Source organism: Coturnix japonica, chromosome 3, assembly GCF_054131305.1.
Source record: "Coturnix japonica strain WE chromosome 3, WE-NBRP24, whole genome shotgun sequence".
NCBI classification, from domain to species: domain Eukaryota; kingdom Metazoa; phylum Chordata; class Aves; order Galliformes; family Phasianidae; genus Coturnix; species Coturnix japonica.
In genome coordinates, this window is record NC_140665.1 from 66,226,449 (window position 1) to 66,298,537 (window position 72,089).

A 72,089-nucleotide genomic window follows, 5' to 3' on the forward strand; every position below is an offset into this window, starting at 1 on the left:
CTTCTTTAAAATGGAAAACATACTACACTTTTCTTGCCATTTGTGATCTTCAGAAGACAGAGAAACTGCTTTACCATGTGTTTAAAAGAGATTCAAGTAAACTGTGTAAGCACGTATCTTTTCCCTTTTTCAACTTTTGAGTGTGTTTTATTGTTGAGGGCTTGATTTTTTGCATACCTACAAAATTTCCTTGAAAATGGCCTATAATAACTTTCATATTATTTTAAAAATAGTCTCACATGCTTCTAGGCTGATTATTAGGTCATGAAAATGCCGTAACTTATTTATTTGTAATATTTTCATTCTGACATTTGTTGTTACTGGGTTATGTCAATGGACAGATGGAAAGTAAAATTAAGTGCCTGTGCATATAATTTGACATGCAAGTTCAAGTATTTATCTGCATAGTTTTTTTGCATAATATCCAATGCCACATATTTTTTTCATCACTCCTCTTTAAGTCTAGAAATTATTTGCTTTCAGCTATTACATATGTTTTAATATAATAATTCTGAGTGGCAAATTGTAGGAATTCTGAATAATTTTAGTTAATTAGTTCTGAAAGTGGGGAGAACTACTATTTATCTGTCAGAAGGCAGTCTTTCTGTAACTTTAGAAAATTTTATCTTTGAATTTGGGGCAATAGGACAGATGAATTTCTCTTCAACAGATATTTATAAAAACACTAAATTCTGGAGCCTGGCTGTGTTCATATGGGCTTTTCAGTAGCTGAAGAAAGTCAAATAATTTTAGACAGTTTGAGGGATGACTAAATGTATTTTTATGTCAGGATATATTCTGAAGTATGAAACCAATGTGGAAACAAGATAAAATATTCTGATAGTATTTTGCTTCCCCCATCTCTCCCCACTCACACTAACACACTGGAAAGCCTTTGTGATTGTTGCTAAATCTAGACTGCATGTACTGCAAGTAACCTAGTAAATAAAATATAAAACCTATTGAACTGTATGATCTAGTTTTCGTACTCATGTGTATGCAGGAACTTAAAAAGACATAGATGACTATATTAGCAGTAGAGTTTTAACACAGGGACATCAACATTGTGTGTAAAGTTAGAGCTTTTTTTTTTTTTCTTTTTCTTTTTATCTATAACTTTTATCTATTTTTTGTGCTTATTTTCTCTGTAAAATATCTAGATCTTTGAATGTCATTCTGAGTTGTTACTTGCTCTGGCATTTGCCTTCACCATCTTCTTGTTAACTTCCATATTCAATCAGATCAAGAGGATCTGTAGGATGATTGACTCTGTAGGATGCTGTCAAGCTAATCCATGATGATGAACTGAATTTGTCTCACCGTGGGAAACACTTTAGGCAGGCACAACTAAATAAATTGTGAATAGCATAAAGTGTACTTCATTCATGGAATCTCAAATGCTCTCTTGTGAAATAATTAGCTGAGTAGGAAACATTTGTTGATATCTTTCAGTGAAACCAGCATCCCTAATTAAATACACTAAGAATATTGTTTTGTGTATATTTAACAGTGCAGGTCATGGCAAAGTAAAAAGACATTTTGCTCTTGTTTTCAAAGGAATTAATGTAGTTTTATTTTCTCCTGTGTTCTTTAGATCAGCGTTAGATATTTATATTTGTTTATCTGCTTAACCAACTAGAATCAGAAGAGCTATTATATCAAGCTTTCTGATTCAAGAAAGAGGTATATAATCCATGCTATTTGGGGAAATATTCTTTAACATTTAAAGCTTCTGTTCATTCCAGAATAGAAATTCAATTAACTGTGTTGCCTATGAGAATATTTTGTTTTTCAGAAAGCAAGAGAATATACACAAATTAAACATATAAAGCTGTATAGGGAATAATCTTATGAATCTTTTAAACTGGTAATGCAATAATTTCCAGCAGTATAGGCATATCATGGCGCATCACATTAAGAATTCCATACTAATAGAATTATAAACATGCAGAGCATTTGTGTAAAGAAAACTGGTTTTCAGCTGCAATGTCTAAATGTTTTCAGTGAAATTACACTTGTTTTCTCTCTTTATGTGAAATAATTAGCTGATTTCTTAAGCAATTCATGCGACTCTAGGATTTTCCCGCCTTCTAAGTCTTTTCTATCTTACTGCCAAGACCTTACTTACTGCTATTAGCTTAGCAACTTCTTTAGTTGTCTTCCCTAATATTATTTATATATCCTTGTTCTCCATCTCTTCCTTCAGACTACGATAGCATCACTACATGGTCAAATGTCCAGCTGAAGACACCTGTAATTTGTCCTTCTTGTCTACTAATTCTCTTTTTCTGTTCACACACTTGATTAACTGATTATTAACTGCTTGCTGCAGCAACAGGCTTTAACTGCTTTCTATTCACTTTATCTCACCATAAAATACATAACCATAGAATTATAGATTGGCTTGGGTTGGAAGGGACCTTGAGTATCATCAAGTTCCAATCTGTCTGCAGCAGGCAGAGTTTCCACCCACTAGATCAGGTTGCTCAGGGTCCCATCCAACCTGGCCTTAAACACTTACAGGGTCAGGGCATCTACAACCTCTCTGGACAGCCTGTTCCAGCACCTCACTACTCCTCCCAATGAAAAACTTCCCTCTGACATCTAAACTAAGTTTTTAAAGAATCACAGAATCACAGAATTGTAGGGGTTGGAAGGGACCTCTAGAGATCATCGAGTCCAACCCCCCTGCCAAAGCAGGCTCCCTACACCACATCACACAGGTAGGCGTCCAGGCGGGTCTTAAATATCTCCAGAGAAGGAGACTCCACCACCTCCCTGGGCAGCCTGTTCCAGTGCTCCGTCACCCTCACTGTAAAGAAGTTCTTGCGCACATTCGTGCGGAACTTCCTATGCTGTACTTTCATCCCATTACCCCTAGTCTTATCCCCACGCACTACTGAAAAGAGACCAGACTCACAACTATGGCTCCCACACCTCAGGTATTTATAAACCTGGATCAAGTCCCCTCTCAGCCTTCTTTTCTCAAGGCTAAACAGACCCAGTTCACGTAGTCTCTCCTCATAGGGGAGATGCTCCAGGCCCTTCACCATCTTAGTGGCCCTCCACTGGACTCTTTCCAAGAGATCCCTGTCTTTTTTGTACTGGGGAGCCCAGAACTGGACACAATATTCCAGATGAGGCCTCACCAGAGCAGAGTAGAGGGGGAGGATCACCTCCTTCGACTTGCTGGACACACTCTTTTTAATACAACCCAGTATGCCATTGGCTTTTTTGGCTACAAGGGCACACTGCTGGCTCATGGTTAATCTGCCGTCCACCAGGACGCCCAGGTCCCTCTCAGCAGAGCTCTCCAGCAGGTCTTCCCCCAGCCTGTACTGGTGCATGCAATTATTTCTTCCTATGTGCAAGACTCTACACTTCCTTTTGTTAAACCTCATCCGGTTTCTTACTGCCCAGCTCTCCAGCCTGTCCAGGTCTCGCTGAATGGCAGCACAGCCTTCAGGTGTGTCAGCCAATCCTCCCAACTTCGTGTCATCAGCAAACTTGCTGAGGGTGGTCACTATCCCCTCATCAAGGTCGTTGATGAAGTTGTTGAACAAGACCGGACCCAGTACAGACCCCTGGGGCATGCCGCTAGTTACAGGCCTCCAGCCAGACACCGCACCGCCAACAACAACCCTCTGCACTCTGCCAGTCAGCCAATTCTCAACCCACTTCACCGTCCACTCATCTATCCCATACTTCCTCAGCTTTGTTATAAGGATGTCATGGGGGACAGTATCAAAAGCCTTACTGAAATCAAGGTAGACTACATCTACCGCCCTCCCCCTGTCCACCCAGCTAGTGACATCTTCATAAAAGGTCACCAGGTTGGTCGAGCATGACCTCCCCTTGGTGAACCCATGCTGGGTACTCCTGATAACCTCCTTATTACCCAGTTGTCTGGAGATGGCATCCAGCACAAGCTGTTCCATCACCTTCCCTGGGACAGACGTGAAGCTGACTGGCCTATAATTACGCGGGTCTTCCTTCTTGCCCTTTTTGAAGACTGGAGTGACATTGGCCGTCCTCCAATCTTCAGGCACATCCCCAGTTCTCCAAGACCTCTGAAAGATTACAGAGAGCGGCTCAGCAACGACCTCTGCCAGCTCTCTCAGCATCTGCGGATGCACCCCATCAGGTCCCATGGATTTATGGACCTTAATGTTTCCTAGGCACTCACGGACCACCTCTTCCCTGACTAAAGGGAAATCTCCCATTCCGCGGACTCTCTCATCAACCTCCAGGGTCCGGGATTCCTGAGGGAGAGCCCTTTCACTAAAGACAGAAGCAAAGAAGGCATTCAGTATTTCCGCCTTCTCAGCATCCCCTGTTACCAGAGCGCCCCCCTCACTTAGTATGGGGCCCACATTCTCCCTAGCCTTCCTTTTGCTGTTAACATATTTAAAAAAGCCTTTTTTATTATTCTTTATCTCCTTAGCTAGATTCAACTCCAGGTGGGCTTTGGCCTTCCTGGTCACATCTCTGCAGTCCCTGACTACATTCTTGTATTGTTCCAAGTGGTCAGTCCCTTCTTCCACATATCATGTACTCTCTTCTTTCCGCGGAGTCTTTACATGTTCTGCATTATATTATCTCATCTTTATGTGACTAAATATATTAGGAAAATATAGTCTTCAATCTAAAATATCCAAATGTAATTGTTTAAAATGGGAATAGTAAGCTGTAATTCTTCAAACTGCTATGAGACACATGTATTTGAAAATTCTGTCTAATTTCCTTTCTGTGTGAGGTGTGAGTGTCTGAACTGTGTGAGAACACAGTAGAGTTCCCTGAAAATGCTAAGTTCATACATAACAGAAAAAACTTCATGAACATATTATTAGTTTATAAGCCCCTGTGCCTGTATTTTTATGAGAAAATTTCTATATCCAAGAGTGACTACAATATACATTATATATGTATACAATCATATATGTGAAAACATATGCCTATGTGTATATATGCATACACACAAATGTTCAAACTCTGAGTAGATATGTACAACTACTAATTCAATCTGCATGATGTAGGATGTCATCATTTTGCCCAAAGATTGAGGGGAAAAAAATTAAGTGACCTTTTTTTCTAGCATTATTTCTGATTATATTAGTAAAGTTGATTTATATTCATATGAACAAATGAAGCTAATGGCCAAAATACCCCAGAACACTCACTTGCAGTACATGCTTTCAGGTACTTAATATACAGGTTTAAAAGGTCAAGATGTTATAATTGAATGGTAACAATTTTGTTTTGATTAGCAGCTGTAGGAGCCTCACTTCCTGAATGTGTGCAAGAGAAGCACAAGCTATTGTACAAACTTTCTAAGTTACATTATCTGAAATCCCTCTGTCATACAGACATTGCAATAAAGCACAGAAGATAAAATATGTGATAAAATATGATGATGGCCTGTGATTTGTTTCATGGAATGTACTTCATTACAGTTCTTAGTGCCTCATTTACTAACCTTAGTTATGGATAAATCTTTAAATGATCATTTGGCATTATACATGTGTCTCGCTCCAATTTATAGGAGGGAGTGGAGGTTCTTTGATCTATGTATACCCAGCATGAGATTAAGAAACAACTGTTCAAATGTTGGTCAGATCAGTTTACTACAAATCTTAATCAGGGAGATGGGGAAGGGAGGATGGACAATTAAGGGTGATGGAGAAGGGATGGCAGGCGATAGAAAAGATAGAAAGAGGCAACAATTGCATAAAGCAGGGATAGTTACCACCAGGATCCAGCAGTGGTCCTGTTGCAAGATGTTCCGATGGTCTGAGGAAAAAGTGCAGGGGGACAGCAGCAGAAGCATGGCTGGCCTTGGGCAGTAAGCAGGTAGCAGGAAGAAGCCACAGCGTAAGTCCAGGAGGGAGGCAGTAGGACTCAGGTAGCAGGCTCAAGGGAGTCCATCAGTAAGCAGGGCTTCCATAGTGAAGGATCAGATGGCAGACTCCTTCTTGTTCTTCTACAGCAAGCAGGCATCACATTGTGAGGAATCTGATGTCAGAAACCTGTTGCTCTTCTTCAGCATGCATGTCTCAGGTTGTGAGGAATCTGTTGTCAGAAAACCTCACGTCATGGTTGCTGATCCCGCTTTTATCCCCCCTTTTTCCTGCCTATATGACATCCCTGGGTGTACCCCCTGAATGGCCATCTTCCTCGGGATAAGCCCACACAAAAGACTGCTGCCCAGCCATTTACCTGCATCTTATCTTTCTCTCTTTGCCCCTGGACTTGTCCATCTGTGTCCCTCAAAGGATTTCTCAGTCTTTGACCAGGACTTGCTTGGACTTGTTCATTTGTGTCCTTCAGCAAGATTTGAGACAATGGTATAAAAGAATAATCTCTTACAGCATGTAAGACCATGCTTATACTGCTAAAGAATATCACAGTGTGAATAAAATATGCATTTTACTGACTGTACAGAAAACTGTAATTACAAAAGGAACATTGACACCTTTTATTCTGAGATATACTAAATCCACTAACATGTATTTCCCGTTGCAAAGAGAAAGACACTTACACCTACTGTGCTATTGGGTTTACTGAGGATGTCTAAGAATATTTCTGGTGCATATGTCCTTTTTCTAGGAGTTAGAGAGAAATCAGAGTGGAGAAAGATAACTGAGGAACAGTTAACTTTTCTTGATACCAAAAAAAGGCTGGAATTACCTAACTGGGCCTAGGTAATGGACTCTCCAGAATGAATAAATTCCTGATTCACTGTGATTTTAATGAGATACTCTACAATGACAGTTAAGAATAGATCTTAGTTCTCACTTTCTCACAATGCTGACAAGCACCAGAGTTCAGTAGCTCTTAAAATACACAGAAGTTTCTTTTAACAGACTTTTACTCACAAATGACACTTAAGTCAAGGAATCTAAGTCAAAGCTTCAGTCTGCTTTGAAAGTACACCTTTGCAGTTCTGACAGATTTGACTGTTTTAGAAAGAGTGATCAATTGTGAGCATTTTAAGTCTTCAAAATGTCTTTTCACTTCAAGATTCTTTTTGGTACCTAAGTACCTTGTTGAAGTGGAGAGCGGTAGCAGTAGATGAATTGAAACATCTCTCTGGAGTCCACTGTTTCTGCTAGCTTGCCTTTACAGCAAGAAAATACTTTCTGCTTGAGAAATTCAAGTGTAGAAGACTACAGATTTTACTCTAGGGAGCTGTGATGCCTGTTTAATCCAGTTTTGTTGCTAACACATTCATTTTCACAGATTATATCAAATGACATCTGAGTATCCCCAAAATGCGTTATTATTACATGACATCTAAACATAAAAAGAAAATGTTCTTCTTTGGTTTCCTTGAAATAGGGAAAAGTGATAGGGAGTTTCACTATTCCTATTTATATTTATTTCTGTTTTATCTCAGCAGCAAACATGGAAGACAGGATACCTGCTTATGCTTTGTATCTGAGAACTTTTGTGATAAATTCAGATTTAAAAGGTGGTGTTTTAGGCAATGCTTGTCTACTAGAAGTGAAATTCAGAAAATGAGTGGTGACTAGGGCTCTTTAGAGTCTGTGGGGTAGACTGTAGAGTCCAGTGAACAGTTGCCTACATGACAAGAGGCAGACAGATTATAATCCACATTCTGAAATGATGCCTAAAGCTACACAGGAAGAATGGACCAGAACTCTTATTCCTTGTAGGTTAAGATTCCCCTTCCAACCAAGGGGAAGGACAACAGAATGATCTGGTTGTAATTTAAGATTAAAGCATCACACACAGACATAAACAGAAATAAAAAACTTTGACAAGATCACTAGATCAGTTGTTTCCTGCTTCATTCCCCTAATTAATATGATCAGACAATCAGATATTGGAACCACGTAATATAGAGCTGATTTTAAAAGTCACTGCAAGCACTGATTAGGGATTTTCACTTTTTAATACTTCAGAACTGACTGTGAAGCTTTCCTGATCTTTTCTTTAAAACAAAAAATGAATAAGCAATAAAAGCCTTGTGTGTGTGTATGGAGTCATTTCTACTTAGTGTTACTGAGAAGAAAGGCATGGTTATAGGTTAATTTTGGAAGTTTAGGGAAACACTTTTCCAGGCTGATGTGAAGCCAAATGCTGGAATGTGTTCCAGTGAAGAAGGATGAGATGGCTTTGCTAATTCCAAACTACTTCCTTCATTGCCCTAGTCAGGCATACATTAAATATGCCACTATTGCAATGTGTAAAAAGTACTTTCCCAAAAATAGTAATTTAAACTTTTTTTATACTTTAAAAATATTTTTTGTTTGTTTGTTTGTTTGTTTGCTTTTCTAAATTTAATTTTAATTCATTGTTGTTAGGTCTTTTACCATCAAAACTGAACCCATGTTCACATTTTACTGATTTTTATTATGGTTAAATGATTTTAAAGACAGATTTTTATACTTTACCTTTTCTCAGGCTCTATAGCCAATTCTCTCTCTATCACACAGTAACAATTAGTACCAAACATAAATACTTTCTTAATATATGGCAGAAAAAGGTAGTCTTCAGCCTCAGTATTTGATTGTTCTGTATCAAGTAACAAGGACAGAAGCCAGAAGTCAACAGCTGTAGAAATGACTAGAATGTTCTTTAAATTCATTTGCTATTTGATACAAAACTTTCAGAATGATTCTATGTTATGACTTCTCATGCTATTCTGTGAAATTAATAAGTCTGATGAAAGAAATATAGTTGACATTGAACATTCAAGAGGATGGGCATTTTTCTGTCTATAGTGGGAAAAAACTCCATCATGCAGGAGAATAAAGCTAATATTTTATGAAAAAAAATTGCTTTCCTCCTTGAGTAGGATTAATAAATAAAGTAATATGCAGTTAAACACCAATATGTTTACAGCATACTTTCAAGACATGCACTATTAAGTAATGTCACTGAATAAAAATATAATTTTATAAATTATGAAATAGCTGAATTATGTTAATTCCTAAATTTTTATTTTATTTGTTTATTCTCATTTGAAATGCACATCTAAATGTTTCCCATCTAGAACTTTTTCCTATTTTTCTTGTCAAATTTCATTGGACGTTCATTTTCAACACATAAAAAAAATATAAACCTTTTTGTATGCCAGAAAAGAGTGAGAAATTTCATCTCAGATATGGCAGTGTAGACAGCACATAATATTATACAAGGTAGAATACATTCCAGCTTAAAACCTAAAAGTGACATATAATTTGGAGCAGTTTTCAGTTGCTTTTTCAGGTAGTCTCGCGATTGAAAAAGAGATAGGTAATAAACATCAGTCACATTTAAACTTTAAAAAAACTATGAAAATTAAAAGTAAGCAATGGCTAACAAAGTAAGCAATGTTTAACTATGCCAGTTTTTAATACAGTGGCTGAGTTTTCTAAAGATAATTACTGCAGAATAATGGAAGGAAAACAGGGATATTGATGTGTATTGTGTGAATTTATAAATATTATTACCTGTGACATAATCTTCTCACTTGACAAAAGAAAAACTAGTGTCAGAATTCAGGGCTTTTCTGGTATCAAATTACTTATGTGTGAAAATTAATTTATCGCAGATTCTGAAGATGTTTGAGTAAACTGTTCTGTTTAGGTCAGCTGAAAGGACAGAAAGAAAGAACTGGCATATAATTTACCATAAAAATGTGGAACAGATTGCAAACAAAGAGCAACAAAAAAAATTGCCTTATTTTTTACTTTAATCAACATTTATTTATACTGTTTCAGATGTTATTGTTATGATGTACCTGAAAAGAAATCAAATTTATTCCAAAACACTTTTAAAATATGTATTTATAAGCACCCAGTATAATACTTAATCTACAAAATCTATAAATTCTGTACTTTGTATATTTAGAGAACTCTTTTAGAAACAAAATGTGTGCCTCAATAAGAATGAGAAGGTAATTGGTCTTGCTGAACTGCCTATGGAGTGCTGAAAAAGTTACTCTTCTATAGTCTCTTGTAAAATAATGTGCTGATGATGTTGATCTTAAATTATATATATATTAAAAAAAAACTATTTGAAAAACAAAGGGTATGTAATTCACATTAGGATCAACAGAATACACTATTACTAATCAAACTTGCCTTTCTGTCTTCAGCATAAGACCTGAGATATACTGATCTGTTTTCTAGCTTATCAAATTGTCACTTTTTTTTTTTTTTAAATATATTTATCTTTTTATAATGGTTGCAAAGTAAATGTCTGATTATCTTGCTGGTTTTTTAGACTTTTTTTTTTTTTTAATAATTCTTCTTAAAGATCCTTTCTCCTTTTCTTCTACAGTTCTGATTTTATAGATCGATAATGTGCTTTCTCTTTTGGCTACCAAATTAGATGGTTTCAATTAACATAATGGTGACAATGATCTGAATATGGAAACTATGGAAAAAATATCTTCTGAGGGATGAAATATACAGTTATGAAGTTGATATTTTACTCCACAGAGGATGAAGCAACAATGAGCATTCAAAAATATCACAAGAGTGATGCTTGAACACCTAAGGATATCAGATTTTAAAGCTCATTTTGTCACATGCTTGGATGTAATTGGCAGTGAAGTAGATGTTTTTTTTCCTAGAATTTTAACAGTTTATCTGATTAATATGTTCCACGGAATTAGTGAATTGAAATACAAAAAACAAACAAAAAAAATAAATTTTAAAAAAAAAACCCAAAACCAACTAAGAACATTACCAGTTGAAATGCAGTAATATTCAAATGAGTAACATTTAAACTTTACAGTATTGCTTGCAATGCCAGAACATATATATCATATAAACTAGTATTGCTTACAGTACTTAGTTTTGAATGTCTTTCTTTATTACCCCCAGCATTAAAAGAATATATTTTATAACTGTACAATGTTAATCCTTTCTTCTTTCCCTCAGAATAGTAATGTCATGGTTTTATGATTTTTGGTTACTGATATTCCACATCATAATATCATGTAGTGCACTGGGAGTTAAAGCGTTAATGCTCCAGTTCCGGGTACCTGTCCGGAAGAGAAGAACTACATTCTCCAGGGGGCTTTGCAGTCGGAGAGAAGATATAACCAAGATATAAGCAAGGTCACCTGATCGAGCTTTTTATCTTGGCACTCTTCTCCTTTGCTTCTTCTTGCTTTTGCCTGTTCTGACTGCATGCATTGCTTCAGTATCAGTGTAAGGCCTTCAGTTTTCTTGGACAGTCTCATTATTATATTTGATTTATTAGCTTCAGTTCTAATTATGTTGTACTATTGTGTGTTATCTTGCATTCTGATACCATATTCAGTAAATTAGTTTGTTTCTCCTCAGATCATTGCTGCTGTTTTTGATTATTTTGGTGTATTCTATTTCCCTTTTCTGGAGGCATGGATTTTGCAAAATCCTTCTACCCCACTAGTCATGGAACCAGGCCAAACCAGCCCATAAACCATTGACAAGTAAAGAGGCAGGTTATACGTATATATATAAATATATATGATGTAGTTATGTTATTGGATGCTTTAATCATGGTTCTAACACCTTTGCTTATTTTCCCATTTCACACTGTAAGACTCATTCTTTTATTATAAAAAGATCAGATTCCTTGTCCAAAGCTGTAAAAAATCATTAGAAAAAAGTCTGTATAATAATTCTGTGATTTCCAGGAATGTCCTGACCTTCTGAAGCCTAAAATCACACACAGGCATACACTTGAGCACATTGGAGGAGAGCACTTGTCCTTACACATTTATCACTAGATGATAAATATATTTGCATAGCTATGAAAACATTTTTTCCCCATATGAATATAAAAAGAAATTAAGAAAAAAAAAAATCTTTGGGATCATAATCTTGTTAAATACAGTTATTTCTTTTTTATTATTGTTATTATGGAAAACTTGAGTTAAGGAAAGAAATTTCTGTTGCAATAAATGATATTTTATTTAAACTAATAATTTTTACATTCTGGGAGCTATCTATACATTAGGTCCATTTGTCAGTTGAAAATGTCAGCAATCCACCGTTAAAGTGGAAGGATTCTATGACATATTTGACGTTTGTACACTGAGAAAATTTTCTGAGGTATTTTTCATTAGAAAGATGAGCCTTCGTCTCTATATGTAACACATTTCTTTCAGTTAATCTTGAAGATTTTGTTGACCACTATTAATCTGTTGATATTCTGGTAGCATTCCCATCTAACTCAGCTTTACCAGCAGGCACACCAGTTTTTTGTTTGTATGTTTGTTTATTTATTTTTAAATATTTATCCTTCTTTTAAAGGGTTTTTCTTTAATCCTAATTGTCTTCAACAAACTAAATTTTAAAAATTTTGTGTGCTCTACAAAGTTGGCTCTTTTGCCAAAGACAAATCTAGCTTCAAAGTTTCCAAGAGTATTATATTATTTGTACAGTTCATATTTTGTTGGTAAAGATGCTTATTGAGATAACTCCATTAATAATTGAGAAGCCACCTATTATAATTGAAATAATCAAGTATGCAGACAGGGCATTTGTCTACTAGGAGAGATTTTGTTCCAGTAATTCCCACTTTAAAGCCTGATTTGTATGGAAGGTGTCTTTGGAAGTTGTTGCAGAAAGGAACCAGGTAGAGACTCGAACTCATGGGTACTCCAGGGTTGATTTTATTAACAAGCACAGTGCTCAGTGCAACATGCATACAGAGCTTGGGTCACTCCTAGTGAATGACAATCAAGTTTTACAAAGGTCCTATATTTATATGATCAGGAAAACATTATATCACTTATGTTATTCATTCTCATGATTAATCAATTTATCTTCAGTTCTTCTTTCCCAAAACGCTGTGTTTCATCTTAGGCCTTGTCATGGTTTTGGTGCTGTTGCTGTCAATATTCTACATCATAACAACATGTGCATTATGAATCATTAATTGAGGGCATAAATAGTGGAATCATGTACAGAGGAAAAAGGGTTAAAGAGAAAGTAAGTTTATGTTTATAACTGAATGATATGGATTGCTAAGGGAAAGTTATATGGTATTAAAGGTGTTTGAATGGGACAAACTGTTTTGATGGAATAAGAAAGTGTAATTGAGGGTATGTGGAAGTGTAATAGAGGGTATGTGGAAGTGTAATTGAGGGTATGTGGAAGTGTAATTAAGGGTATGTGGAAGTGTGGAAGGTTCATGCTCCAGTTCCGTGGAATGGCAGCGTCCTGAGTACTCAGCTCTCGGAGGAGAACTACATATCCCAGAGGACGGTGCAGCCAGAGATGAATCACCGGAGGAGGACATATATAATCTCGCTCCAAGGCTGGAACGCTCTCTTCTTCTTCTCTCGCTCTCTGCATGCCAGCCCTGTCGTTACTGCACTTCAGCCCTATCGCCTAAACAGTAGGCCTCCAGGTTTTCAGGGATTTTCTTTCTCTCTTTCTCTCTCTTTTGTTTGATTTATTAGCCTCAATTATATTGTACTATATTGTGTTTTCTTGTATTCCAATATCATATTTAGTAAAATAAGTTTCTTTCTTAGATTGCTGTCACTGTTTTTGTCCATTCCCCTCTTTCCCTTCATTTCTGGGGCGGTGGCCCCTGTCACGGGCAAAGGTAAACCTAGGTAACCCATGACAGGCCCAGACTTCATGCTTCACGTGTTATTCTTCTTTTGAACTTGTCCAAAAATTCATTATCTTCTTTCATCCGAGCTATCTGAGCTAGACCAGTCCATTCCATCTGTCTCATGATTTTAACTTATTAACTACTAAATAGCAATGTCAGCACTATTATTGTCTAACTCTGCTGTTTTATAATCTCACAATAGTCTAATACCCCTACATGGGTCATGGTTCAGGGCTATACAGGGGATACATAAGTAGCATATTGGTTGAGAACTTTACCATTTTCCCTATCAGAAGTATTTCCTAAGGTTTTCTTTTTGTATTTCTGTAAATCTCAGATCTTTATTCTCAAAAAACTCCTTGACCTAGTGCCAGAATGCATAAGTTTCTAGTCCAAAGAGACTTGTTTTCTGTAAATGGAAAATTTTTTAGGAAATGTTTATACTCACAGAATTCTGATCATACTGCATCTTGTGTGACTGAATTGATCTTGTTTTATTAGTAGTATAAAATTAGTTATTTTAGTAGGCATAAGGTAAAATTAATAATGTAATCAGTATGTTTTAGGCGTACTTGCAAATAAGTTCTGTGCTCTGCCACCACAATCTGGACACTTTCTGTGCTTTTATCTAACTTGCTCCTGTAGTTACAAGCGCTTCCTCTTGTAGCTCTCTTTCTAGCATAGATGGAGGAACAGCTAGAGGACGTCCTCTAACAGAATCACTCCTTAACTTCATTCACAGTACACATATACTGTATAATTAATATTAATCTGTAATTAATAAACAACTGTTATTTACCGGTTTCTTTGGTAACGAGCAGAGACAAAATAAAAAATATACTCTGATTTGATTTTGTGTTTTTGTTTCCCTCTTCTTTCCACTCAAAAAGGATATTAATCCACACTAGCTAGAAAACAGTTCATCAGTATGAATATGTATATTATTTCTACAGCTCCTAATCTAGATCAACTAGCCCCTATAGAAACACTGACCAAGGCCTTCCTAAAAGGGTTATATAGAGCTACATTTGTTTTCGATACAGTATGGTTGTTTTTTTTCACCAGATAAACCTATCATAGCTTCCTCAGCTATAATAAATGAATACTAATGTCACTGTCAGCAGGAATTCAGTCTTTCACTATTTAGGCAAGTGCTCCTTTGTTTTATACATCTAACTGGACAATGTCATGAACTTAAAATAATGAAAAGCTGGATATTTTTCAGACATATATAAGTAATATCATGTAGCAGGCACAAAGCACATCTACCTGTGGAGTCCACTAATGATTTCTAGACGAAATGTGAGCAAATTGGCTATGAAGGATCTGGGTTAAAAGTCTAGAAATTCATAAACTTGCAAATCAGCTCAGCTCTTGTATGTGAGTTAATGGAAAAATGAACAGCCTATTCTAATTATCACCTCTCTATTCTAGTACTCTCTGGTTTCATCATTTTAATCACCGCCTGTTTAAAAATACATCTTTTGATCATCTAAGCAATGTTTTGCCCTCTGATTTCATTTTTACCCTCTCCAGCATATAAATTGACTGTGAGCACAGCTAATTTCTTGTAGGTTCTATTCATGTGCTAGAACTTTTTGTTTCCTGCTCAACCCAAATACATACCATTTCTTTTTATCTTCTCTACACTGACTCTTCAAATTATTCTCTGATACAGTCATGTTTTCTTTTACCTCACAGTTGAAAAGAACCTAACAGAAGTAAAATGAAAAAGTAAATTCCAATTCATGTACAGTGATATGTATGTATTATTTGTTTAGTCATCTTAACCTCATGTCATTGTTTGTACACTTTCTTTTTAGTTTAAGCTCTATCATCCACAGACAAAACATTGCCAAAATAAACCCGGTGCAATGAAGAGCTATCAAATGCAATGAAGACTTGTGTTGCCTACCTCTATAAAATAAGAATTTCGTGAATGCCCTTTCTCATACATTTATGAGTACTGAGTATCAGTCTGCAATGTGTGGCTCTTGGAAATCAGGAAATCACTTTCTGAGGGCTGAAGACAGATTGTGGGGCATGGTGTTTTTCTGTTCTTATTTTTTTCTTTTTCTTCTTTTTTTTCTTTCTTTTGTTTGTTTGTTTATTTCACTTGTTTTCAGAGCTTACTGACTTGCAAAATAAATTATGAACTACCTTCAGTAGAAAGCTCCAGACCTTGATGAGTAATAAAGAACACAACAAAGCATCTGGATGTGGTCCCTCTTACTTAAAAAAAAAAAAAAATCTCTATTTACTGCTACAGAGATTCTATGTAATATCAACCCTGAGCCATGACTTTCTTTTTTTTTAAACTCCTTTTTAATAAGATGACTTGAAAAACAATTTGATGATCAGTAGGTTTAAACAGTTGTTTTACTGTCCTTTAAAAGAAAAAAAATAATCCAAGGAAATTAGATCTTTTAAGATTAAGAGGAAATAGCACCTACCTCATCTAAGACATGATTATCTACTCTACCTACCAAATAGCCTAGGCTAAATGCTGGTGAACTGCAATTCTTTGTGTAAAGCATGAATTATAGGATAGAGAGATTTTTCTGTTGTTGTTTTTTTTCTTGAGTACATGGTGGAAAAAAACTACAAGGTACCTGCTGCCATATTTAATAATTTTTGTCACTTTATATATCAGGTTTTTCTGGTGGCTACAGTGAAAGTAAGAATTCGGTCATGCAGACACTGCAGAAAAATAGAGAAAAAAGGATTTGTTTCCCAAATCCTTCGTAACAATGTTCATGTTTCACCCCACTTCACCCCTTCTAAGTACATAAAACTGATGAATTATTAAACATTTTAAAGGCCAAAGAACCTTACTGTGGCTATGGAGCCAATTAAGCATGTGAATGAAAAAAAGCATGAACTTTTCTCCATCAGAATAGCATTCCACCTTTCAGAGACAGGGCTCCATCTTTCCTTGTTATTCAAATGCACAGCGTAGATAGATAGCATGAGTGAATTTCTGAATCGGCTTGTGTTCTTCCATTTTATTTGTATTAACACCTGCTCAAAAGGACAAAATCCAAGTATTTGTTTAGTAATTAATGCATATTACCCTAAGGTGTTTTAAAATTTTGGGTTTTTTTTGGCAAAATTAATTTGTGTCTCTTTTAAGTAATAGGTTGTAATGCAATGGAACTGCAATAGGTGTCTCAAATATAGATCTTTGTTATTTTAATATGATCCTCTTTAAAATCCAAATTATTAAAAACAAAACAAAACAAACAAACAAACAACAAACAAACAAAACAAAACACCTTATTTCTCTTTATCTGAGAAGAACACATTTTTTCTTCTTTTACACTCAGAAGTGGAGGGAAGCAAAGAAGTTGAGAGAATGCTCTTTTAAATTAAGAATCCAGTTATTTTAATTTAAACCATACTTGGTGCTTCATAATTCTTCTCATTATTGTTTCTTTCCTATTATGAACAAAATTACTTGTTTTGTTTGTTTTTAGTTCAATGAACCAATTTTACTCTTGGCAGAATTTTATTCATATCATACCATAGAATCATAAAATGGCCTGACTTCATGATTTTTGTACTATTATTTCAGAGCATCCTAAGGCAGTTTGCAGACCAAACACATGGAAACTGCATCACTTCCACTGAAGTGTAACCACTTGGAAAGTGCTGATTTATGGTAATGTAGCAGAAGATAAGAAGATTGAAACTGTCTAACTGGAATTAGAGAGTAAATTGATTTGCCCAAAATATAATTTAACAAGACATTGCAATTAACAACTCTGTGCTTGTTAGAAGTGTCACAAGATCCTTGATTGCTAGAGCTGGTGAGAACATTAATTTTGTACTTTATATGATAGATGGAAGCACCAGCTACACTGATTCCTATTTTTTCTCTGAGGAGATTATTTTTCTAAGCTGTAATAGTATAATGAAATTAATTAATTAAATTTATCATTTTTTTCTGCTCTTTTGGAGAGTATGCAGAGGAATAAATTAAACAAACAAACAAACAAAGGAATCAAGAAAAGCAAACAAAAATATCTGACCCCACCACCAACAAAATCCTCAGTTTTATCATATCCTTCAAATTCTTTTCATTCAGTTCAGACCTACAAACTCTATTATGCACTGAGTATATTTTTATGGTTACTAAACATAGAAGCATTGAAAGGAAATCTGAAGTTCTTCTGGATGCTTGTTTTATACATATATCAGTGTTAATGTGTTGAGTTTTCTGTTGCACTTAACCTAAAATCGGGACAGTTTGTAAAGTTTATTTTCTAGGATACCTATAGCACATTTAAAATAGTTTTAAAAGGTGCTGGTAGAAACACAATAAAATGAAGTCCAAGCTGAGCAGGCAGGTTGCACAGGAAAGTTTTACTAAAGTCACAAGTTGCTCTGCTGAACAGGACAAATGTAATGAGTATCAGAGAGTATGTCCTTGTTTTGGCTGTGGTAGAGTTAATTTTCTTCCTAGCACTTGGTATGTGTAAGAGGCCATGCTTTTGCACTCTTGCCTCAAAGTTTGCTAAAGATGGACAAGTCCAAGCAAGTCCTGGGCAAGGGTTGAGAAATCCTTTGTCTGCAGGACACAGATGGACAAGGCCGGGGACAAGGAGAGAGAGAAAAGCTGCAGATGAATGGCCCTGAAGTGGTCTTTTGTGTGGGCTTATCTGGAGGAAGATGGCCATCTCAGGGAGTGATGCACATGACTCTTATGCAAGCACCCAGGAATGTCATGTAGGCAGGAGAAAGGAGGATAAAAGAGGGATCAGCGAATATGAAGTTAGGTTTTCTTACATCAGATTCCTCACAACATGAACAAGAAGGTTTCCTGACATCAGATTCCTCATGATCTGACACCTGCATGCTGGAGATGCCTGCATGCTGAAGAACAAGATAGGTATCTGTCTTCAGATCCCTCGCTGCTGCTCTGCTGCTGCCAGCAGACTGTCCTGGTCTTGCTGTGTGAGACACTGATGCATCAGACCCTGCTGCTTCTTCCACCACCTCCTCTGTGCTAACCTTGTGGCCAGACAATCTGCTGCTGCTCCCTTCTGCTGCTGCTCTCCCCAGCGCTTTTCCTTGGACCAATGGAATGATGTGTGATGGGACGTTGCTGCATCCAGGTGGAGACTATCCACGATTTACGCTATTCTTGCTTTCTTCCTACCTTTCCTATCGCCTGCTTTAACTTCCCCATCACCCTAATTCTCAGTAGTCACTGCTCTCCCTTCCCCATCTTCTCGGTTGATTATTATTTGTAATAAACTGGTGGGACCAACATTTGAACAGTTGTTTCTTAATCTCACTCTGGGTACAATATATCAAAGAAACTTGCCTCCCTCCTGTAAATTGGAGCAAGACAGTATGATGCTGTTTTGGATTTAGGATGAGAATAATGTTGGTAATATACCAGTGTTTTCAATGTTGCAGACCGGTATTAGTATAGACAACAACTTTTCTTTTGCTGATGTGCCAGAAAGGAGGCTGGGACTGCATAAAGAGTTACAATGGTACACAGCCAGGACAGTTGAACTCAAATAGCATTATGAATCTCCTCTTTTGTATGTATTCTTTTATCATTAGTATTTTCATTTCCTTTTCTGTTCTATTATACTATCTTCATCACAATCCACAGTTTTAGCAGTTTTCCTATTCTCTTCCCAGTCTCAACTGAGAATGGAAGAGAGTGAGTGAAAGGCTGCTTGGTGTTGAGCTGCCTGCTGAGTTAAACCACAGCAAAGGGCATGGTATTTCCTCAGTTCTCCATTAAATTCACATCTGACAGAAGCATTTGTTTTCATCTGTGAATAACTGGAAATAATACTTCTATTGCCACAACTTTGATAAATATATTTGTTTGGAATAGAAGGAGAAATAGGTCTGACACATAAAAATAGATCTAGGAGTGCTCTGTAGATATTGCTTTGCCTTTTTGCAGACGACTGCAAGATTGCAACTTCTAATACTGTCAATGTCAACTTGTCACATGCCTGGAGGATTGTCAGCTTGGGTCACTGTTTACGTAATTGCCATTAAGAACGAACCCAAGGGCTTGAAATACTGTTCCCACTAATGTGAATTGTGAATGTATGACATAAAATAATTAGATTTTCTTTTTAAATTGCCGTTGTGAGATTCTCTTTTATGTTTAAATAATAGAAATAACATATTATTACCTAAGGTCCGAATTCTGAGCTTGAAAAAAAAGTGGAGACCTATATTTATGGAACATATCTACAGTATTGGCCTTTCTGTGACTGCTTAAACCTTGATCATTACTGTTTAGATGCTTGGTATATTTGACAGGTAGAAAATGTGAGTTGCGTGCACCTAATTACATTTCATTTTGTCCATGAATTTGACATTACTGTGAAATCTTGAAGAAAACATTAATTTCACACTGAGTCTTTGCTGAAAAAAGATTGTGGTAAGGCATGTCCTAAAAAGAGATGAATTAGGATGACATTATTTTGATAGGAAAACTGTTATGAAGTGATTGTACAGACAGAGTAAGTATGCTATACTGCAGTAACACTAAATTTCCTCGATCAAATGAATTCTTTCCATTACCTTATGTCTTTAGAGACAATATCACTGTTCTTAAAAATATTTTGTTTTTCTAGTTATTTATTGATTGATATGTTCTCTACTTTTAAGGACTGCATAGAAAAGTGGGAAAAATGCATAATTTAAAAATATTTATATTAAATAATATTGTAAAAATAATTAATCACTTTATTCCCTATAGTGAAGGATGAAAATTCTTTGAAATTAAACAGTGTGTTAGTAAGCATAGTTTAGTATACTTGCAGGCTTCTTCCCTAACTTCTGGAGTAAAACATTTCTGTTCTGAAATGAATTTTTACAGTGAAGAGCTCACGTCATCACCTTTAAGTGTTTTCTCCAAATTTGTTTCAATTCAAAGAACATAGTTCTTGTTTCTCCTTATATTGTTCTTAGTAGCTTCAATTAAACCTGCTTTCTTTATCTAAAGAATCAAATAAATTCTAACAAGTAGTAAATTGTTCCTTTCAAACTGTCATTAATGAGAATATCAGCTCACCTTTCCCCCTCCATGAGATATATATTTTAAAGATCTTTTAATTTTGATTTGATTACTTTACCAAGATTCTGCATCTTTACTGTCATGTGTGCTACATTTCTGTTTTATTCCTTTTAAAATTAGATGGAATTCTCATCTATCCTGATTCATGTTTTGCAAGACTGTGTAGACAGTCACATCATACTTATCACAATGATACAACAGATAATTATTTTTTTTCTGTGAAGAAGAAGTGTTGTGAGTATAGTTTCAGTTTGTAGACACAACATTTTAAGAACACTTACTACACAAATAACTTACTGAAATAAGCAAAGGAATAATGATACCTACACACTCAGTAAAGCTACTTCTCAGTCTAAAACATGATTTTGGACTTCAGTACTCTTGAAATTCAAGGTATGTTCTTTCACTTCTATTCAGCAATCTGCCTGCCAATTCTACTGTCTATATGGAGGCTTCAAAACCAGACTGTATAACACTAGACTAATGGAAGAAGCGCCCATGGGGGCAACTTAGTTGTCTTCCAAAAACATCCTCTCCTCTCCTCTCCTCTCCTCTCCTCTCCTCTCCTCTCCTCTCCTCTCCTCTCCTCTCCTCTCCTCTCCTCTCCTCTCCTCTCCTCTCCTCTCCTCTCCTCTCCTCTCCTCTCCTCTCCTCTCCTCTCCTCTCCTCTCCTCTCCTCTCCTCTCCTCTCCTCTCCTCTCCTCTCCTCTCCTCTCCTCTCCTCTCCTCTCCTCTCCTCTCCTCTCCTCTCCTCTCCTCTCCTCTCCTCTCCTCTCCTCTCCTCTCCTCTCTCCTTGTCTAGTGGTCTGGAGACAGTCTTATGTAGCATGTTTTGAAATTTGGCTGAGACTTTTTCTGATCTTTTTGAACTCTTCTTTAATCCAAATGCTAAACTTCGTGTTCCCTCAGTTCACAAGCTCCAATTAAGTCACAGACTGATGTCTCCTCACAGTATTATTTGCAATGCCAAGAACTTGTCAGCATCTTTATGTAACTATGGTTTGACATATTGCTTAACATTCGGGCTTCATTTAAAGTAACAGGGTCCTAAAAGAACAGAAACTTTTGGTTTCAGATAATTCTTGATACAGAAATCTTTTCTCTTTTGACATTTTTCCTGTCATATAAGCAAATAATTTTGTTTTTAGTAACTCTATAAAGTACTAGTGAGAATATATCTTTAAACAGTTGCTGACAACATTGTTAAAATGTTATATTGTTTCTTTACTGTGAATAAAGTTCTTATAAAAGCAAAAATAGAGAGGATAAAGATCCACATTTGAATCTAAAAAAAAAACAATTAAAAAAAAAATTAAAAAATTATTTGATTAGTTATAATCCTGATGCCTTGAAGTTTTAAGGTGAGGAGAATATATTATTTGAATGACAAGTGAAGCACCACAAAATTATTTATTAATATGGGAAAAGCAATTAAAGTTTTGACCTAAATATTTAATATTTCAGGTTTCCTTAGAACTGAATTTTGCTCATGAATTAGAGGTTACACTTTCAAAGCAAGTTTAATTTGCACAAAGTTTCTAAAAGCTAAAAAAAGAAGGGTATAAAGGTCATATACTACACTCTTAATTTAAGGTAGATTTCGAGTAGAATGAGGTAAATGAGGACTTTTCTTATACTCATCTCTCTCGTTCTGTCTGACAGTGTGCCAGACACAGTAATACTTTAATCCATCATGCCATCCACATCACTAAAACTGGAAGTTACTGTTCTGCTGTACACCTATAATTTTTATGCCATGCTATCCTTAGTTGTGCAAAGAAATGGCAATTAAGCAGACTAGTTTGGCACAGGCTTCCTGTGAAGAGAGGACAAGAAAAAGTGAGGAAATTCCCCAGAAATAGAAGATCACTGATAACTTAATAGCTGAATGTAATCAGAATTTATAAAGGCTTTTCAGCATGACTGTGTTATGCAGAAAAATAAAAAATAAAATAATAATAATTAAAAAAAAGAGTCTGTTTGAGCTTTTGTGTTTACTATTAAATTTTTCACTCTCAGAAACACAGATAGTCTCTTCAAAACAAGAAAGAACCAATTGTAGAAAGATATATTCTTACTACATAGGTAGTGACAAAATAGTGTAAGAGAAGTCAAGGCAAAATATATTGAAAGTAGATTAAAAACTTATTTTAATATTAGTTTTATTAATATAATTAATTAATATTTAATTTAATATTAAAAATATTTTAATGTGATTTTGATTTGTTCTAATTTATTTACTGTCCTAATTAGCCCAAATGGAACACAAAGTGATGAAATAAGCTGTGAATGATAAAAATATTCATGAATATGTTAAAGAAAGAGTAGGTGTTGTTAGCAGCTTTAATGGACAGTGGATTATTCAAGACTACACCCTTTATTCAAGGTTATATCACTTATTCAAGATTTGAACATTTTCTGAGTTCATAGATTTCTACTGTTAAACTACATCCTACAGAAAAAGCTGAAGATCAGAGCATGATTTCCTATGGGCTATTTGTCTGGTATGTTTGAAAATATGAAATAACTTGGAGGTAGGGAGAGATCAAAATATATCCACCTGGAAGAACAGATGTATGTTAGCTGTAAGCTTATATATCTTCATGGTATATAATAGATGTATAACATATATATTTACAGCAGAAGCTTCTACATCTGCATCTGCATATTAATATTTCTGTAATATTTACATTTCTTTAGAATACTTTTGGAAGCTATTTCTTTGTAAGCAAATTGTGAGGTATTTGTAGCTACAACCTCCATTTAAATGACAGAACTGTGCAAAGCAAAATATTTGTGAGAACATAATAAATATTATCTATTTTAACCGTGAATGAATTAAATGGTGGTAGCAAATGGTCTGTAGATAAGTGTGTAAATATTGTCATAATTTTATTATATTCGTAAATCTTTTCTTATTATATCATTACTGTCAAATAACTATAACACTTTGTCGCAGGATTTTCACTTGCATTAATTTATATGTTGACACCAGATAATATGCCTGGCATTTTCAGAATGAATAGAACAGAGTTCAGATGTTTGAATATATGAAATCATACATTAGTTTTTGCTCTCAAACATGGTCTCTTTGCTTTATTATAATGAAGTATTATGTTTTAAAAATACATAGGGGGAGTTTTAAAAATGTTTTAAAAATATTTCGGGGGAGGAGGAGGACAAAAGAAAAAAGTCAACAAAAAAGCAATAAAGATCAAAACAATATTCTTACTTAACTTGATCCTCTATATTTGAGAATGTGTATCTAAATTGAAGGAAAAGGCATCTTTTACATAGTAAAAACAATGCTAGGTTCTATTTCCTTAGCTAATGAATTTCTTTTGTTGTGTACATGTGCAAGCTATCTAGCCTCTGATCAGTAAGATCAGATAATGTTTGAAGATAGGTCACGCATGAAATGTCTTGTAAATATTGAGTAACTTTTGAGTAACTTCTAAGTTCTGTTTTCAGAAAAATATGAACAGTAAAGGGCAGAAGGGACACCAAATATTAGTATAAGTATTAAAAAAAAAAAAAAAAAGAAAGAAAGAAAAAGAAAAAAAGAAAAAGAAAAAGAAAGAAAACAAACGCTAGAAATTTTCTCACAGTGACATCTAGAAAACCTTGAAAATAATTTTTTAAAATTCCAGTTTTCAGTGAAATGAGCTAAAGCCACATGTATTCTTACATGCATCTGCTATATTCATATACTTGCATATCATTTCCATGCATTTTCAAACTCTTGAACTTGCATAGCTAAAAATGCTTTTACAATTTTCATTTTTGAAACCGTTTGGATAACTGTAGATGCTGTCTGACAAAAAGATGAGACATGAATCATACCTATCAATTGCAGCTTGATCTTAAGCAATCTGCTAAATACACTGCCTTTGGAATTTCAAATGAAAATTCAAAGAGAAACTTTAATTTAAGCTAATATAAGTATATATATCTGAACATCTGTCCAAATGAATGCTATTTATGGTCATAGATTATAGAAATATACTTGTGTTTCTACACACATGGTCATGAACACACACACACACACAAAAAGGAAATTGAGCTGTCAGAATTTCTGGTATGTAACTTTTTATATCCTTACTTTAAGAAGCAAACCAACCTGAGTACATAAATATAAATAGAACACAAGTTTAATTTTCTTTCCATTTATTCAGGTATGAGATTTAGATATATGTTAGATTCACCCACTCATATAAGTGGATATTTACTATGTGATTCAAGAAAGAAGTTGCCTGGTTTGAAGTCTGTCTGTGGTTCAGAAATTAGTAATTAACCAGATCACCTAGACTAGTGCCACTGAACTCAAATTAAATTCTCTATCAGAAATATTTGAATGGATCAAATGTACACATAAAATCTAAGTTTAATAGACAAGCAGAAGTTAGCTCACACTTGATTAGAAAGTTCACCACTCACTGATTCTGAATAGGTATGGACTTCCACTGTAGTCTATGACCACATCACATACAAAAATAATGCTCTATTTCTGTCCTACACATTTGATTTCTGGTCACATACTTTATGTATCTCAGAAGCAGAAAGTGACTACTGATTTTTGTTTTAAATTTAAATTTAATAAGCAATGGTCTTCGTCAGCTTTATCATTCTTGTCTGAAAGATCAAGAACTATAACAAGCAGCAGTCGTAAGGGAAGATTAAAAGAGACTCAAGAAATGGAGAGAATTTAAAAGACTAAAAGCCAAACAAAATCAGATAGCCAGATAAGAAGATAACAAGTAGAGAGACATCAGAACTATGACAACAAAGATACAGTCAATGGCATAGGCAGAGATTAAATGAAATTGGAGGTAAGCGAGTCTTAGAAGAGCAGGAATGGAGGAAGTAAAAATACAAAGAAAATAATGGCAAGGGGGAGAATAGAAGGATCAAAGGAAAGAAATTAGATGTACAAGAGTGAAAGGAGAGAAACTGCAAATCAAACCAGATATTGTATAACACAGGTAAGTAATCAATCAAACACCTCAAATTCTGAAATTACATTAGATAAAGAATGTACTTTACTGGAAGCTTTAGTATGAAAATAAAAACACAGAATAGATATCATTTATGGTGGAATTACTTTATGTTTCCAATATCAGGCCTCCATAATATTATAGTACAAAAATACGCACCTCTTTATGTTAAATGGAAGAAATTCAACACTCAGTTCAGTATCAGCAAGATCAAAACTGGAAAGGTAAGAAAGGGCAGAAGGAAGAACATTATCAAAAGAGCTTCTTACATTTGTGCATAGCAAATTTGGTGAATTCTGCACTGCATTCCAAGCAGCAGTCACTTTAAAGGCAAAATTCTATCAATGTCAGTATATGCAAAGAGACAAATTCTTGTTAGCATAGAATTTGCTGTGCTAACAGGGAAAAAAAATATGTATTCTATTCTTACTCTATTGCAAACAAATTGAGAACGCGTAGATAAAAAATAACTCCTTAACTAGGTTCTATTGGATTTCCTATAAGTGAAAAAAATATATTGAAAAAGTAGATGAAAATAATTACAGAATAGCAGAATTACAAAACGGTTGAGTTTGAAAGTGATCTCTGGAAATCAAACTCCATGCTGAGTGAAGTAGGGTTCCCTGGAAAACTTCTATCTGAACATTGTTTGTATTGCCTTTAAATATTCCCTGAGAGGGCTCCACAACCTTTCTGTAGTGTGTAGCCTGTTCCAGTGCATCGTCACCCTCACAATAAAGAAGTTTTTCCTCATTTTTAGATAGAACTTTCTGTGATTCAGTTTGTCCCTGTTGCCTCTTGCTCAAACCCTGGAGGTTAATCACTGAGGAGAGTATGGACACAACCTTCTTCAGGTTGTGACTGATAATTGATCCGATTCCCCCTAAGCCTTATCTACAGGCTGAACAGGCCCAGCTTCCTTAGTCCCTCCTCATAGGAGAGATACTGCAGTCCCCTCATCATTTTAGTAGCCCTTCTCTGTACTTACACCTTGTCACTCTTGTACTGGGAAGCCCAGAACTGGACATATTACTCCACATGAGGCTTCATCATTGCTCATTAGATGAGGAAGATTACCTTCCTTGACCTCCTGACAGGGCAACCCAGGATATCATTGGCCTTTTTACCTCTGAGGGCTTGCTGCTGGCTTATACTCAAATTATTGTCTACCAGAACCCTAGGGTCCTTCTCTGCAGAGCTGCTTTCCTGCAGGTCAGCCCATACTGTGGCATGGGGCTATTCCTCCCTAGATGCACTTGCCACCCCTAATTTTGTTGTTGTTGTTGTTTCAAGAGATTCCTTTCTGTCCATCTCTCCAGTTTCTTGAGATCATATATTCTTAATTTATTTTCTCATAAAGTCCAAGCATAGCAAAGAAAATAAAAACAGTGTCTCTATACATACTAATGTATAGAGCATATTTTTTAAAAAAAAAACTTCTCAGGAATTTCACACCCTTCTTTTTTCTCCTTTATCAGACATTTTTTAGAATTAATCATTAAAATATACCTGTCCCTCACAGACCTTACTGTGAGAATTAAAAGATCATGTGGCTTATGCTGTTTGGTAGAGGAGCATCCTGCTGTTCTGTAGATGTCCATGACAATTTCATGAGTTTATTTTCACTTGTTATTAATTTCATATAACATATAAAACCTCAGCATTGATTAGTACTGTAATTATAAGTAGAGTTTGCATTTACATAATGAACTTATTTTTCAAATATTTTTAGAGATCACATGTAAAAGGTAAGATAATAAAGATACATAATGAAGAGCGTTATTAGTTAAAATTTACTTTCTATGGTACTCACTTATTTTCTAGGTAATATTAAGAAAATTTTGAACAAAACTAAAATTTTTATTAAAAAAGAATTGGCTGTTCTTTGAGGAATCTGCAAAAAACACACAGTTATGCTAGAGGTCATTGAGTTCTCTGATCTAAATTGCTCAGTGCTAAATGAACTCTTCACTTTTGCATGCTACATTGTAGTTAATGAAGATTCAATAGAAGCTAGAAATTGACCATTTTAGTAATCCTTTCCCATTTATGAAATAACAAAGAATTCATAATAAGTACTTATTTTCAGGCAGGATTTTATGAAAAGTAACCCAAATTGTTTAACTTTTCTTATTGGCCATTTTAGATTGGCATATACATGCAGATCTTTTGGGTACTTCTTAAGTAGGAGAAAATACTTTCAGTATTCTGAGTTTAAATTTCATTGAGAAACAGAAAAGACTGACTATCGTGGTTTGATTCTGCTTTTTGGTTAGGTTTAAATTACTGGTTTATTTTCAAAACCCTCAAATGTTTAACATTACAAAAAAAAAAACATAAAGAAGATAAAGTAAAGCAGTTTATGTGTCATAATTCTTCCTTGAAAATATAGATTACATCAATATTATAGAAACACTTTGGAGGACATCCATTATCAAATCATTAAGGGAATACTCACAATGAATAACAAAAAAGTTGCATATGTGGATAAACAGGAAGTATTTTGTTGCTCAGTCTCTCTCTGAAACTTGATGTTGTTTTTAAAATTGTTTTAGAAATCTCTTTCCAAGCTTCATCTAATATTCCATTCATAGGAACTGGCAGAGTAATTTATTTCCATAGTGTTTGCTTTCCTTGTCAATATGTAGTAGAAGTACTAGTTGCAATGTAGTTTATTTTATAAGAGGGTACCAGGGGATACGTTTCTTCCTTGTGATACATTTGTTTACAGTGACCTTTTTGTTTTGTTTTGTATTTTTAGTTGTTGTTGTTTTGTTTGTTGTTGTTGTTTTTTTTTAATGTTTAATTTATATAACAAAAAACCCAACAGTATTTTAAATGTCACCATTAAGCTATAAAAGAAGCTATACATTATTTCTAATCAAGATAAATAGTTGTGGTAAGTTTATCCTTTTCTTTTCTGACAAGTAGATATTTGTTGTTCTTTTCCTCTTATTTACTCCATTAAGTAAAATTTATAACAACAGGCTACATTTGGAGATGACAATGAAAAGCTTTAGTTGAAAATATTTTATTTAACACCTGTACCTTCTTTCCTGATCATTTAAGGAAAGCAAAGTGGAGAAAATCCACCACTTCTTAAAAAAAATTTCGGGTGATGGTAAGCTTTCTAAGATTTTACTAAATTTAGAACTCAGTTTTAGCAGAAGACAATACTAAATAGTAACTGTTACTGTTCACTAAGTCCTCTTATATGTATAAGCGACTCCAGTGTTACAAATTGAACAACATAATCTACTCAGGGTTCTGCATTCTGGTCATGGAAACAGTATAATGGTGATACAGATTCTTGAAAGATAGAATTGTTCATGTAAAGACACTCAAAATCCAGCTACGCTGAACGAGTTTTAAATTTGCTAAACTGTATTAATAACACTAGAATAGCAATATGTGATATATGAGTAGGAGTATTTAGAAGGCACTAAGATTATTTTCAAGTCACTTTTGTCCACATTAGTTGCTTTGTGTTTTTCTTTTAGATAATCTTAAAATTGCTAATTAAGAATTTAAGAATATGTACTTGGTTATTGGAGAAGGCCTGTACCTATCTATGAATTGTAGGGCCTGTATCCTATCTATGTTCCACTGGAACAGGCTGCCCAGGGAGGTGGTGGAGTCTCCTTCTCTGGAGATATTCAAGACCCGACTGGACGCCTACCTGTGTGACGAGGTATAGGGAGCCTGCTTTGGCAGGGGGGTTGGACTCGATGATCTCTAGAGGTCCCTTCCAACACCTACAATTCTGTGATTCTGTGAATTATATATACTATACCATAGTAGCTTTAGTTCTATTGGCTGAGCTTTTCATACACTTTAATTCAGGATCTGTGATAGATTACTTTCTTTGTTTTCAGCAAAGAGATTCATAGTTTCAAGGAACATATAAGAGGTTTATTTTCTGTGATGAATACCAAATGCAAAATTTGAGATGCACATTTATATATATTCTATTAAGACCTTGAGGATGAAAATACTTCACTCTGTACAGAAACTATCATAAATGCACATTTTCTGTGCTGCATACATTGCATCTGTATGATATGTCACCATGTTTTCAATGACAGAAAAGTCATCAGGACTGAAGAAATTTTTTGGACCACACAGAGTGGTTAGGATTAATTAATTTATGCATGTGCCACAAAGCTTTTTCACATAATTGGTTTCTAAGATGGTGCAGTTCTAAATTCTGATATAACATCAAAACTGCTTAAAACATAGACACTGGCATTTTTAAGGAAACAATCCACGAATGAAGTACATGCTGTGCAATGTTACTTTTCATCTGAGTTACAGAAAGAAATGTGAAAATGTGCCTCTTCCACCATAATAACAAATCAATATATTTATTAACATGAGTTTTTCAGGGTTCAGTGTGATATCTAAAGGATGATGAAGTGGAAAATATTTAATCAATCAAAAAGGTGGAAGAAAAAGAAAGGATTTGACTTCTCAATAAATTAACTAGTGGCATAAAACACAGAAAGATGGTTTTTTTAAGTGTATGTACATAGAGTTGATTTTAGATAAATAAAGAATGACTGAGCCCCATGAGTATCTATATTCAATTGCATGTTAATCTGAGAACAAAGTATAGGAAGATCACGGTTTTGAATTAAAAGAAAAATAGGAATGTAACAGAATGGGTCACAAACAGTACTTTAAAGAGGCTCAGTACGAAGCTGGTGCTCTCAACACACTGATACTCAATCTGAGAAGCTTAATCGAGGGAAAGAAAATCACAGAAACACAGAATGGTTGAGGTTGGAAGGGTCCTCTAGAGGCCATCTGATCCAGCTCAGCTGCTCAAACAGGGTCACCAATGGCAGGTTGCCCAGGACATGGTATAGGTGGCATTTGAAGATCTTCAAGCAGTGAGACTTTATAACCTCTGTGTGTAATATTTTCACTAACACACAGTAAGAAAGTATTTATTATTGATTTGTTATTTTTATTATTTAATGGAACCTCTTGTATTCCTTCTTGTACATAGTACCTCCTATCCTGACATTGGATGCCACTGAAAATAGTCTGGCTCCATCCTCTTTGCACCCTTTCTATTGGTGTTTATACACTTTGATAGGATACCTCCTGTACCTCCACACTGAATAGTACCAGTCTCTCAGGATCTCTTCCTCCTCCAATGAGAGGTACACGATCATCTTGGTTGCCCTCTGCAATAAAAATACTGTAAGAATTATCTAATGAAGTAAATTAACTTGAGACACTCTCTCAGTTTCTTGAAATGTCACTGAAATCCAGTTAGAAATATCTACAAATTTCTGATAGCTTCACTGAACTTTTTTTCTTCTCTCCAAGGACATAAGCCATTTTTCAGTACACTTTCACTGCATTACCTAACAACAGAACATTTATTTGTATTTGAGATACTGAACTAGCAAGAAAAGGGTGGGGTTTTTTTGTTTTGTTTTTTTTTGGGTTTTTTTTTTTTTGAATAACAGTACAAAAATATTGGCAAATATTCTCCTGTGACTCAAGCTTTCTTGTTTAAAAGTTCATTTCACTTGAATTTTTAATGGAATCAGAGTTTTTGTGAGAGTTCTAGACAGACATTAGCATCAAATAGAGGAAAAATGACTCTGTGTCCTACTTACTTTTGCGCTGCTCAAGTGATTGAAAATAAATGAATAATTTGCATAGAGAAAGGATGGAGAATTCATTCATCCATACAACAATGTTATTGAAAATATATGAAACTATAGCCATTCAATTTGAGCCTACATGGTATGTTGCCCGTCTATTTAATTTTTTTTATTATTATTATTATTTATTTTTTTTTCTGTACACAGATTTCTTCACGTTGCAGGATATGGAGGAAGATAGAAGCTGCCAAAGGCAGGAAACTAAAACTACATAATCAAATACAAACAGAGTTCATTAACTGATACATGTATCAAAGTGGGATTGACTGTAGAAAAAAATGTATTCTGGATCTAGGACTGTGGAAAGAGGAAAATTTAAGACTCATAACTAGAGTTTTAATAACTCTTCAACACTTGCTATTGCCAGTGGAGGATGCCACTGCAACCTTTCCTCAAGATTATCAATATTCACTGAAATCACATACAGTTCAAGTAGTGGGATTTTTAAATGCTAAGATAATTCCCCAAGAACATGTAATACACATTCATAAGAAATAACTTTTTTCTTTTTCTTTTTCTCTTTTTTTTCTTTTTTCTTTTTCTTTTTCTTTTTCTTTTTCTTTTTCTTTTTCTTTTTCTTTTTCTTTTTCTTTTTCTTTTTCTTTTTCTTTTTCTTTTTCTTTTTCTTTTTCTTTTTCTTTTTCTTTTTCTTTTCTTTTTCTTTTCTTTTTCTTTTTCTTTCTCTTTCTCTTTTTCTTTTCCTTTTCCTTTTCCTTTTTCTTTTTCTTTTTCTTTTTCTTTTTCTTTTTCTTTTTCTTTTTCTTTTTCTTTTTCTTTTTCTTTTTCTTTTTCTTTTTCTTTTTCTTTTTCTTTTTCTTTTTCTTTTTCTTTTTCTTTTTCTTTCTTTTCTTCCAAGTACTGGTTTATGAAAATTGAAATTAAAAAGAAAAAATAATCACGTGGTCTTTAGAGTGGATAACTTGAAATTCCCATCTTCCTGTCTGAAGAAATATCAGAAATTTCTGAAAATATGTTAGAAGCTCAGAATAATAGGATTGCTTTTATGTGTGATGCATATAAAGGGAAATGTTTCATTAAAATTATTTGGTGGATAAGACCTTTTTAAGGCAAATAATCCTGAACTATAAAATAGGAGATTGTAAGTAGAGTTCTGGACATTATTTCTTGTCAAAGTACATCCCTGTAAAAATGAAGATATTCTATTTCCTTTGAAAAAAAAAACCAAAAAAAACCCTAAACAACAAAAAAAAAACAACAACAACTATATATATATATTCTTCCTATAACAAAAATAGCTATAATCAAAAGAGTAGAGGAACTGATGGAAGAACAGTTTTCATCAAATTGTTATTCATCTTCTGATAGTATTTGAACCAGTGATTTAGCATAGTAAACTCTGTCTACCACTGGTTTTATTTAGAACTTTATTTACAACAGTATATATTTTATTCACATCTACCTACATACTGACCTATCTACGTACCTATCTATCTGTTTAGCTACTTGTGTTACATGTGCATTTTTTTAACATCTTATTTTTTGCATCCTGCTTTTTGTTGCACTGAACACTCAGTTCCTCTGGAGGTCATTAAGCACTACATTATCCAGAGATTTTTTAATCAGACTCACAATACAGAAATTAATTTGTGAAAAAGGAAATAATAATATATCAATTTTTATTGCAGAAACTATCAAACTCTTGGTAACCTATCTTCTTGCTATGTCCTTTGAATCTGGAATTCATAATTCATGCTTGTTCTGTTTCTTCGTTCTATTTTTATTTTATTTTATTTTGTGTGGGGAGGATATTTTCAACAAACTTGGAAACAAATATCAAGGCAAAATTTTTAATGTGTATTCATGAGGCGTATATTCTTTGTTCTCTTAAATATCAAGCATCCCATGAAGATAGTTCATATTTCATTTAGAGATAAACGTTTTCTAGTATTCTTTATTTTCTTCTGATACTGTACATGGTAAAGCTATATTATAACAGATTTTATCTGGTATTTTCAAGATCTTGAATGTACCAGCAGACTCTATAGCTTATCTCCTTCCCCAAGGGTTGTACTTCCTTGTCCTGAGCCTAGGTGTGTCCTGATTCAGTCTCATTAGGTCTCTGCTCTTTCAGCTGAACATAGAAAAGTTAAACAAACCCTTTTAATGGGCTGGATATTAAAACTCTAGCCAGACTTTAGACTTGTCTGGAGTTCTTTACGTTTATAATTTATCTCTTGGGTAAAACTGTTGTAAAATCCCTAATATGTAAAATTAATTATTATTAAAAATAATTTAAAAAAAATTATATTTTTAAAAACACATAAACAGCCTCAAATATGAAAGGAATATCCAATCTAAAATCTACTTCACTGATATAAGAAAATAATGAAAGATATATTGAAATTTTGTATGCTTTGTACATCAAATGCTCCAATCACATAACCACAATGTTAGCTTCAAAGTGCCTGAAGTGCCCTTTAGCATAACACAAAGGACAAGAGTAGAAATTATGTTTTGTGCAGTATTGGCTTAATAGGAATTCTTAATCTTTTGTGCTTAAGGGAAAAATTAAAGTAGAAGTATCAGACAGATGCAGAAAAATAGGTTTCTGAGCAGAGAAGTAGCAGGGAAAGCTACTGAGTTTTAGTTTCAAGATGAGCAGACATATATAGAACAGCTACACCTTCATTTCCAATATCTCAAGAAGATATTTTCCTGAGTGAGCAGGCATGAAGGGAAGATTGTCTCTAAGTGTACATGGGCCATTTTATTGCCAGAAGCAATTGTTGCCTTGTGAATAAGAATTTTTCTGCCCGTGTCATTTAATCTTTTATTTTCAGACACAAATAAATAATATTGATTTTTCAAGAGCTGCATGCATAGACCTGCTTGGAAATATTTTACATATGTCATTTACATTTCTCCAGACTACATGGTTTGAAAAAGACAGATTAAAGGTCAATATATGTTTATTATTACCTATTGTGGGAAAGAATATCTTACAGCAGCCACTGCAACTCAGATTTTTCCTGTCCTTTTTTCTATCAAATGTGTCTACTACTTCATAATCTTATCTAGTTTAACTAAGCCAAAGCAGCAAATATAAATTGGGCAGCATAATGTTAGAATGCTGAACAAAAATCGTACGCTTTGAATATTGTTAACAGTTCTGGGCTCCACAGAATAAAAATACCCTAGAAAGCTTCAAGAGGAAGGTAACAAAGCTGGTTTCAAGGCTGGAAGATGTCCTGTGAGTAGAGGTTGAGGATATTTGGGTTGTCTAGAGAATAGAAATCTGAACATTGCTCTCTACAACTTTTTGATAAAAAGCACAGAGGGAGGTCTCTTCTCCCTGGTCACTGATGACAGGACATGAGGGAATGGCTTACAAATGTGCCAAGAGAGGTTCAGAATGAGCATTAGGAAACATGTATTTACTGTGAGAACTGTCAAGTGCTTGAATAGCCTTCCCTGGGATGTGTCTAATGCCCCATGCCTGCCAGTATTAAGGAGACTTTTAAACAATACCCTCAAAGCTTTAACTTTTGGTAAGTTCAGGAGTGGTCGGGCAGTTTGACTAAATTATTTCTGAATGTCCTTTCAACTGAACTAATATATATGAAATAGATTAATATTCAATTCCTAGACTGGACGTTTCTAGGATAGTGACATGCATATAAGAGTACTAAATGATCCTGTCATTTCACACTCACCAAAACCTCCTGAGATAGTCAGAGCAAGTGTACACTTTTTTCATACATTTTCTGTATAATATGCAGTCATTATCAGATGTTGTAAGCATCTATTTTTCAACAGCATATTTTTTCACAGTTACAGTATTTCTTAAGTGTTGTGGGTTAAAAAATAACATTGCATTTGATTTAATCTTGAGGAATCCATTTTTGTTTTTTATTGGAAAGAGCATATCTGGAAAGTTGTATGATTTTCTATTCACTGATAAAAACATTTCTTCATTTTTAATCACTATTGGCTAGTAAGAATGCATAGGAAAGAGCAAGCCAGTGACCTGAATAAATATTGATTCCTTAATCAAGGATTGGATCTGATCAGATTCTGATTCCAATCATGGTCTCTCTATAATTGCATACTATTATTACAAACTCCTGAACACCTTACTTATTCCAACAGCCTGACACATTAGGAGAGATGCTAGGATGTGGGTGTATGCATACTGGTAGCTCCTGAATGGAGTTCCAGATGGCAGCAAACAAATGCAATCCACTGCCACTTGATGTTGCAAAGCTTGTTAGAGGGTTATCTCTTGAGATGCATGCCTTTTCAACCCTCTCTTTGTTTGTTTGCACATTTTATTTATTTATTTATTTATTTATTTATTTATTTATTTATTTATTTATTTATGCCCATTCCTGATCTATGGAAAAAAAAGAAGTAAAAGTTAGTTGCACAGTGGTGCAGTGGTAGGAATGCTGCACTGCAACACCGGAGGCCAGGGTTCAAATCCCCTGTGGTGCAAGAGGCAGAAGTGCTGCTCTGCTACACAGGAGGCTCGAATCCCAAGGGTTGGACTCGATGATCTCTAAGGTCCCTTCTAACCCACACAAGACTATGATACTATGATGATGATCTTTGATATGTCTGGGGAAGAATTTACAGCAATTGTACTGTTCACCAAACTTAATTAATTCTGAATCTGAATAAGACATAGGACTAATCTGTAAACACTGTCAAGACATCTGAAAATATGAAGAATAGAAGCCTATTAATACCTCTTTCAGAAAACAACTGACATACCTTCAGCATAAATAATGAGACCCTGTAAGCAATTTGACACTTTTTTTGCTCAGTTCAATTTAAATTAGGCTGTGCAAAAACAATGATGAGCAGATATTGTTAAAGATGAGTCACTGGTTGACTGTTTTAAGTTGTAGATGAATGTACAATAAAAAAAACAAAAAACAAATATACACAACAACAAAACAACAAAGAAAACAACAACAAAAACACACAAAAAGAAAACAGCCAGAAGCAACCCATATAAACTATATCTGAGATGCAGAATTTGATCAGAAGAAAAAGAACTACAAATTAAGGAACAGAATAAAGGACATTAGTTAGATTTATGAGCAATATTCTTAGCTGGTATATCTTAGACTAATTTCCACACTTCTAGCAAAAATACCTAAGTAGAAGTTGAAGGCTGCTACTTTTTATAGTAGGTAAAAGTAAGTAATATTGGAAACAATTTCAAAATCTATTATGTATGAAGTATACATTCATTTTACATAGTTCCTGAAAAAACACTTCATGCTAGTGATATCTTCTAATGTTTGGTTTCTAAGGCAGGATACATGTATGATTATTTTTTAGTAGATATTGTAAACTAGATTTAATCTAAAGGTTACCAACACATTTTGTAAAGTTCAGTGAATCTGAGGATTTCCTAGAGATTACTTTTTTTTTTTTTTTCCTTTCCCCTTTCCTTTTTTAGAGTTTTAGGTTTTATTTTAGGATTGTTAGTTGGCTCCAGCCAGCTGAAAAAACAAACAAACAAACAAACAATAACATTGATTTGCATCACTCATTGTCATGGTTTTATAATTTTGTTATAGGTATTCCACATTGTAGCATCATGTAAAGCATGGGTAATTAAAGAGTTAATACTCCAGTTCCATGGACTGACAACTTTCTGTGTACCTGACTCTCAGAAGCAAGAAACTACATATCCTAGACAACTTTACTTAGACTTCAACAACTTTTTAAAGCAAATAGTACCTATTTCTTTACTACTGAGTATAAAATATTATGTAGTGGAGACAATATATAATGTGAATAATGAAATGGAAAATTTAAAATATAATTTGAAATAATACAACATTTATACTCCAAATAAACATGTATATATTGAAAGTAATAAGACCAATGTCTTTCTGAAGTGTACTCTGAGTACTCAAATAAATCAAGTCTTTCATTTACCATGATGGAAAATGAGCATACAGGCTAGATTCATGAAAGTATTGCTGGCTTATGTTGAATCTTCCATCAGTCAGCACTCCCAAATCCTTCTCCTCAGGGTCACTCTCAAGCTATTCTCTGTCCAGCCTTTATCTGCATTTGAGATTGCCCTGACACAGATGCTAGACCTTGCACTTGGCCCTGTTGAACTTCATGAGGCTGGCATGGGCCCTGCTCTCAAGCCTGCCCAGGTCACTGGATAGTATCCCTTCCCTCTAGTGTGACAGCTGCACCACACAGCTTGGTATCATCTGCAGATCTGCAGAAGGTTCACACTCAATCCTACTTTCAAGTCACCTACAAATATAATAAATAACACTGGTCCTAACACCAGTCTCTGAGGAATGTCACTAATCACCTGTCTCCACTTGGACAATGAGCCATTGATTGCATTAGATGTGTAACATGCAAGAGCCTTTTAATTATTTGAACAGATGCAAACAACAACTTCTCAGCTGACATTTAAGATTATGCTAAAAGAAAAAAGCATATGTTACCCTAAAGGGGGTTGCTAATGCTTTAAAGTTAGTGTCTATGTTAAAGCATTTATTTTGACATTTCTCATTCAGCCGGTGATTTTCAAGAATGCAAACAATTCTGCCTCACTTGTGAAAAGGGCTTGAAAGGTAAAGAATAAGGACAGAATTCTCATTTCTCTTTTCATCCTAGTTCAGTATGAGTGGATTAAAGCTATGTCACATTAGTCATGGGACTAGGATATTGGTCTGAGTGGCATTTATGCTACTGTGTAGCATTAGTCATGGGATTCTGTTATCACTGCCAAATCCTCTATTTCCATTTACTCAGGATTTCAGTTCAGTTCTATGTAAGGCTGGTTCTTTCCATCAGAGTGGAATACTGTTAAACTTGTCTCACTTTCTAAAGGATCCTTAGGACATGGGGATCTGCTCTTATTCATTGTAGTTACAGGAATTTCACATGAAAGGAGCAGAGATAAAATGCATGGTGACAGATGGTGCAGATAAAATAAATGTTTCAGTATAAAAAGAACTAAATCTAACATTTTATTTAATTATTTATCTGTGTGCAGCCAATAAAATGAGGTGAATCCATATTGGCTTCAAAGCCTACAGTCTCTCAGATAAAATGGATTAAGAATATTCTGTTTTGTTTTTACACTAAATGGTAATCACACAAACATTTTGGTGTTCTGACTTTGTTTAAATTTTAAACACCTGGCTCTATTAGAGAAGGAAATGAGTGGATATCCATTTCTTCCAAAATATGTTCTTAATCAAAGCAACTGGATGGAGTTACAGCAGACAATCCCACGTCTGAGGCATGTAACGCCGGGGGGCAGGCAATCTCCCCTCCCTAGGACCATTGCAACACAGACACCAACTTGGGGATGCAGCAAATGGCATTTTTTTGCAGCGCAATTAGCACTTTAAATACTCTAAATACTATGCCCCTTGAGCATACGTGTGAAGTGTGCACCTAATTTACATCAAAGAGCAGGGGACAGAGCAGGGGGGTCCTGCCACATCACAGACCCAATCCCTGCTAATGCCTTCAACAGTATGCACCCCAAAAAGAAAATAGAAAATATTCAGTTCTCAATTAATTAAACAGCTACTCCCATGAAAATACATGGGACTAAAAGTAAAGACCAAATTGCCTCACTTCATTTAAACCCAGTTTTAGGGTTTTTTTGTAATCTCAAAACTATTTTCTGATCAGGTTTATCTCTGTAGTAAATAACATTAAGTACATTTCATTTCCCATCTCCTTACATTTTGGAGGATTTAGGCACAAACTAACACAGCTAGAACTGGTTTACAGAACATCTTTGCCACAGAAAACTTGGCTTTCACACCCTCTATAAGCCTTCAGTGTTCACAAGCCTCTGGACTGTAAAAGCATGTTCTTTTTTAAATATTTTCTGGAATGTTTGCCATGGTGTTTTCAGGAATCAAACTGTCAGACAAATATATATATATATATATATATATATATGTTTGCATTTAAAAAACAGAAGAATTAGGCTCTGTTTTCTGAACTCTTGTTCAAAATTTCTTGCTGCACAGTGTGTGGATTATTTGCTAACAAAAGTATCTACCATTATAACAGACACTGATTAACAAGATGGTAGCAAGTGCCAGTCTTCAGCCTCTAAATCAATATCACTTTCTTGTTCTTCTATCTTCTGTTTCCCTCAGTCTGTGTGACCTGTGCCTGTGCCTTTTACACTTCATTGTTTTGTCCTTTTGGTGAAAATAAATACTATTCAGCAGAAAGATCCAAAGTACTGCAAAATGTAATCTGTAATTTTATAGTAAACAGAACTTAATACACACGTTACTTAAATTTGCATTGGTTTGTTGTTTGTTGGGTTTTTTTGTTTGTTTGTTTTTGTTTTTTAAAGAATTGTGGTACTATTTTTCATTGTGAAACAATGTAGGACAAATGCCATTGAGGATATTAATTTCAGTAGGAAATAGTCAATAACAGATGTATTATTTATATATCTGATATAGATTGTATATTTCTGCTAAATACATAGAGCAATACATGCAGAAAACTCTATTAGTAATAATAACCTCCTTGTTTAAATAAAATCAAAACTTTAGTGGCTTTGAGACACTAAAATTAAACAGACATAGTATGATAACATGCCCAGCTTTCCTGCATAACTTTAGAACAGTTTCTACTGAGGTACTGAGGAGAAATAATTGGGTCTACAAGATTTTCAATTCATTCAATTTATGACCTTTGTGTTTCTTACTTTTTTGTTATAATTTCTTCTGGCCTTTTATTTTACTACTGTCTGTTCATTTTTCATTTCCAGACAATCTTTCCACTTTTTCTTCCAATGACTTCCTTTTCCTATTCCATAGCAAATAATCATGATCGTCTAAAAGACAGTTTACTACATAGCTTATGTATACTTGAATGTCTACCTTGTAACTATATCTCTTGGAGAAAATGTAAATGAAAAGATGGTATCAGTATTGTATATGTAACGTGAATGTGATCTCCCCCAAGAATTTTCATAGAGGTTTTCCACAATGCATTTGTGCTTGTTTTTTTCTCCTCCTTTTTTTTTCTTTTTTTCTTTTTTCTTTTCTTTTTTTTTTTTTTTCTTCTTTACAGGAAGACAGGAATGTTTCTGCATAAATGTTATGTTGTGTCTGTTGTCTGTTGGCTTTATTGCATACAGTAGGGACGGAGAGAAGAAGCATCACTAATCAATCTTTTCTGAATCATGTAGGTATGTGAATCTGTTGAACTATTTTGAGTGCACACAGGCAAAAAAAAAAATCTGTTAATGACATCTCTTCCATAGACATCTAATAGCTACCTGTGAGATATCCAAGATTAAAAAATGAGCTTGTTTCCCAAAAATTTTATTATGAGAAATGACATGAAGGGAGCAGCAAGCAGAAAAGTCATGTGAATAATTCAGTCTTGAATTCGCTTTACTGGTTTTCTTTAGTGCTTTTTGGCTTTATGTTATAATTTGAATTTATTAGTTGCCACATTGTACTTGTTGTTCAATTTGTTCTCAACATACTGTACCACATTTCACAGTAGGAGTTTGAAATGTGATTTATGCTACATTAGTTATGATCACTTGTCAGTGTTAATTATAGCCATTCAGAAAATGAGTGAACCAAAGAAGCCTTGAGATCTAAAACTCTTGTCAACACAGATTTAAGGAAATTAATATTTAGGCACAATTGAGGAATTTAAAAACATTTATTCTCATTTAACTATACATAGAACACAGAATAATAACTAGATTGCTATATGTTTTCTTGGCTAGATGATTAGCCATGTTTGCCTATGCTGACTTATGACTACTGCATATCCATCTGTGTTAGACGTAAAAGCTGGGAGTCATGTCATCTTGGTTCATCCTTTTGAGGAAACAGTCTGAATTTCTAACTCAAAGTTATCTCCACCATGAATAAATAGAGAAAGCAGATTATTTATCCCAAAGCTCTTAGACATTTGTCTTACCATGAGATCAAGTGTTCCCTGAAAATAGAAAAGTGTTTCTATTAATGAAAGGCTAAAGAAAAGCTGCCATTTAAGGTATGCTATTGAAGTCCTATTCAGCTTTCCTAGTTCTGTTTCAGGCAACCCACTTAGTTTTGAGCAGAAAATCAGACTATATAAAATTAATTGTTTATGAATGCTTCAGAGGAATTTCAGCAATGTTTTTACAGTTCTAAGTTTAAGCCTATCACAGGTTTCACACATCAAAGGTCTTGTGATTTGCTGAAAGACAAGGGAACTTGTGGAAGATGTGCTAAAGTAGATACAATCTGTTCTGGAAAGAATGTGATGGCTCTGGCACTGCAAATAATACTCATTAATGTCAAATTTCTTTTACCATAAAAACTAATGAATAAAATGTTTTTGGAAAGTAAAAGCTTATGTTTTGTTTGTTTGTTTTAACTCTTGAGTGGGTTTTTTTCTTGTGTTTGTTTGCATCTTTACTTTAATGAAAACTAAACCAAAACATCTAATACATTTTAACATAGTAGCTGGTTAACAATAACTCATATATTTCATTTGAAAGCAAACACTGAGAAAGCAGAATAGTGGATTCAAAATGGTATGAAGCTGGAAGAATTCCAAAAGACACCAAAGACCTGACCTCCAATAATTCTATTTACTTTGATACTATGATTGCTTGCATACAGTGTAAAAATGTGCCAAATTCAGTAGTACTGCTGCAAAGCAAGGAGTCTGTTAAAAGCTGTATCTAGAATAAAGATCAAAAAAATATATATAGAATATTTTTTTCTTCTCTTTTCTATGAATATATAGAGGAGCATTCAAAACTTACTCATGTGAATTCCTTTACGTTAAAATAAATATGAGTAATATAACATAAAATGTAAATAGAGAAAAAACTGTAAGTGGCATTTACATTCAGTACATGTGAAGGCATAGTATACAACTGTCAAAAACAATGTTTCCTAATTACCCAGGAGTCCAGAATGGACTGCTTACTTAATTTACTTTAATCACTTTATTTTTTATTTTCTCCTCTGTATATGCAAATGATACACACAATGTCACCTCTGGCGCAGCTGTGAGTGAAAGAAGGAAAACTGTTGATTGATCTTTAGTAAGAATTGATTCCTTCAACACAGTAGGCTTTAATCTGAGTTTATTTTCAGAAATAAAATTCAACTGCTTATACTCATATTCACTCTTGATGTTTTCGTATGCAGATACACACCATAAAAGCAAGCCGAATAATTCTGAACATTGTTATAGAATTCTGAAGTGAATGGAGAACCAGGAGACAGAAGAAAGAAAACTTAGATGTATACAGGGTGTGTTTATAGAAAAAAAAATCTACAGTGATGCAGAGAAATATTTCTAAAGCATTACATGTTAAAAAAACAAAAATATATTTTATTTTTAACCAAAGTATGACACACAAATTAACGGAAAAGAAAGAATTATTTTTCTATGATTAACATCTTCTTAAAATTTTAAGAAACTCAGTATCTTCACTTAAGGAGCACATAGATTATTATTTTGAGTCTAAATTAAACAAATTAATTAATGCATAGCACATAGAATTACAGACCCTGATAATCTTTGTGGCCCTCTTCTGGACCCTTTCCAACAGCTTAAGAATACTGTACTTGAAGATGGTAGCCTTAAAGCTAGGAAAAAAAAAAAAAAAAAAAAGTAGATCTACGACAGATAGCTTAACATGCTTGTTGAATTTAATGATTTTAGTGCTAGTTGATATAATATGTTCTTTGACATAAGTGTGTGCCCCGGTGGCGCAAGTGGTAGAAATGCCGCATTGCAACACCGGAGGCCCTGGGTTCGGATCCCCCCTGTGGCGCAAGTGGTAGAAGTGCCGCTCTGCTACACAGAGGCTTGAATCCTGGGGGGTTGGACTCGATGATCTCTAAGGTCCCTTCCAACCCACACGAGACTATGAGACTATGATACTATGATAAGGCTTTACTTAGAGGAGATTGTATTACTATATAAAGAATATTCATATGCATTCAGAAATATCTTTTTGTAAATAAATGTAATAAAGAGTGTATATATCAAGAAAAAAGTAGAAGTTTATGAAATTGATCCTGAGTCATATTGAGATGTTTTATATCCTCAAGAATTTCCAATCAGTATAAAGAGATCCACTTTGGAATGCAAGGTTACGTCTGTTCTGTTCAACATTCTACTAAAGGTGCACTATATTAAGTGGCTGATCATGCTATAATTGTAGATAATCTGGAAATATTCCTAATGCTTAAGGAAAATAACAGTTTGAATAATGGATGTAAAATCTCTTATGCCAACAGATAGAGAATGAAATATATAGAAAGGAAGGCAGAAGAAGTGCAAGTCATTACGTTTAAGAATTCTATGAGAATCAAAATAAAATTGGAATTTGTGTGCACTTTCATCTTAAGCCCACAGCAGAAGCCTTGATCCAGTGACATTTTTGAATTTATATAAGTGGATTAAATGATTCTAAAAACTCACCAAAAATTTGATGTAACAATAGAAAGAGAAGTTAATCTTAAATTAAACATTTACAAAATAATAATGCAAATCTTGAAAAATTATGTGAAAATTATGAAGTTACATACCTCTCTTGTAGGAATTTTTATTGCTAGTCTCATTTTTGAATTGTTAGGTGGTGCACATTCCTACAACAAGAATGCTGTAAATATAGAAAGAATTAATATATAGAATGTGCAAATTGTCAAATTTTAAATGAGAAATCAATAAGAATAATGATCTGCCTTGTATCAATTTTGTATGGAGTAATGTGTATTTTTTTTTATTATTTTTAAGTTTTAAAGCTTAAAAATATATTAACTAATATATTTAAATTGTTACAATGATCTTAAATTCTGAATTATTACTCCTGAAAGCCACCAACTTGATTCATCCACATCTGATTTTTCATAATTCATTCCATATTTTTTTCTTTTATTTTAACTTAATAAGACAGGAAAATTATTAAAGCTTTAAAATTGAAGAGCTCTAGAATAATAGAGTTACTTCATTTAAACATCTGGATTTCAATAAATTGAAATTTTAGTTTTATTTCATCTAGTGAAAAAGGTTGACACATTTGAAATGTAAATATAGTGAAATTTATATACAGCAATAGATTTATAGAAATGAACTGTTGCCACACATAATATTTGGAGGAAAGTGACAACAATATGCCTTATTTTTACTGGAAAGTCCTATGATTTTGCACAGCAATGCGTCAATGGACACGGTAGTTACATAATTAACATCTATTTTGACATCCTTTTCTATCAGTTGAGTTGTATGTTTCTCATGAGACAGTATTAATTCTTGTTATGATTTTGCAGAGTATATATATATATATATATGTATTTAATTATTTCTTTGTGTGTTTTGATATTATTAATGAAATCTTTTTTTTTTTTTTGTCTTGTTTATTTCTTTCTTTATTTGTTTTCCCAAAGAAGGCACACTATGTTATGCTGTCCAAGCCAATACTTGAATGTAACATGATTTAATTTTTATTTTTTTTTTTAATGTAATTCTACAGTTTCTGTACAGTGGTAATACCTATATTGTTAGAATAGCCTATGATATATTGTGTTGTATGTATAATGTTGTATTCAGTCCAACATATTCAGATAGATAGTGCATATCTTTAAGCTACCTGTTTTATATATTTGGCAATATCAGTGTTCATTTTCAATACTTGTCTAAACTTAGTTACAATGAACGTTATATTTATATTGCAAGAAAGTCCATTTTTTCTTTTTTTCCTTTAGTAGTTCCATTACTTCAGAAAAAGGTTTTTTTTGTTTTTTTTTTATTTGTTATGACCAGTGAATATTCTATATTTAGAGACCAAATATTAATTTGTGTCTTACCGCTTCCTTGCTAACAGCTTTCACAAATCTAGTAAACAATTACAGAGCACAATTAAAGAAATTAGTTGTTAGTGTTTATAGATTTTCAGCAACATCAATGTTCGTTCTAAGATTCCCTGATATGTGATAGATCTGATACTTTGGAGCTACTTTAAGCACTTAAAGATATCTTATTTCATACACATGCTATAAATACTTTTGTTTAACTTTCCAAATTTTCTACATGCACCTACACTTGCTTTACTTTGTACCAGATTGTAGTTCTACTCCTCTGTTGGAGTTAATTTTTTTTTTCTTTTTTTTTCTGTAGGATTTCAGGAAAAATAGAATATTATTTCTTGAAAAAACAAACAAACAAACAAACAAACAAAAATTGGCCTGATATATGGATTAGAAATACATGCTACAGTACTGAGTTGGTGCTGAATTATACCTCTGTGCACCCAAGAGATGTACTTTTCTGGCAGTTGTTGGAGACTGTGTAACAAATGTGGTTACTTTTTACATTCTCTCTTGTCTTCGCCTAATTATTGCTGCAGAAATTAGAAAGTCAATAATGAATAAGGAAGAAGATTGTAGGAACAGAAAAGCTGTTGTGGCTGCATTAAAATGTCAGATGGGCATGACTCATTTATAAATAACCATAGATGTAAAAGTCCTTGTACATAAGTTTTTGCTTGTGGGTAATCAAGTGAACCTGCACATATTACCTAAATCCAAAGCACTCCAGCATTTGCATATTCATACTTAAGCTACAGTGAGTTTGAATCTTCCTGTAAGTGTATATTAGAGCATTCCTCACTGCTCTATTTAGCAGTGCCTGCAACTTTTATACATCTAAAACTCTAGGTTTCAAGGGAGCTAGAAACAGGACAGTTTTTTGCACAAAGTATGAATCAGTAGATTTGCTACTGAAAACAGTTTATCACACAAGACTAGTGAAGTTGATTAAATCAGCTTCAAACCACTCAGAAATATTTTTATTCATTATATTCTATGAATTCATTAATGTCAGTGTTGGTAGTTCTTGGTTAATGTCCCATTAGATATCCCTCATCTGACTTAAAGAAAATGCCCACTTTCCACACAGAAGATATTTAGATCTTTAGCACGTATTTATCTGGGATTTTGTTTGTTTGTTATAGAAGCTGGAAAAACCTGTAGCCTTGTGGTTACAAGTTTGAGAAATTTATGCCAAGTTTTTAATTTTTACATTCCTCGGTCCCTGGATCTACAGAATTGTGTGTTTTTGAAGTACTATTTGAGAACAGTTTCAATACTGTTTGCACTGGATTGTATTTACTAACTACTTTCTCTAAAGAGTGCTACCCAGGCTTTCTGAACCAACAAACCTGTACTCTGTGGTGAATGCTGAAGATAAATATTGCCCACTTATTATCTTGGACATGAAGAAAGTATTATTTCAGATACAAGTAACTTAAAGCAGCCTCAGAGAAAATGTCAGCACATCCTGTGTAGATTTAATTTTATCTTATAATAGATTTGAGATTAAAAGTGTAATTTATATATGGAGTTAGAAAAATATCGCTGGTAGTCCAGGGCATAAAAAGACTGAAATATTTTTCTAGATATGGGATAAAAATATAAGACATTTATCATGCTCAGTGTTATTCAATTGTGCAAAAGTGTATTAGGTAATATTATCTTGATTACATCTCTATGATGAAATGAGTAGTGGTGGAAGAACTTCCTATAAAGTTGTTGTAATGGGTCTCTGTAGAACTGTTTGCAGTTTGATGATATATTTTATATTTCTTTGGGAAGAACTGAACTGTCATCTGAACTATCAGAGAATTTTCTTCATTATAGTGGTGTTATAATGATTATGTCTGTTCAGCATTTCAGACTTGTCATTTTAATAACTAGAAATTGGTCGAGGATGGCATTCCATAAAATATGCGGTAGGCAAAATCAAAGATCTCAGGAGGCCAAGATTTTAACTGGGGAAATAAAAAGACATTGGTATTGTATTTCTGTTATGTACCTCATTGTCCTATAAACTTTTTAGTAGAATCAAAATTGTTGAATATAAAATAAAATAAAATAAAATAAAATAAAATAAAATAAAATAAAATAAAATAAAATAAAATAAAATAAAATGGTCATAATATCTTGCATGATGCATGACTTTCAAAAGCTCTTTAAGCACAACATTTTTCTTCCACATATTAATTTTATACTTGATTCTCAGATGTACATGCTGAGCTTTTAGTACATTTTTAGAAAACAAAGAAAGAAAATGGCTCTGATGTTAGCTAAGTGAAAAAGTACATTCTACTTCACATGCTGTAGCTTTTAGACCTGGCTTGTATGTCTTGGAGGTCAGGAGAACTAATTTGCAAGAATTTAGCTTGATTTGCCACCAAATATTTTTTCTTTAATCTCCTTCCAACACACAATATTCTCTCATGTTATTTAATAAATCAAGAAAAAAATAGGTTGTCTAAAACACTAATGGTTTGGATTTTCAAGATAATTGGTACGATAATACTCATGTTATTAGTCATTATTTTGTCCTCTTTGCATTTTAGTTGCACAAAACTGTTAATAATGTTACGGTAAAAACATGCCATTTAAAATCTTTAAAGACTGTCATTTATCAGTGCTGACTTCACCTGTTTATACGAAATGCTGAAGTCAGGAATAAGAACTTAAAATAAATGTCAGAGATCTATTATCAACCTTTAAATTGTTATACTGCTTTTATTATATTGATGGATTAACACCATTACATGTATTCAGTAAAGTTGAACAGATGAAGCATATATGATATTCTAGGAGAAGTATTTTTCTTTTAAACCAATATTTCCTTTCCTTTTAGGAGTAGTAGTTTCTTCATTTTTCTACTTCATTTGTAGACAATCATTTATGGCATGTTACCATTATTTTAAAGATTGAGTGCCCTGAACAGATGGAAATCAACATCAAAAGGATTACTTTAATTTCAAGATGCTTGTGTTGTCATTGCATTCTGAGGAAGAAACATAAAAACTATCAATATTAAACTCCAAATTTGGATTAATCCTTAATTTTCCAGTTAGCATCAGTTTGAAATTGGAAAGGGGAAAGTCATGCAGTCTACAAGTTCAGAATACTTGTGGCTATTCTGCAGTGAATATAATTTCATGCCCTGGCATGTTTTCAAACCCTCAGGTGTCAAAGATCTATTCTCTATATTTCCTTCAAGAAACAGTTTAAAAATTATGAGCATAAAATCTAGGCAAAATATAGTGGTCTGCATATTTTTAGTAAATGGGAATTAAGAAAAAGTTGACTTATTGGGACTTTTTTATATGGACTGATATGAAATTATCACTCATGAATGAAATTCATCATCTCCTATGTTACTACTGAATAATGTACTGGATAAACTGGACTTACAAAATGTTGAATGTGTAATCTAATGAAAATGTAATATTGTATACTACAAACTGCACAGACTTCCTGACATTTTATTAATTAATAGAATTTTTAATTTTAAAATGAATAAATAAAAGATTTTTTTTCGACTCTATTTCAGACTCCTAAACCACATACTCACATATCTTCCTTTTTAGTGACTTATGTCTTTTACATATATTTTTTATAGAAGTACTACTTGTAAAACTGTAACCCTTGCAACAAGTCTTTTCTTCAATAGTCATAGTATGAAGCAGATAGAAATATTGTTTAATTTTATTAAAGAGATTTGCATCATTTCTATTACATGAGTGACACCAAGCAGCTTAATTACACAGACATATCTATAGTGTCTTTCCTCAGGAAAGCAGAGAAGAAGGAGGTGAGAACTTCCCTTGACCTGCTGGCTACCTGGCTTATAATGCACCCCAGAATTCCATTGGCTACTGTTTGAATGTTTTCCCCTGAAACTGCAAAAGAATGTGTCCTTTTAGAGTCCTTTTGCTGGTATTGAGCAGACTTGATAATGCCATTGTTCTTTATGTAAATATACAGGCCAAAGGAGACTATTTCAGTGCACAGGTAGTGAGTGTCGGAATGCACGATCGCATTCCGGTAATTTAATAATGTTGATATAAATTAAACATCTGTTCACTTCAGAAATCTGGCAATTCACACCAAAGCAACATTAAGTACCTAATCCTACTTCCATCTATTTCATGACTGAGTACTGGATACCTGAATTTTCAGATTTTAAGTCCAACTACTGCTGTGGATGTTGGAAACATAACTTGCTATTTAATGACATCCAATTTCTCTTATACCTTAAGGGTAGCCAAAATGACATATCTGAAGTATCTGAAGTGTGAGAAGTATTTATCAGGCATTCTATCCTGACAGCACCAAGCTTCTGGAACACTACAGGAAGACATTCTCTTCCACTTTCACACTTCTCAACAGTCAAACAATTCTTTTCTCCTTGAAGTGGTGGTTCTACACATGATTGTAGAAAGGGCATTGCTTTTGGTTGAAATACATTAGCATCTATAGAATTCATCATTTCACTTTTTCCTTTAGGTTCTTTTGGGAGGACACTTTGAGGGTTGCAGATTCATTCTGGTGAGCCTTCACATAATATCACTGTGGATATTATTCCATGCTATTCCACCTCACAATTCATGTAACATCTGGTCTAGTTTTCTAATTCTGGATCAGCTTGTGCAGCAGTTGGAGGATGTGGTTGTCGAGACATTCTCCATCATTCTTCAGCATTCCTGGCTAACTGGGGATGTCCTGGTGGACTGGAGACTGGCAAATGTTATGCCCATTTCAAAAAGGGCTGGAAAGATGATCCTCATAGCTACAGACCTATCAGTCTCACCTCAGTGCCCAGAAAAGTTATGGAACAAATAATTCTGGGAGCCAACATGGACCAGTTAAAGGTCAACTAGGGAACCAGACCCAGCCAGTGTGGGTTTACAAATGGTAGACCCTGTCTGACAAACCTGATTTCATTCAATGATAAGGTGACCCACTTAGTGGATGAGTGTAGGGCTGTTATCATAGTCTCGTGCGGGTTGGAAGGGACCTTAGAGATCATCGAGTGTTCTACCTGGACTTCAGTAAGTCCTTTGACACTGTTCCCCACAACATTCTTGTGGACAAGCTGGCTGCCCATGATTTGGATGGGCATATGCTCCACTGGCTGAAATACTGGCTGGATGCTTGGACCCAAAGAGTTGTGGTCAATAGAGTCAAATACATTTGGTGTCCAGTCATGAGAGGTGTCCTCCAGGGCTTGGTACTGGGGCCACTTCTACATAACATCTTTATTAACAATCTTGATGAGAGGATTGAGTTCACCCTCAGTTGCACATTGGTCTTACCCAAGCACCCAGGGATGTCACATAAGCAAGAGAAAGGGAGGATAAAAGAGAGATCAGCAACCATGAAATGGGGTTTTCTGACATCAGATTCCTCACAACCTGATACCTGCATGCTGAAGAATAAGAAGGTGTCTGCCATCAGATCCATCACTACAGAAGTCCTGATTGCTGATGGGCTCTCTTGAGCCTGCTACCTAATTCCTACTGCCACCCTCCCAGACTTACCCTGCAGCTTCTTCCTACCACTTGCTTGCTGCCCAAGGCTGGCCATGCTGCTGCTGCTCTTCCCTTATGGTTTTTCTTCAGACCATTGGAATATCTTGCAACAGGACCACTGCTGGATCCTGGTGGTGACTATCTCTGCTTTACGCAATTCTTGCCCCTTTCTATCTTTTTTATCACCTTCCTTCCCCATCATCCTTAATTGTTCATCCTCTCCTTTCCCCATCTCCCTGATTAAGATTTGTAGTAAACTGGTCAAACTAACATTTGAACAGTTGTTTCTTAATCTCATGCTGAGTATACATATACCAAAGAACCTCCTCTCTCTCCTATAAATTGAAGTGAGACAGGAAGTAAAAATTTTCTGAAAATAATTTATTTTCATAGAAACTACAACAGATACAAAAAAGAACAATGACACTATTTAAATACAGGCAGCACTGTTCAACTCAATCTGTTATAGCACCAACACCCACCTCTGCTGTAATGGGCCAACATAATAAAATAGAAGGCATTACTTTTGGTGTAGCCCTTGTATTACTATAAATACACATATATACATATTTTCACATCTACATAGTCATGAGCAAAGTCATTTTGCTACTCACTTGTTCTCCAGAATTTTACCTGGTCTGAATTCCTACTGAAAGATCATATTCTAAATCAATTTGTCATTAATCCTTTTTAACAGGTGAAATAAAACAAAGAAACGTGACCTGTTGCCTAAAGTTACAATTTTGGTAATTATAACTAATAAAAACTAATATAAATAATAATAATAAATAATATAAATAAAACTAATTATAACTAATAAAAAATCTTTACAAATCAATCAGTCTTCACTCTGCTTCTAACATGTTTACTGTTTTCAATAGCCATTAATTAGGTTGATTCAACAGACTACATGCTATTATTAGTATCCCTGAATTCTAATAAGAAGTATTCTTAAGAAACACAGGAGTCAAGAGAATAAAACCAAAGCATCTGGTGTCTGTGATTTGTGCTTTTCTCTACTGTTATTAATTAATATATCGTTTACAAAATGAAATTATTTCTCATTAGGAACTGGACTATATCTTGCACTTAAAGGCAGTTCTGAGCTACACTGAGAGAAAAACAATTAGAAACAAAGAATGGAATTTCAATGTTTCTTTCTGACAGATTATATATATATATTTCCGTAGAAACAGTGGTTAGGCATTAATTTTCCCACTAATTAAAAGTTGTAATTTCATCATTAAGTATATGTCAGATGGAAAAGTATCAAATTCTGAGCCTCTAGTATAGAATTGTTTCAGGTTCACTACTCATGAACTAGGATTTATGAAAGATTACTAAATGATGATTAAACCATGCATATGAATAATTATATAGAAAGTAAATTAATATGAATGATTTACTTAAAAATTTAGGCACCTGCTATATAATTGCTGAAGTGATTACGTAATTTATTACTGCTAACTATTTTACAGCAATTTTTTGAAAAATATCTTTTCAAATACATACATTGATTTTTCTTCGCTGGACAATTTGAGAGAGATTCTGATTGCTCCTACAGGCTTGGAGGTCAAACACAGGCCCACACAAATCAGAAACCTTCTAACTACGATAATGAAATTACATATCCTGTGTTATGAATCTGGGATTATTTTTAATCTCACTCTAAACTAAACCTGTGCTAATAGGTCTCTGAGCAGGAGGTAAAGTGAGCAGAAAATTAAATAAAATCATTCCAATCCAAAGAAAAGGAACAACGACAAAGACCAAGGCATTCACTTGCATTATTTAATATTTTTAGCAGCACTTCAAACAAGTACTGAGGTAACTAAACTGTTAATATTTATATGTGTATCCCTGAAGATATTGCCTTGAATATCTCTTTGCACAAGCCTCTTAAATATGGGGACTTTTATAGTGACTTTTAGTGTCTTTAATATTTAAACTTATATTTCCTACCTAAGACTCACTCTGTGAGATGAAAGGAAGGGCACTCCACAGTCATCTCCCATCTGATCCTCTCAGATGTTTCATTTGAATGGTTATTCCTTCACCCTATTCTCAAGTTCTGATACACATACAATTGAGCTCTACACCAAACTCCAACTAATACAGGAATTTTTAAAAGTATTTCTCTAGAAAAGAACAAAAAAGCCCTTAAAAAAGAAAAAAGAAAAAAGAAAAAAAAAAAAAAGAAAGAAAGGAAAAAACAAAAAGAGTACCAAATTCTTCTGTTCAGTGTTAAGGACAAACTGGTTTTAGATTCTTCTTTGAATGGTAGCAGAGATTCACAACAGAAGATGAAATGAACTAAATTTGTCCAAGGGTATTGCTTCTTGATTAGGTTTTCCTCCAGCCTGGCAGGAATTTGGTCATTCAATGCTGAATGCTCTGATCATAATTTGGGGTTCTTTTAAAAAAGACACTTTTAAATCACTCACATTTAAATGTTATTTTATAGGTTTTGGTAGAAGATTAATAAACAAACAAACAAACAAAACCAGTTCAGTCTAGACTCTATAGAGTTTCAGGTAGGTAAAGATGTCTCCTAGTAATGTTTTCTGATTGCTTGGAAAGCTTTATGCTTTCACTTTACGTTAGCTCGGTATGGTCCCCTGTTCAGCCCAACAGACAAGCACTTGTAAAGGGATCTTGGATGTCTATAAGCATTTCTGAATATAGATATGAATATAGACTTTGGAAACAGTGATTTATGTAAATCACCAACAAACTGAAAATATGGGGTACAAAACCAAGTGCACACACTGAAATACTGGAATTTCTTCAGTCTCTTTGGATTTCATCACAAGTTCCTCTGAAAAATTTTAGTTTTATATAGGACACCTTGCGACGTTTATGACAGTACTTCAAACAGAAGCTAGAGAGCAAACTAGAGCAGCTTAATCAAACTGCTTGTATCACAGTATCACAGTATCACAGTGTCATGCGTGTTGGAAGGGACCTTAGAGATCATCGAGTCCAACCCCCTGGGATTCGAGCCTCTGTGTAGCAGAGCGGCACTTCTACCACTTGCGCCACAGGGGGAATTCAAACCCAGGGCCTCCAGTGTTGCAACGTGGCACTCCTACCACTGCGCCACCGGAGGCACACTAATCTTTCAATCTGGAAACACTCTAGGTACAGCTCTATCCCAAGCTATGTGAAATGTGGAATTTATGTTGAGAAGCTTAATACCCTAGTTCTGCAGCAGCCAGGAAGTTACTGTATACTGAAATGCAAATATATTGTAAATCTATAAAGTAAAGAAATATGAAGTTTATGGTAAACTAGTTCAGTTCAACATGTGAGAGTCTAAATTAATCTCCTTTACTCTGCTGCAGAACATACAGGAACAGAAAGAAGCTATGAGGGAAGGAGCTAAGACACTGGATATCTTATTTCCATATGAAACCTTGCCTCACAGCTTTTCTAGTGTCCACTTTTTCTTCTGCATAACTTTGGTTATTGAATGAAGTCAGTAAATATATATATATATTTTTCCTTGAATACCTAAACATTTCAGAAAACTCTTCCATTTTTTTTTCCAATAAGCCTTTTTATTTCCATCTGCATCACAAGGTATCAGTATGTGTCACTGTGTTATATGGATAATCTACTTCACTTCAGAATTCCAGCAATCTAAATCATACCTGATTCAAAATTCTAATTATCTGAATTAGCACTGTTGTATACATACATACTCTCCAATTGCAGAGAATATAGTTAGTGGTTAGGAAAGTTGTGTCTTTTAACCTTTAATAATCTTATATGCCCTAAATCTGAAAACTACTAGATGCTTTGTGGTAAAATTGGATGAGCATTTGAAATTTTACAGTGAGAGGTCCATCATATATTGAAGGGTCTTTTAAAAATATATATTATTGTTTTTGTTCTGTTGTGGGTGAAACATTCCTAATTTTAAAATGTTAGATTTAATTCATTGTCAGTTAATACACATTTCTAATTAGTAATTCAGGTACTGAAAATAATTATTAAAGAACCATTCAGCAAATCACTTTTCCTCCCACATATTCATTCTCAGCCTGGGAAAGTAGAGTCTCCCTCCCTGCTGGTTTTCAAACCTCCTTGTTTTCATTGTATCTTAAAAGTGTCAAGCCAGTTCCTTTTGTGAGATGGCATAAGTGCAGGAGGCTGGAACCTGTGCTAATTCTTGCATCTTATGTTTCCCTGTCTAAAATGGAAACATTAAATTCTGCCCAGTTATAGGTCATCTACAAAACTCAGTCCTTTGCCCTGACATGGGTCTCCCCAGTTGGGTGGGACCTCAGGAGTGAAGCTCGCCTGCCAAACAGGTACCCTACAGTATGTCACACAGGTAGGTGTTCTGCTAAGTTTTCAGTATCTCCATAGAAGGAGACTCGACCGCCTCTCTGGGTAACCTGTTCCAGTGCTCTGCCACTCTTACCATAAGGAAGTTCTTCTGCATGTTGGTATAGAACTTCCTATGTTCAAGATTTAGTCATTCTGAAACACGACTCTTTCAGCTGACTACCTCCTTCTAGAAGTCACCAGCCATGTTCCATACAATGTCTTCTCATGGATCTCCAAAAACTTATCTTCCCATCTCCTCCAGATTTCTGAGACATATTTTCTTGTTTTTCCTCATTGCCATATTTCTTGTACTGTACAGCTGCTGCTGCTGTCTTGTAACTTCCAGAACATAAGCTGTACAAATGAGCTTTGATCACCTTAATCTCACCTTGTGGTCCCCTGCTGTCCTTGTGTATTTGTAATCTTAAAATCCTTGTTTACAAACTAAGTGTGCTGATATTGGGTGTCCACATGGACGTCCTTTTCAGGGGAGAGCTGCTTTATTTTATTATTTTATTTTATTTTATTTATTTTGTTTTGATTTATTTTATTTTATTTTATATTTTTTCTGCCTAGTATCAGAGCAGAAGTAAGTAAGCTGTAAAGAAAAAGTTTGTGTTACAAGGATAAGTTGCGTCCATAATTTTTTCTTAAACAAACAAACAACCAAAACAAAAAAACAAAACAAAACAAAACAAACAAACAAACAAAAAAACATGACTGTTATGCTTGAATTTGAGCGCAGGCAATCTGATAGATTTACTAAGTCAAAATCTCAATTAAATAGGAGACTCCTGAAGGTGTGCCTTCAGTTTTGTTAGTAGATCTTTGAAAAGACCAGTGTTCTGATTCAAGCAGAAGTTATCTTCAGCAGCACTGGATTTGGCTGTTCTCTATATAACTTCATTTACATCTTTTCTTTTTAGTCTCTAGTAAGATCTGGGAGAGAAGTATTGATGAATCTAAATCACTGTACATATATAATACCCATTTCATTAAGTTTAAACGTCCAGAAGTTATTTTCATAGAATCATAGAACAGTTTGTTTTGGAAGGGACCTTTAAGATCATCTAGTTCTAACCCCAATGTTATAAGCATGGACACCTCCCCTTAGACCAGGTTGCTCATAATCCCATCCAACCTGGCCTTGAAAGTTCCCAGGAAGAGGGCATCCACAGCCTCGCTGGGCAAACTGTTCCAATGTCTCATCACCCTCATGGTAAGGAATTTCTTCTGATTATCTAGTCTAAATCTACCCTCTTTCAATTGAAAACAATTATTTCCCCTCATCCTGTCACTACCTACCCTTATAAAAAGTCCTGCCCCTGCTTTCTGGTAGGCCCCGTTCAGGTACTGGAAGGCTGCTATAATGTCACCCAGGAACCTCCTCTTCTCAAGACTGAAAAGCCTAATTGCTCTCATCCTGTCCTTGTAAGGGGGTGTTCTCCAGTCCTTGGACCATCTTCATGGCCATCCTCTGGATCTACTCCAACAGCTCCATGTCTTGCTTATGTGGATACATAAGAACTGGATACAGGACACCTAGTGGGGTCTCATGAGAGCAGAGTAGAGGGGCAGAATCACCACTCTCAGCCTGCTGGCCCCACTTCTCTTGATGCATCCCAGGATACAGTTGGCCTTTTGGGCAGCAAGCATAATTGCATATTTTATGTCATCTACAGAAGTTGAAGAAATGAAAGAAAACAAAGAAAATATAATTCACACTCCAAGTTCAAAATGAAAAAAAATTGACATGAGAAATATTTGAGCTTAATGTACCACTTAAATTACTTCCAATTAGATGGATCCTTAGATGCTTACTCCTGGAATGGTGACTGAAAAAAAGATACCTTTGTTCATATATTTAACAATTTAACTTACTAATCAAAAATAAAAATAAAAAATAGAAATATAAATTTTTTAACAAAGATACATTTTAAAACTACATAATTCATATAATTTACCCTTGAGAAAAATACTTTCTAAAGGAAAAATATTATTTCAAAATTATTTTTCAGATTCTACTGTTAATGTTCCTTAACACATGCAACACATAATTCTCATATTCAACCATTCAACCATAAAATATCCTTAAATAAATGTTCCTGTAACTGATTATCCCAAGAAAATATCCAAAGGGCATATATTTTTAATTACATTATGGGAAATATTGTGTAATTGTGGTACTAGAGAAGTGGGATCCAACACAGTAAGTATTATTGCTGTTTTGATAGCATTTTATTAAATTACTGAAGACTGAGAAAAGCACTTTTGTCTACAACTGGGTATTATTAGTTGGGGTCATAATACATGTGCTTATCCCACATCCATCTAAGGAGGCTTGAGTATTAGTTGAAAAATAAATGTTAATGTGTTCCAATGAATAACTTCCTGCTGTATAAAAGAGCAGCTTACATTGAAAGGGTGTTTATTACAAACTGGGTTTCCATAACTGAAAGTCTTGTATTTTTATTTTTTTTTTATTTTTTTTTTTATTTTTTTTTAATTCTCTATGCATTGAACTAAGTAGACAGATAGATTTGTAGAAAGACAAAGGAAAAGTAATGCCCTGTAATGTCTGTAGGAATGTACTTGGATGTCATTCCTGATTTCTGGCATACGTCAAGGTAAGTATGGATAGCTGATGGCAGCAGAACATTGAAATGTAGCAAATTTTAGGAGAAAAGATGAGTACCAAGCTGCCACAGTTACATAAAAGAATAATTGTAGATCAGATAAATATAAAATTTTAATATGTTTTATGAAGCAGATTCCAGTCAAAAGAATAGTGTTGAAATTTCAGATAGTTTGTTTTACCTTTGTTTAACAGCTGTGCTGTTCACTTTTTTCCTTTGTAAAACCAGTGATTCTGAATCAGGTATGGATAGCGTGTGTGAGCAGCTGTGGATCCTTAAGCAGTGCCTTTAAACTAAAGTCACAAAAATTTTAAATAACAGAAAAATATATCAATAACAGAGTTTTACTTAGGTTAGTTAGCTTTTCTAAAAGACTTTATGTAGGGCATGAGAGTCAGTATGAGTTTTTGCTGATTCCAGCACCTAAGGTGATTTAATATATCAGCTAATGTCACACAGGTACATTTTTAGAGGCAAGATTCTGTGTTTAAATATCTATGTAGTATAGTAGAAAATAAAAATTAATGCAAGTACCTAAAATCTTTTCATGTTTTTTTATTTTAATTTTATTTATTTATTTATTTTTTATTCAGTTCTTGCTGCTTTCATTATAAGTTTATTTCTATGTAGAAGTCAGAAAGTCATTATTAGAAAACCAGCCTTACCCAAATGGTAGCTAATACTGATTGATGCTCAGCTGAACATGAGCCGACAGTGTGCCCGGGTGGCCAAGAAAGCCAACGGCATACTGGCTTGCATCAAAAACACTGTTACTAGCAGGAACAGGGAGGTTATTGTCCCCCTGTACTCGGTACTGTACAAGTACAAGGTGAGGCCGCACCTTGAGTACTGTGTTCAGTTTTGGGCCCCTCACTGCAAGAAAGACATTGAGGCCTTGGAATGCATTCAGAGGAGGGCTACAAAGCTGGTGAGGGGGCTCATAAGGCACAGGCCTTATGAGGAGAGGTTGAGGGAGCTGGGATTGTTCAGCCTGGAGAAGAGGAGGCTCAGGGGAGACCTTATTGCTCTCTATAACTTCCTGAAAGGAGGCTGTAGTGAGCTTGGGATTGGTCTTTTGTCTCATGTAGATAGTGATAGAACTAGAGGAAATGGTTCCAAGCTGTGGCAGGGGAGATTCAGGCTGGACATTAGGAAGTATTACTTTTTGAAAAAAGTAGTCAGGCACTGGAATGCACTGTCCAGGGAGGTGGTGGTGTCACCGACCATGGGAGTGTTAAGAAACATTTGGATGTTGTGTTGGGGGATATGATTTAACTGGGAAGTATTGGTGATGGTTGGACTGGATGATCTTCTAGGTCTTTTCCAACCTTGATAATTCTGTGATTCTGTAATTAAAGTTGAAAAAATTGAACTAACTGCTATTATTATTCAGATTATCAAAATACTAATTTTTACTACATTCATGTGAATTTCTAGTTTGTGAAGGGAATCTACTGGCCACAGGAAGTAGCAAATGTGTATCTGGTAGCAGAGGAAAATAATTTGGAAAACTCATGGAATAAAACCACATATAGTATCTAGTACAATATCAGTCATCTTCCTCTTCTTTTAGATCTTTATCTTAAAATTCAAAAGTATTTCCAAATACAAAGGTTTTGCCAAATGCTCCACCAAAATGAAATACTGAAAAGAGGCAATGTCAGTCTACTTCCTTTCAGATGAATAAAGAAAGTTGATACAAATATAATTAAAAAAAAAAAAAAGGAGGGATGTTCATTTGTTTTATATTTTTCAAATATTCAAAAGAATACTCAAACTTTTTTTTCCGTTAAAGTCCACTTCAAAGAGATCAAGGGAAGACACTGAACTATGCAAAAAATAAACAGTAATAAGAAACTCGATTCTCTTTCAAAGCTTTTTGGGGAAAAAAATATAGCTAGACAAATATTGTATTTTTTTATTTATTTTTTCCCTGGAATGTAACTGTCCACTTAATATTTTAAAGACTTACTATAAGTGATGGGTCACTGTTTTTACTTGGCATTCTTCCAGTCTGGGGATACATGCATTCAGTCAGTCTTCCTAATCAACTCTCCAGCCCCTTCAGTGGTTCATCACTAACTTAGCCATCTGTTACCACTGGATGAAAAATCCCAGAGTGGTTAATTTTCCGGTCTAATCACTATTTGAAAAAGAATGCAAAACAAAAACAATGAAAAAGTCAAATCCTCAAAAATGTTTTATAGTTCCTCCTTGTGTTTCATAGTAAGTAGTATAACCCGGTTATGCCTAGCCGAACATACAAATGCTGATTTTTTTTTTTCTTTACACTAAATTGATGAATTCCATATATTGCACAGTCTATGCAAAATATTATTTCCTTAGGATTTATAGGAGACTATATGGGGAAAAATGCAACCTTCTTGTAATTTTTCTTTTAAGCTACAATAGTGTTTGGTAACATAAAATACTTTTGCTGGCTATACATATTTTAATCTACCAACAATTAGTAAGTGTTATAGGTTTGAATCCAATATCACAGCCTATTATTTTAAAGCAATTTTATGGGGATTTTCAAGGAAATTTCTGTGGGATTTTAAGACTTTTTTTTTTTTTTTTTTTTAAATATTTATCCCAAAGTATTTTAATTAGATATTGAAAAAGTGTACATATAAAAACAGGACTATAGCATGTGTGAAATCTTGCGATGCCTTTGGATTTTAGATTCTAGGGAAGATCTACTTAAAAAATAAGTCTGTTCTGGATATTTTATTTAAGTTACCAATTAGGGTACTGAATTGTGTCAGATGAAAACATGATTTTGCACGGTAGGATCTGTCCCATAGGAAATAGACTAAGCCCATCTGTTCAGAGACCAGCCATCAGCAAAATGGAAAAAACTTTTGGTGTAACAACTTTCAACTGACCTGAATTGGATTCAGATGAATAATGTATGAGGAAATGTTTGGGACAGCAATGAAAAAATACCACCGAATATTCTCTGCAGTTCTGGAGAAATTATTTCCTCAGTTGTATGCAGTCTTCCTCCTTCACATATGAAAAAAGAATGGTTATCATGGTCATTTTTCTTGGGAATAAATTTTTCTGCTTTTCATACCAAAACTTACATTTGCATGTCACAGAAAACAGACGTACATAAACAACTGTTTGCATTGTTCTGCTAGTTTTCTTAGAACTCTGTTGCTGAAAGTATTTTAATTGTTTTTCTTGGGGAACGGATCTGAATATATTACAAGTTCTTACATGAGCTTGGGAAGGCACGCATATAAGTTTGCAAAACCAGAACTCACTTAAGAAGTAAATTGTATGCCCACAAAAGGAAACTAGCAAAGAAAATATAAGGAGCAGGAAGACATTTTCATTAAGATAATGCGCAATTCCTTTGAAAACTGGAAGAGGCAGTTCTCAACAAGATACCTGTGTCATTAGGTCTAGTTTTGAAGTAGATGTATTTATGCATGTATATGCAGGGGTATATTGTTGGTAAACTATGTACAAACATATGCAGTTCAAGTTGAGACTTCCCTAGTTTCATTGGCTGCCTTTAGAATAACACATATTGTGGATGGCTTGTAGTAAACCTAAATTTTACATGTAATTGCATTGTTATATTGTTACTGTGTAAATCATATCTCTGAGAAGGAACATACAGATTTTATAGGATAGATTTTATGAGACAGTATTACTGTGAAATCTTAAACACTGAAACATTTGAAAATGGATAAAAGGTGGCAAGGAGGAAAAAAGGTAGGTATGATGGTTTTACCCTAATAAAGAATAAAAATCAGACTTGAGCCCAGCAGGCGGTATAATTTAATATGCTTACCTCTAAGTTTAGTTAAAAGGACTTAGAAGTGATAAAATACACAACTTCAGAAAGAAATTCTGGGATAATGGTGCATTTTTCTCTTTTTTAGTTCCATGTTCTTAAATCATTCCTGCACATTTAAATAAAAAAAAATATATTGAAAAAAAAATGTGTTCAAGAATAATATCAAGAACTCAGGCTTAACTTAATTATTCTTTTTCTGGCATCATATTACCCATATTTGATCCACTCCAAGGACATCATAGTGTTGCAGATTTCTATCTTCTTCTGGTTTATTGGCTCACCATTGCTGAGTGGAGGGATCTCCTCCCAGTACCTTCTGGCAGCACTGATAGATGTTATAGTTAAGAATTTAATCAAACTGTAGAAAACGGAGATCTGTTTATTGCACTTTATTTAAGAACACAGGAATTTTGACATCTATGTTAATTATGCAAGGAAATTATAAAATTATAACATTTTGTGACATATCAGATATTTTATCTGAGGAAAATAATTGAAGTCTGGCCCCTAAAACCCTAAGTGCTACAGAAATTTTTAAGATTCGATAGAAGAGTTAAAATTGTGTTAAAATTCCTTTTAGAGATTTTTTGTAATAGAAGTAATGAAAATTAAATGTTATAGTTTCCATTTCTTTTTTCTTTCTTTCTTTCTTTATTTTTTCTTTCACAGGTATAAAGAATATCAACTGTGGATGGACTTAATTGTTTTGAAAAAGATCAACTCCCAGTAGGAGATAAAAATAGTGATTCCTTTTTGTCTGGTCATTTTTAATCTTCTTCTATCACAAAATATGGAAGAAAACATATGTATATTGTATAAATATATAAATATATATGAATATATATGTGTTGAATCTGAATTTTGCTTTTAAGTGATTAACAATAAAAAGATTAATAAAGTCAGTATGATTTCCTTCACCAATACATTTTGGCTTAATAATAATAACCAACTTTTTTTTTTTTTTTTTTTTTTTTTTAAATAATGAAGAACACCTGATATGATATATGAATTTTATTCTTTACCTGTCAAAATGAATGTAGTTCTACTTGGCCCTGTTAGTTATTTTTATAAAAGTAACATCTTTTCATATTGATATCACAATTATTAAAAAAAAAAAAAAAAAAGAAAAGAAAAAATCAACAAAACCAATGAATGTTATTAACAAACCTGAATGTTATTACAAATACCCCTTTCCTCTATAAAAATCAGTGAATACTCTGGTCTAGCATTTCTGATCAGTCTATTGACAAATCCTATGGTTTATAACACAAATATAAAAACAGTATTTAAAATATTAAGTTCAGAAGTAGGATGAGATAAGAGAAAGTTATTTCAATAAATTAAATACAGTGTAACTATCCTAATAAAATATGTTTTTCCTTTTTTTCCTCTTTAATGTAACTGCTTGCATGTTATCTTTACAAAAGTGCCTACCTGCAGGAATGTCAAATTGAATACATATTTTTAAGGAATTTAAGGGAAAAGGAATTTTTAAAGATTTTTAAGGAAAAAGGAATTTTGTTGAAAATTCACATATTTCTTTCAGCATACTGTAAAGAAAATTAATATATGTATAAATATGTATGTGTATAGATATACACACTTATATATATTATATATATACACACACACACACACACATATATATATATATATATATATAGTTATTTCAAGCATGAATTCCATGAAACTATAAGGTGCATTTCTTCACTAAATATCAAAGTATGATTTAGATTATTTTATATAATCTTTCATCATAATGCTTCAGAACACTCCCAGAAACATTTCTACAGGATAATATCATTTGTGCAGAATACTATAAATCAACATAGTGAAGAGAATTCAGGCCATGTAGTCTCAAAAATATCTGGTTGTTTCTGTACTATTTCCCTATAACAGAAATTGACATCAACTTAGAGATGTTATACTGATTCTTCAGATGTGGGAAAAATTGATTGAATATCAAAATAATTTACCAGAATTACTAATTTAAATTTTTTTTTTTTTCCTTATGTGAAAGCTGAAGATAATAACAGTAAATGTACTGGATATTCAATTCAATCTTGCACAGCAGTTCTCTTTTCATAACAATTTTTAAATCTTAAATTTCAGTAATTTAAATGTGTTCAGTGACTTTTTATTTCTTTATTTATTTTTAATAACTTTATTTGCACTGGGATCAGTTTACACCATTTTGTATTTACATGTTTCTTATGGATAGACACAAGCTTTTTATGTCAAGCAGTAGTAGCACACATCACAAACACAAATATGCAAACTTCTTTATATTAAATATAACCAAGAATTTTGTCACTTTAAAATGTGCTATCAATCACTTTTTGTTTTTTTGTTTTGTTTTGTTTTGTTTTAACTGGGTTTTACTTTGATGTCTTAGTATGTATTCTGTTGCACTGAAACTGTCCATACTCAGTCTTGTGTTCTTCTCCCACAGATTCATAATGGAGATAAATAGAAATTATTTATTTACCATTTTGTTTCCTTAAAAACATCAATCCACACTCTCAGCATGAATACTGAAACTTCCCCTAACACGGTAATTTAAAGGTAATTAAACATTGCATATAATTTACTGACATGCTCTCTGAAAAACACTTTGAAGATCAGCTTTTATTCTCATAAACACATATGACTGTAAAAGACAGTGAACTTTTTAGTGTTGATTTTAATAGAGTTATAGATTCTTTGATTTTGTGAAATTCCGTCACTCAAGTTTTAATTAAGAATGGTAAAATTTGATTTTACTGCAGATCTCCAGTCAAACTTTAACTTACATGCACATGTTCATGTGCTTAGGGAAACCTAAATATTTCACAGCGACCATTTTCAGTGCTTGTTTATGGATGTTTTGTATACAGAATGGGGAAGCCATTGCTCTATGTTTGCTTGGAGTGTCTGAATTTCCAACAGTACAGTAACCCAGTGGGAAGCAAAGGACAAAGTCATGTCCAAACAGTTTAAATTTAATAAAATCATATTATCATTACAGTTGGAAAAGACCGCTAAGCTCATCTAGTCCAATTTTCCAATTGCCACCTATATTGTTCACTAAATTATAAATACAAAGGATCCAGGGGTCATTTTATTTGATATTTTTTTCTTTCTATAGATTGTTATAATAGACACTTTTCTGTAAGCAACTTGCTACATGTATTATCTCAGCACTGATGTTTTCACTGTATCCACCACTCTCTTTTTTCTTTCCTTTCTTCTGAATAATTGCATTTCTATTTATCCTTAGTGGGGATAGGGATGGGAATTGAAAATACATCTGTCATTCTCCTTGCAAAGTATATTGCAAACTCTTAGAACCTAGTTCTACTGTGTATACCCAAATTATCAAAAGATCCTAATAAATCTGAGCTATGAAATAATTATCTTGAGTTTTCACAGTAACTAAGTACCATCATTCTAGATAAAGGCAGGGCATCAATGTGAAATATATTGTGTAAATATACAAAAATATGCAGTAGTACTTAAAATAATCACCTATTAATTCATTATTCAGTTTTCTCCAGACGGAATGCATTTTAAGATGTCACTGAATTTATCCAATGGAAGAAATAGCAATAGAAAATAGTGCTGTCAATTTTCTACTCATTTCTTATATGTATTTCTTTCTTCATATTTTTTTTTCTCAAAAAATTCAATGAAAAATAAAATTCATATGTATTTCCAAACTGTAGATAGGATCGACAAGACTCATCTTTAACTTTTTTTTTTTTCCTCTACAGTTTGGTACTGAAAATCTTTATATGTTCGGATCTTATATAAATTGTTTAAACACTAATTTTAATTTAATTTGCATTGATAAGAGCAAAATGTCACTGTAGGCTGTGAGTATTTTTACATGCTTCAGGAAATGATGTTTTGACTCTTTTCAGAACAAGCACTTGTATTCCGATGTCTTGTTCTTCAGCATAATTTGTCAGGTTCACCTTTTACTCTCCCCCAAAATTTGTGCTGGGTAGGCAGATTGATGAAGATTTTAGATAACTTTAGCTCCTACTGTCAGTGACATTTATGTTTTCAGTATCAATAGAAGCCATTGGTGAAGCCAGTATAAATTATAAATAGCTTCCTCTTGTTTAAATCACATCTCTAAAGACAAGGTTTTGACTCTATATCCCGTCAGTGTTTCTTGTTGTTGTTCTTTGTTTTTGTTTTGTATTGGTTTCTCTTTTTCTTTTTTCTTTTCTTTTCCTTTTATTTTTTTCCCTACAGAAATGTGTGAAAGAATGTAACTCACTATGTTTAAACACACAAACATATTTGCCTTCTCTTTTTCTCTTTCCAGTTTCCATGGTAACCAATCAAAACTAATGGAGGCCCACAGAACGTCATGTTTGAATACAGAACAGTAATACAAAAGGTTCAATTTGTAGTTCAAAATGGAAAACAAATTACAGTGTGTTAAAATTAGTCTTATAAATACGCATTTAAAATGTACAAGTTTAGTTGGGAAACTTTTAATGTTTTACAGATTACATTTACAGACACAGACTTTGCAGAAGCCTTCAGATTTAATATAAAATGTTTGGAAGATAAAGCAGAATTTTTTAGAATATTGCCAAGAATTTAAAAGCAGATAAATTGTTCCATGTGAAATTTTATGTCAAATTCATCTCTATTTCCCCTGTGATTTAATTTATATTAGAAAATGCAGACATCTCTCTAGGAATATAGAATATGTATTCTGGCTAATTGTTAGATAGAGGACACCTTGTCAGACAAATAAAATAATCAAATTTTAAACAAAAATAAAAAATAAAGAGAAAGACAAACAAACAAAAATAATTATAACCTGCGATTACTATTTTCAACTAGAAAAGATGTTAAAAATTTTTGTTTTGTGAATTGTCTTAATCTATGACTCTTACTTAAATGAGCAGAGCTCCAACAAGACTGTCACAGCTGGACATCCCTGTACCAACTAAGGATCTATCTGTGAGCATATTTAGTAGGTGAAACTAAGTTTCTGTAGATAAAAAAACAAACAAACAAAAAACCTGTGTGTGATATGACAAAGATGTATCAGTTTGCATGTATCAAAGATAACCAAAGGTTCTCATCTCCAGCTCTTTCACTAACTTCCCAGTCCTTCACAGATGTTTATATGGCTTGATGATGAATTAAGTGTGGAGACTGATTAGTCCAAGACAATCATGGTTGGTTTCTTGTTTTGGTTTTTTTTTTGTTATTTTCAGATGTATTTTTCTGCTGTAGTTTAGACCAAAGGTTTGTGTTTTCAATACAAATTAAGAGGAAAGGGAGCATGAAAAACAAATAAAAAGGATAATGGAAAAGAACATTAGCCTGTTGGCCTTTCCTGAATGCAATTCAAACAACGGCACAGGATGCAGCCCAGATATTTTACTGATAGATTTTTAGCTGCATAATTGTGTGTGTATGTGATGGGGGGTGGGGGGGGGAGGGGTATGGGACAAGGGGACTTTGTGTTTTTTTCTTACTGTTGTTTTGCTGTTTTTGCTGTTGTGGTTGTTTTGTTTTGTTCTGTTTTGTTTCTATGTAAGCAGAATCACAGGATCAAAAAATGTCATAACTCTAGGAGGTGGAAGGTTTAAAGGGACCTCCAGAAGTCATCTAGTCCAAACCTCTACTAAAGCAGTTTCTTTACGGTTGATTATACAGGAAAGCATCCAGATGAGTTTTGAATAGCTCCAAATAAGGAGACTTCACAACCTCTCTAGGCAGCCTGCTCCTGTGTTCTGTCACCTTCAAGGTAAAGAATTTATTTCTCATGCCTGTATGGAAATTCCTATGTTCCAGTTTTTTGCCCATTGTCCCTTGTCCTGTTGTTGGGCACTACCAAAAAGAGCTTCCATCCTTTAGATATCTGTAAATATTGATAAGATATCTTCTCAGCCTTCTCTTCTCCAGGTTGAACAGTTCCATGTCTCCCAGCCTCTTCCTCATGAAGGAGATGCTCCAGGACCCTGATCATGTCTGTGGTCCTCTGCTGAAGTCTCTCTAGAGTTCCCAGCCTTTCTTAAAACTGAAGAGCCCAGAACCGAGCACACTATTCCAGATGTGGCCTCATCAGGGCAGAGTAGAGGGGGACCTACTGGCCACACTCTTTTTAATGAGTTCCAGGATACCATTGGACTTCTTGGCCACAAGGTCACATTACTGGCCCATGTTCAACCAATATTCTTGTCCACCAAGACACCTTGGTCCTCCTTCTTCACAGAGCACTTTTCTAGCAGGTCAGCCCCTAATCTGTACAGACTAATATGGCTATTCCTCCCCAGGTGTACAACTCTACCTTTGCCATTCTTGAACTTCATAAAATTTGTTTTTACCCAACTCTCCATCCTGTCCAGGTCTTGCTGAATGTCAACACAGCCTAGTGTACCAACTGCTCCTTCTGGCTTTAGCAATCTTTCTCAGGTTATGCTCTATCTCTTCATCCAGGTCACTGACAAAGATGTTAAACAAGATCATATCCAGTACTTCCCTGTGAGGAGCAATTCTAGCTGTAGGTCTACAAATAGACTGTATCACTAATCAAAACCCTCTGAGCTCTATCAGTCAGTTATTCCTTAGTCCACCTAACTGTCATATATCCTATCCTCTGGATGCTTTTTATATGGACAGTAGAACTGTTACGAAATATTCAGGGGTGTCATGGGTTACCTAGGTTTACCCGTGCCCATGACAGGGGCCACCACCCCAGAAATGAAGGGAAAGAGGGGAATGGACAAAAACAGTGACAGCAATCTAAGGAGGAAACTTATTTTACTAAATATGATATTGAAATACAAGATAACACAATATAGTACAATATAATTGAGGCTAATAAATCAAACAAAAGAGAGAGAGAAAATCCCCCCCAAAAAAGGAGAACTACTGTTTACTCTAGGCTATAGGGCTGAAGCACAGAGACGACAGAGCTGGCACGCAGAGAGCGAGAAAAGAAGAGGAACGTTCCAGCCTTGGAGCGAGATTATATATGTCCTCCTCCGGTGATTCATCTCTGGCCGCGCCGTCCTCTGGGATATGTAGTTCTCCTCCAAGAGCTGAGTACTCGGGACGCTGCCATTCCACGGAACTGGAGCATGAACCTTCCACACTTCTACATACCCTTAATTACACTTCCACATACCCTCTATTACTCTTCCACATACCCTCTATTACACTTTGTTATACCATCAAAACAGTTTGTCCCATTCAAACACCTTTAATACCATATAACTTTCCCTAAGCAATCTGTATCATTCAGTTATAAACATAAACTTACTTTCTCTTTAACCCTTTTTCCTTTGTACATGATTCCACTATTTATGCCCTCAACTAATGATTCATACTGCACATGTTGTTATGATGTAGAATATTGACAGCAACAGCACCATAACCATGACAAGGGGGAGACTGCATTAATGTTGAAATGCATTGGGAAAAATCACCTGTTTTGAACACCTGGATATGTTGTGTTTAATGCACCCTAAAATGTCATTTGTCGTCTTAGGTGCCAGGGCACACTAATGCATCATGCCTACTGACAACAATCACACCAAGACTTGTTTTTACTGAGCTTCTCTCCCTAGCCTGTTTATCTCACAGCCTGACAATTTGTCCCAAAGACTGAGGATAGTATCAAAGGTCTCACTGAAACTGAGAAAGAAAACATCTACCACCTTCCCTTCATCTACAAAATGCATAACCTTGGAAGGAAATTAATAAGGTAGGACTTTTCTCTGATGAGTCCTTGTTGGATATGCCTAAGAGTAGCTTAACAGTCTTTCAGCATTTCCCAGGATAATCTTCCCAGAGACTGAGATTAGACTAACAGATCTGTAGTTTCTTGGGTTTTCTATCAAGCTATTTTGTAGATGGGTATAACATTGGCTAGCTTCCAGTCAGTAGGCACCTGATCAGATTCCTGCAGTCATTGGTAAATTTGGTAAAAAGTCCAGTGATGAAGTCCACAGATTCCTTCAGAATTCTGAGGTGAATGCTGTCAGGTCCCATGAACTTATGAAGTGATGTTAGGGCCAAAAAGCAAGGACGTTTTTTCCCAATTAATAAACAAACCTTTTATCTAAAGTGCTCTGTAGTTCCATTAAGCCCACTTAATATACAATGGCTAGGAATTAGCCTGCTCTACTGACATTATAAAATTCTCAGGATTTCTGTTCACTTTATCATGTTGGACAGTGAGGTGCAAGAAAGTCAGAGTTGGAAGACAACTATGACTATCACAGACAAAAACTGTCCTGAAATATTCATAATAGTTTACTTCATTAGAAAGCACACTTCAAGAATGTCACAAAAAGGAAAATAAATAAATAAGGATGTGAAGAACTTTGCTAATTTTAAACTGATTTTATTTATATATTGGAGGAAAGCTCTACCACTAAATAATGGCTGATTATATACTATACATTTATATATATATTTAATATGTTCTTCTAAGGTTTGTCATGCTAATGTAATTGTGTAACATACTGTATACACTTGTGATACTTAGTTATTGAATGTTTATTTATGGATCTAACCACCAGTCCTGATTTTGACAGATGATAATGAGATATTTTTACACAGCATAATTTGTTATTCACTAGCTCAGAGGACAATTGTTTTTTTCTTCCCTTATAATGAATCCATTCTTTGACGTGTCTATCTGATATCAGTTGCAAAATTTTCAGTGAAAATATGACTCCTTCATAACAAATCCACCACTAATAGCTTTGGCAAATAAATAAATGGCTACAGCAGTGACATATCTCTCAGAATTATCTTCTAATGAGAGTGTAAAAATAGGACTGAAAAACCGAAGCATCAGAAATATGCTTTGCCTATGCTTGTCATTGTCATTTTAGGCAACTACAAAGAAAACATAAGTTGCCCAGGAATAAATTATTATAATAGTCATATAAAAAGAGATTATTTTGATGATAATAAAAAGGTGAAATAGTAACTTTCAGAGAACTAAATCGAGTAAGTGCTGGAAAGAATTATTCACTGACTATGTGTATACTTTATAGGTTTGAGGATTCCTTTACCCATAGAGAGTGTCGTTTGCAAAAATTAGACTTTTTAGGTGGAACTAAGGGTGAATTCTATAAACATGCCAGAGGTGTGTACTGGTGGCATGGCAGTAGAAGTTGAACTTTCTTGCCATTACCCTGTTACATTCTGTTGCCACGCAACAGATGGCAGCAGAGTGGCATTCTGCCAAAATGGCATCTGATATGGAAGAGTGTATGAAGCAAAAGCATGTCATTTAACTCCTCTATGTGGAAAAAGTGGTACTCATTGACATTCTTCAATGCTTGCTTAATGTTTATTAAGATCAATCAGTAGCTGCTAGCAGAGTGGAGTGGTGTGTGGTGTATTTCAGGGCATCAACCACATATCTAGGCAGTCTGCTCTGCTGCCTCAACACCTCTCTATATAAAAGATGTTTTTTCCCCTGTAGCTAACTTAAATCTACCTTCTTTGAGCTTGAAGCCATTTCCCCTTGTTCATTCACCACAGACCCTAATTTCCTGTAATTCCCCTTTGGATAGTGAAAGGCTGCTATCAGGTCAATTTGTAGTCTTCAGGATGAAGAGCCCCAGCTCTCTTAGCCTGTCCTTGTAGGATAGGTGTTCCATTCCATGCATCATTTTTGTGGCCCTTCTCTGGAAGCACTCCAACAGGTCTATGTCTCTCTTGTGCTGAGGACTCCACACCTGGATGCAGTATTCTGCGTGACAATTAACCAACACACAGCAGAATGTCAGGATCACCTCCCTTGTCCTGATGACCATGCTCCTTTTTATGTAGGCCAGGATATGGTTGACTTTCTGGGCTGCGAGGCCACATTTCTGTCTCACACCCAGCATCCCATCCACCACACCTCCAGGTCTTTTTCAGCAGGTCTATGTTCAGTCCTTTCATCCTCTAGCTTGTAGAACCCTTACAGCCATTTAAGAGGCTCATCATAGAGTAGGCTGTCCCCTGCAACTTATGCCGCAAATGTAAATGATATCTCCATGTGCATCCTGCTAAGGAGCCAGCTGTGCAACAGTGGATGAGGCCTGAAGGAGGTACAGCACATAAATACCCCTGCAGGAGCAGACCATGCCAGAGCTGCAGACCTGGAGAGCAGCCTGCAGTGGAGTGAGAAGGCTGGGAGAGATACTGTCTGCGTAGAACTGTATGAAGCAGAGCTTGGAAGGTAAGCCTCATGGTATGGATTTGTGTTGGAACAGTACTTGGAGAGCTGCAGCCTGCAGAAATCTCAGTTGGGATCAGTTGAGGAAGGACAGCATTCTATGGGAGGGAGCAGGGACAGAGAGGAGTGACAGAGATTAATCATTATGAGCGTACGGGCTGATCACAACCCATCATTTCCTGTTCCCCCGCACTGCGTGAGGGGAGAAGGTTGAAAGGGGTTGATGAGGGGAAAGTGTCTTTAATTTTAGTTCTCAGTACCCTAAATTGTTAGAAATAAACAACAAACTGTGTTAATCACAAGCAGGTCCTCTTATGCTGGATCTGTTTGGGCTGTGACAGCAAATGCTGAGTGATCTCCTTGTTCGTACTTCAGATGATTTTTATCATATTTTCTCCCCTGTTCTTTTAAAGAGGAAAACTAAGAGAGTAGTATGGAG